The 65120-nt window shown below is 39.8% G+C and overlaps 2 protein-coding genes across 4 annotated transcripts; one reads left to right on the top strand and one right to left on the bottom strand.

The window, feature by feature from the left end:
• The first annotated feature begins 5849 nt into the window (after window positions 1-5849).
• On the top strand, window positions 5850-40708 carry TUBAL3 (tubulin alpha like 3). 3 transcript variants are annotated; one of them, XM_084868727.1, is made up of 4 exons: window positions 5850-6064; window positions 8787-8935; window positions 11406-12332; window positions 40119-40708. In XM_084868727.1, exons 1-4 carry the CDS (start codon window positions 5971-5973, stop codon window positions 40122-40124), a joined length of 1176 nt encoding a protein of 391 aa, XP_084724853.1. In that variant the 5' UTR covers window positions 5850-5970; the 3' UTR covers window positions 40125-40708. The 3 variants fall into 3 exon arrangements, with proteins under 3 accessions (XP_084724853.1, XP_084724852.1, XP_084724851.1); XM_084868726.1 differs by lacking the exon at window positions 40119-40708 and having other exon boundaries at window positions 5855-6064; window positions 11406-13017; XM_084868725.1 differs by lacking the exon at window positions 40119-40708 and having other exon boundaries at window positions 5855-6064; window positions 8787-8939; window positions 11410-13017.
• On the bottom strand, window positions 16659-17159 carry UCN3 (urocortin 3; the record flags this gene model as incomplete). Its single annotated transcript, XM_084903151.1, has 1 exon — window positions 16659-17159. The coding sequence occupies one exon, from the start codon at window positions 17157-17159 to the stop codon at window positions 16659-16661; it is 501 nt and encodes a 166-aa protein (XP_084759277.1).
• Window positions 40709-65120: the final 24412 nt, after the last annotated feature.

The following is a 65120-nucleotide window of genomic DNA, read 5'->3' as shown; positions in this document are numbered from 1 at the left end:
GAGGCCCACCCACAATATCAAGGGCAATCTTTACTTAAATTTAAGTGACTGTCAGTGTAAAACCACATCTACAAAAAGCTTTCACAGCAATACCTAGATGAGTGTTTGATTGAATAACTGAGCACTAAAGGCTAGCCACCTTGACACATAAAACTACCACATCGGAAAACTTCTCCGGACTTCAAGTTCCAGTTATGATTACTTGAGGAAACTTTTCCCTTTAAGACTTAGTTTTTCAAGGAAAAAAGGAATTACTAAGGAAATGGTGCATTTTAAAAATTACATTACAAAAGAGGTTTTCTCATTTTCTTCCAATTCCTTTGCAAATCTCAAGTAATCACAGCATTATCTCAGGGTGTTCAAGCCACCACAGACACATTGAGACAGAAGATCTGAAAAGTGGCGGGGCTGCTTTAAGTGAAGGCAGCAGCTTAGCTCTCAGGCGGAGTCACTTCCTGCCTTGTGATAAAGCTCACCTGGGCATACTCTGTCACTCATTACCAGGGGGCACCTTCAACTCAGCATGGTAAGTGACTACAGTGCTTATACATTGGTGACAGTGTTGCTTTGGTGTTGTAGAAAATTTTACTCGTCGAATTTGGCTCTCTTCACCTCCAAGACATTTTTAATAAATTCTTGAAATGAGAGAAGAAATTTTTAAATAATGATTGTTTCTTTTAACAGCCATGTTTGAGGATGATTTGAATAAGCTTTCCTCTATTCGAGCTCTAGTTTTGCTGCTTTTAGCAAAAACATAGTTGATTTTCAGGTATGTATTGCCTTTAACTGAAGTGCTGTAGCAAGAACCTCTCCTTCCTTTAGTTTTTGCATTGGTTTTATACCTGGTGTGCTGATTCTTTTTTTCTATATAAATCAAGTGCTTCACTTCCAATTATGGTTTTAGAATTTCTGGTGACCTCAGTCAGACCCAGGTAACCATTGTTAAGCTCATAAATTGACAAGTAAAGTGCACGGAAATCTTTGTTTTCTCTTGAGTTTAGTCCTTTGAAGACCACTCTTTTAAGATTCCCTTTCCCTTTCATCTCTATGTGCCAGTCTCAGTAATTTTTAGTATCTCAGCATTTTTAATTCTTAAATGGAAGCAACCTTTCAAATTGCTTTTTCATCTTTGATCTTCTCACCCCATGGAACTCTAACATTTCTAGGGTGTTTAGGTTGTTTTTCTCTTAAAAATTATGCCTTCCTATATGAAGGATTCTCATGGTAATGGAAATGTTGTGTCTTGAGTATATCAATTTATATTCTGGGTATGATATTTACCATAATCTTACAAAAATATTTCCATTGGGGAAATGGATAAAGCACAGGAGATCTCTGTATTATTTCTTACAACCACATAATAATATCCTATGACTTACCAATATTGATATTTAGTGGGCATTTTGCAATCTTTTATTATTTTATAGTTTGGTTAATATTTTAACAGATGGCTTAGAAAGGCGGGGAAGGCCAAGAGAAGAATAAAGTGAAAGTAGCATTCTGTACTCTGGGACACAGTTATGTTATAGACTCAGCTGCTTCTCAACCAGTAAAGACAAGATTGGACCTTGTTGGGTCAAGTATTCCTGCTAAGTTAAAAAAAAAAGACTGTATCACTCCTATGTCTGAACCACTAGCATACCAGCCACAGAGCAGCAATTGTGTTTTTCTTTTTTTATTTTTATTGGTGATTTTTGGGGATCTAAATATTGTGAGCAAATATCACATGTGCATCCCATGGGGACTGGGCAATCAATAGCTGAGGAAGGATGCCGTGAGAGAAATCTACATGTAAGTGGTTTTCATGATGTAGAAGTGTGAGCCCCCCCCACTCTTAAATTTTTACCTAAATATAGGAATTTAGATGAATATTGATCTGATTACAGTAGCTATTGTACTGAGATCATTTTTAGTTGAACAGGAGGAGACATATGGGTGTGAAGAGGCTGTTTATGGTTGAATGTGTTGTTTTGATTTTTATGTGCCCAAGAGTTTGGAATATTGGTTGATAGTAAGTGAAGTGTTTTCTAAATTGAGTTCAAAGCCTTTGTTGAGAGAAGAAACAAGAGGAAAGTACTCAAGTAGTGAGTTTGAATTCCTCATAAAGCAAAAAAGGGCTGTGTTATGTCTTGTGAGTCAAGGAGACAAAGTGCAAAGTTTGATGTGCTGAGTGAGAACAGAGTCTAAGTCAGATTGAGGGGATGTGACCTCCCGCCCTCTGACTAGAGGTCTTTTTGTAGTTGAACCTCAGACCTTGGGAAAGTACAACCCTGGACAGGGGAGGGGCAGGGCTGCCTATCAGCTTACCAGGCAAACAACTTGAAGGGCCCCTCTGGTACAAAAGACAGGCTTCTCCCCTATAAGACCACTGCTTAGACTTGTCCCATGACCCCTGGCAATCAAAACTCAACTATATTAAAATCAGCAATTGCTATCACTTCAGATTTTTAGGATTAAGTTTTTCTTTCCCTCTCTTAGATGAATAGATATTTATCTATTTAATTACAGATAAAAAGGTTGTTTGGCTTTTTAAATAATGCGAATGGTAATTTAACAGTGGGATAGAAGATTAGAGGCTAATGAAGAAAACAGTAAAATTTAAACAGGAAAATAAAATCACTACCCAGATATAATGACAGTTATATTTTGATACATTTTAAAAACACCTTTTCTAACTTATTTTTAAATGTACTTGCCATTATATATCATGTCTTTACTTTATTCTATATAATAAAAGCTTAATGTGCTAAGTGTCAGACTGTTCAACTGTTCAACCAGTCGCTATGATATGCACTGACCAGCGGAGGGCAGATGCTCTGAGTAGTAGGTTAGCTTGCTGCTGGGGTTCTGCTGATCAGGACTGGGCGAGAAGGGCCTAATATGCTCTGGAGTCCTCCTGCTGTCTCTTCCCAGACCCAATCGTGCATCGGTTGGGTTCCTCAGCCTGGCCTGTACCCTCTCTCAATCCAGGACTCTTTGGGGGATGTTGGAGAGCCAGTTTTGGCCCAATCCCCACAGGCCAGACCAATGGACCCCACTGGTGCATGAATCCATGCACCAGGCCTCTAGTATAAAATATAAAGTAAAAATTATATCATTTCCTATGCCATACTTTTTTGTGTATAAATATTTAAGGGTTGGATAACATGCCATTGTGATGATGTATCTTCCTTGAAATGCCCAACAATAGGTAAATGCTTAAGTAGATTGGTTCTTAGTTTTCACTTTTTTATATTTTAACTAGAGGCCTGGTGTACAAAATTCATGCATGGAGGGTGTCCCTCAACCCAGCCTGCACCCTCTCCAGTCTTGGATCCCTTTCACATTCCAGGACTGCTGGCTCCTAACTACTGGCTTGCCTGCCTGCCTGCCTGCCTGATTGTCCCTAACCACTCTGCCTGCCAGCCTGATAGGCCCCAACCGATCCCCTGCTGGCCTGATTGATGCCTAACTGCTCCCCTGCCAGCATAATCATCCCCAATTGCCCTCCCCTGCTGGCCCAATCACTTCCAACTGCCTTCCCTTCATGGCTGAAGAGACTGGGGGACTGAGGCTGGATGAGGCAGGGCTGAGGGGGCTGGGGAACTCTGGCTGGATGAGGTGAACAGTCCCTGCCACCCTCCAGCAGGGCTGAGGGGACTGGGGGACTCCAGCTGGATGAGGTGGGGCTGAGGGGACTGAGTACTGCCATCTTGTGGCTGTGGGCACTGCCATCTTGTGAGGGCATGACATTCAATTAGCATATTCCCTCTTTATTGGCTATGGGCGCTGCCATCTTATGAGAGTGTGACAGTCAATTAGCATATTTCCTCTTTATTAGATAGGATACTGTGAATGCCATTGTGCGTAAATCTTTGCATTTTCTATTACTTCTTTCTTTTGTAATTATTTGTTGATGCCATTTGCCTATTTATATTGTAGATATCTCAAGGGTGTTATAGAAAAACTAGAGGCATGGTGCACAAAACTTGTGCACTGGGGTTGGGGGCAGTGTCCCTCAGTCCAGCCTGCACCCTCTCCATTCTGGGACATCCCTCTCACAATCCGGGACTGTTGGTTCCCAACCGCTCACCTGCCTGCCTGCCTGATTGCCCCTAACCACTTCTGCCTGCCAGCCTGATCACCCTTAACCCAGTGGTTGGCAAACTATGGCTCTTGAGCCACATGCGGCTCTTTGGTGTTCTAACATCACTTCTTCAAAATAGACTTGCTCAGGCCGAAAACTGGCTTCTGCACATGGGCCACGAAGTTTCAGTCGCATTGTATGTGCATGCCCACACGTGATATTTTGTGGAAGAGCCACACTCAAGGGGCCAAAGAGCTGCATGTGGCTCGTGAGCCACGGCTTGCCAATCACTGCCCTAAGCACTCTCCTGCCAGCCTGATGGATGCTTAACTGCCCTCCCCTGCTGGCCCAGTCACCCCCAACTGCCCTTGCCTGCCAGCCTGGTCACCCTGCCCTGCCCTCCCCTGCAGTCCTGATCACCCCCAACTGTCCTACCCTGCCAGCCCGGTCACCCCAAACTGCACTCCCCTGCCAACCTGGTCACTCCTAACTGCCCTCCCCTGCAGGCCTGGTTGCCCCCAACTGCCCTCCCCTGCTGGCCTGATTGCCCACAACTGCCCTCTCCACCATCTTGTGGTGGCCATCTGTGACCACATGGGGTGGGCATCTTGTGATCACATGGAGGAAGCCATCTTGTGTGAGGGCATGATGGTCAATTTGCATACTACCTCTTTATTATATAGGATTGATGTATAAAAAATTGCTATGTATACTTTATAGCTGGGTTGATAAATCTATTGCATGTTCCCTTGGTAAATTTTTAACTACTTTTAATCTTAGAACACCCTTTTCTTATTTAGAACCCATAAGAATAATAAGTGTAAAATCTCAAGCTTTATTTAGGCACCCTGGTTGGTGTTGTTAAGTGGTTAGAGCATTACAGGTTTGATTCCTGGCCCAGATCCAGACACATCTGGGAGACAACTAATCAATGTATCTCTCTCACATTAATGCTTCTCTCTCTGTCTCTCTGTTTCTTTCTTCTCTTTCCTCCCTCCCTTTCTCCCTTCCACTCTCTCTAAAAATCAATGGGAAACCCTAGCTGGTTTGGCTCAGTGCATAGAATGTTGGCCTGGAGACTGAAGGGTCCTGTGTTTGATTCTTATCAAGGGCACATGCCCTGGTTTCAATCCCCAGTAGGATGTGTGCAAGAGGCAGCCAATCAATTATTCTCTCTCATCATTGATGTTTCTATCTTTCTCTCCCTCTCCCTTCCTCTCTGAAATCAATAAAAAATATTTAAAAAATAAAAATCAATGGGAAAAATATCCTTGGGTGAGGATTAAGAAAACAAACAAACAAACAAAAGATATAAAAAAATAACAATATTAATTTATCTGACATGGCTTTCAATATGTGTCAAAGCTATACATTGACTTTGGTTTTATTCCTTTCCAATAACCAGCTAATTTTTTTTCTTGGTAAGATAACTTTGATTTTGTACATATATTATATATGAAATTACATGGATGGTCTTAATTCATTCTTAACCAATTACACAATAGGTGCTTAATTTATGTTGTCAAAAGAAATCTCTTAATGGAATTAGAGTCCTTGGTTCAGTTGTTCCTAATACTTAACTGTATCCTGCCATTTGGTTTCCATGGGATATTTTCATTTTGCCTTATCATAAATTTCTCTTATTGACACAAGCTAGCTTGGTTTCTGTCAGTTGTAAGCAGAAGTGCTGAGTGACATGGATCATGAGATCTAAGGAGGACTGCTCGGTTCTAACTCACTGTGGTTTATTTCAGAGGGAATGCCTTTCCATTCACGTGGGCCAAGCTGGCATCCAGATTGGGGATGCTTGCTGGGAACTGTATTGCCTGGAACACGGAATTCATCCAGATGGTTTTATTCTTGACAATAGAAAGGATCAGTTGGAAATTGCTAAAACAGAGCATATGGATGCCTCTTTCAATACCTTCTTTTGCGAGACAAGAGCTGGGAATCATGTGCCCAGAGCACTCTTCATTGACCTAGAGCCAACTGTTATAGGTAAGGTTTTACATTCTAGTGTACTTAACCAGGGTCACAATCAAAACAAACAAATCAAGTATCAGTGGGTAGGACTGGTAGATTATACAGTCTATTTGAACAGGAAGGCTCAAACAAACTTTCAACAACTCCATTAGGAAACACGGTTGTCATCCTTGATTTATACAATGTACTTGCCATTATATATCATGTCTTTACTTTATTCTATATAATAAAAGCTTATTATAGAGGAAACTGTGTCTTGAGAAGGTTATAGAACTTGCCTTAGATCACTGAGAATAACTGTCTTTGTTTCCAGGTCTGCCTTCTTATAAAAGCCATTATGCTTTAAAAGAAAACCAGCATAATTGAGTGCAGAAGAAAATATAAATAATAAACACAACACTAATAAATAAATGTATTAAGCCATACAAAATTGCCAATGGATGATTTTTTTTTTTTACCTAAAAAATGTCAGTTTCATATGATATAACCTCATAATAGAAATTTCTGCAAGGTACAGCGATATTACTGAAGCAGAATGAGTAACTGAGGAATCATCAAAGCTCTCCTCCTGGGGAATAGCATTTGCAAATTCACCAAGGCATGGAGGAACATGCAAGTTTAACAGGACTTCAGTGTGGCTGGAACTCCCAGCATGAGTAGGAAAATGGTAGAAGAGAAGACTTGGAAGATAGCTGGGGCTAGGTCTTTGGTGCAGGTAGGGGGAAGTAAGGAGATATGATCATGGAAAATATTTTTCAAGTTGAAGATTTAGGAGGAGGCAGTTGTGAGTGATGGTGATTTAAGTGGAGTGGAGCTGAATGGCATTGGGGGTAAGGAAGCCAAGGGATCATCAAATAATTGTGTTTTAAAACCATGGAAATCACTGAGGATTCTGGGCCAGGTACTTAAAACTCTGATCAATGTGGAAAAGTTCCAGGAAGTTGAGTGGACAGTATTAATATTACTATAATCACTGATTTATAAGAAAGTTGACTTCACTGAAAGAATTTATGGAACTAATACTCTCAATATCTCAACTGGACATTATCATGAAGAAGCAGGCTTTCCTAAGTTCCATAAACTCCCTCCTTAGACTGAATTCAGCCTTAGAGCTTCATATAAGAAGCAATGAGTCTATCCAGAACTAGTTTCCTGCTTATATCTTATTTATAAATATAACTTAAAAAAAAAACCAACTTGGATAGGTTTATTTTTTTTGTGTGTGTGTGTGTATGTTAATTAAAAGTCATTTAAACTCAATATTAGTAAATTTGAACATTTGTGGGTGTACAAAATTCATGGTCATATCATATACAGGAGAGCAAGATGATTTGAGAGAATAATTTTGCTTTTAGAAAATTAGTGCCTTTCTTTGTAGGCAGTGAGCTTCTGTGATATTTGGTGCCAAGGCCAATGATGTATAATAAGATAAATCTGAATAAATGCATGTCATAAAGCCAATTTTATCATTATTATTTATAATTCTTATTTTATGGTCCATGCATCATGCTCTATGATCTCATTTAATACTCATAATAACTCAGTAGGTAGTCTTGTTATTATCCTTATTTGTGAGGTGAAATAATAACTGAGGCCTAGAGACAAAAGTACCTGCTCTATAGCTAAGAGAGGAAGGCAAGATAGGAACATAGGAAATTGATTCTTGACGCATGTTCTTTACTACTATGGAATGCAGCACCCAACTGTAACCAGGGAAACATCCTAAAATCCTAAGTAACCCTCAAACATTACTGTATAATTCTTTAGGAGTAACACTATTTGGGTAATTGTAAGGTAGGGGTGTGGGATATGGCTCTCCAACATGTTGTGTTTCTCATGCTGCCTAGGGTTTTTAAAGGCAATGAAACCAGGCAAGGGTTGCAGCTGGTTGTATTGGATACTGCCAACATCTTAACATTGATTTCCCTGACTCAGGCATTTATATTAACTGCATTTGAGTCATGTGGGTATTTAAGCATGCCACACCTCTTTGTTCAAGCCTCTTTAAAGTATACTAATAAAAACTTAGATTGGTATCCTCTTCCATGCTTTTCCAGGACATTGTTGGCTCTCTGTGGATAGAAATACTTGTTTTAAAATGCCAAAGTGCCACAGGGTATGGGATGGGTTGAATAGTATCTCCTAAAAGTCTATGTCCACTCAGAATCACAGAATATGACTGTTTAGAAATAGGGACCATGCAGATGTACTTTGTTCAGATGAGTTCATACTGGATTAGGAGAGACCCTAAGTCCAATGACCCATGTCCCTATAAGAAGAGTGGACCCCCAGGGAAAAGGGCATGCACATGGAGGCAGATAGTGGAGTGATGCAGTGATCAGCCAAGGAACTCCAGAAATTGTTAGCAGTCATCAGAACCAGGAGACAAATGCAGAACAGATTCTCCCTCAGAACCTCCCAAATGAATCAACTTCGCTAACATTGATTTTAGTCTCCTGGCTGCCTGAATAAATTTCTATTGTTTAAGCCACACAGTAAGTTGTCATGGTAGCTTTAAGAAATGAATAGAGAATATATGACGGAAAAGCAAATTTTCAACTGGTATGTACATAGTTATACCTTTTCCAAGACTAAGGAAGGCCAGTCAGCAGTTTAAAGTCATTGCTTTACCACAACATTGGGGAAGAAGGGAGGTTCATGGTCCAGGGTTGTATGAGAATTAGCAGAGGGCTAGCAGTTGATAAGTGGAATGACTGACCTGCTTTTCCCCCTGCAGATGGGATTCGAACAGGCAAGCACCGCTCTCTCTTTCACCCAGAGCAGTTTGTTAGTGGGAAGGAGGATGCTGCAAACAACTACGCCCGAGGACACTACTCTCTGGGGTCAGAGATCATCAACCTTGTGCTAGAGAGAACCCGAAAGCTGGCAAGTGGCTCTCTTCTCAGTGAGGTTGGGGGAAGTGTGCCCGAGTGCCTGGGATTCTGTGAAACACCTCCCAAGCATCAACAGCAGTTCTACCCTCAACACCATCACCACCCAACCTCTCTCCTCTGAGTCTCTTGCCATGCTCAGAGCTGGGAAGTTCCTGATGTGGGCTTTGATTATACTTTATTAAGTAGGAAAGGCCACAGAAGCCTTCACACTTTCTGTACAGCCCCATTTTCTTCTTTTTTGTTTAAATTTATTGAGGAAATGTTTTATTTTATTTTCCTGCTGCTTTATTGAAATATAACCTATCTATACTAATAAAAAGGTAATATGCTAATTAGACTGGGAGACCTTCTGGACGTCCTTCTGGACAAAACCATAGTGTCAGGGCTGAGGCAGAGGTACTTAGGGAAGATCAGACCAGGAGGAGAGTGTAGTTGTGGGTGATCAGGCTGGCGGGGGGAGGGGGCCAGTTGGGAGCAAGTAGGCCAGCAGGCAAAGTGGTTAGGGGCGATCAGGCAGGCAGGCAGGCAGACAGGTGAGCAGTTAGGAGCCAGCAGTCCTGGATTGTGAGAGAGATGTCGACTGCCAGTTTAGGCCCAATCCCACAGAGGGGCAGTCAGACATCCCCCCGAGGGGTCCCAGATTGCAGAGAGTGCAGGCTGAGCTGAGGAACACCTTCCCCCCTACCCCCGTGCATGAATTTTGTGCACCAGGCCACTACTATATATATAAAAGCCTAAGTGACCCGTTAACTGGTTGACCAGTAGCTATGATGTGCACTGACCACCAGGGGGGCAGCCACTCAATGCAGGAGCTGCCCCCTGGCGGTCAGTGTGCTCCCTTCGTGGGGCCAGATACTGGGCTTATGGCTGGTGAGTGCAGCTGCCATGGTGTGAGTCTCTTCTGTGGACACTCCCTCTGTACCCCCTTCCCGCAACCAGACCAGGGCCGGGATTGGGACTGGCATTGGGCCTGACTGAACGCAAGCCCATGGCTGCTTCTTGGTCATAGGATGCCGGTATTGCCCTAGGACAGTGCATGGAGACCACAGTGGAGTGGCAGTGGGCCTACCGAGTGGTGGCAGCAGCGCCAGATGCAGCAGGGCCTGGATGAGTGGGCCTGGCATGGCACCGGGCCAGGGCTTGGGCTCTTCCCCCAGCAGCCTGCCACTTTGGCACTATTACATCCTTCAGGCCAGCCCAAGGGACCTCAACGGTGCATGAGTCTGTGCCCCAGGTTGACATATAACATTGTGTAAATTTAAGGTGCACATATGACAGAGATGATACACATATACGTTGCAAAATGATTACCACAATAGGTTAATACCTCCATCCCCTCACATAATTAACTTTGCTAAAATCTTGTCATGACAACATTTAAGATCTACTCTCTTAGCAACTTTCAAGTAAACAATAACTATTGTCACCATGCTGGACATTAGAGTCCCAGATCTTGAATTTATCTTATAACTGAAAATTTCTACCCTTTAATCAAAATCTCCCCACTTCCCCCACCTCCTAGTGCTTGGCAACCACTATTCTACTCTCTGTTTCTAAAAGTTTGACTTTTTTAGATTCCATATATGAGTGAGATGATACAGTATTTGTGTTTCTCTGATTGACTTATCTTACTTAGCATAATGCCCTCAAAGTCCATCCATGTGGCAAATACCAGGATTTCCTTCTTTTTAATGAATAGTCACCATCGACTCTTGCTTTTGCTAACTTGTGGTTTATCTTGTTACTAGAGACTCCCAAAGCATCCTAAAACTTAGTAATCACTATTTGTAAAGTTAACAGAGGCACATTCTACCTGAAGATTAGTTATTCTATAATATTTACTGACAGTTAATTATTTAAGGACCTGTGTCTGGAGAATCTTTGTTGAGGAAATATTTTGGCATTTGCCATACTCCTTAGGTAATATGGTGCCTTTACACCAGCCCAGTAGTCTGGACATATCCTGTTTCCCCGAAAATAAGACAGTGTCTTATATTAATTTTTTCTCCCAAAGTTGTGCTAGGTCTTATTTTCAGGGGATGTCTTATCTTTCCATGCGCTAGGTCTTATTTTTGGAGGATGTCTTATTTTTGGGGAAACACGGTAGAAATTATAGGCATTTCATCTAATATGGGGGGAAATATATTGCTTCAATGTTTTGCTAATCATTTTTATAGTTATTGATAAAGACCTTGCTTTAGATCACATACAGATATATTCATGGAGGGCAATGCAGAACAGTGGAATATTTATGCTTTACTGTAAATCTCCAAAGTGCTTTGCCACCCCAGAAGTAACCACTCAAATATGTTCCAAAGTAAAGTTTGTTGTGGAGTTGATAATGGCAAATCAGTTCTTTCTGAAAGTTTTGGTTTGTTTTGGGAACTTGTGTCCCACCATCACCACTGCTTCTGGCTTTACCAGTATTTGGCTGAGTTCCTACATCTTGCTTTCTTTTCCAGACAGAACAGTGCAGTGGACTACAGGGATTTTTGATTTTCCGAAGCCTTGGAGGAGGCACTGGATCGGGATTTACATCTCTCTTAATGGAGCATCTCTCAATGCAATATGGCAAGAAGACTAAATTGGAGTTTTCTGTCTATCCAGCTCCCAGGATCTCCACTGCTGTAGTAGAACCCTACAACTCCATCCTCACCACCCATTACACATTAGAGCACTCGGACTGTACCTTCATGGTGGACAATGAGGCACTCTATGACATATGCCATCACAAACTTGGTGTTGATCGCCCCTCTTACACCATCATTAATAGACTGATAGGTCAGGCAGTATCTTCCATTACTGCTTCCCTCAGGTTTGAAGGGCCCTTGAATGTGGACCTAAATGAATTCCAGACCAACCTGGTACCTTATCCAAGAATACATTTCCCTATGACAGCCTTAGCCCCCATCATTTCTGCTGACAATGCCTACCACAAGGACTTCTCTGTGTCAGATATCACCACTGCTTGCTTTGAGGTCTCTAACCAGCTAGTCAAGTGTGATCCTCGACTGGGGAAGTACATGGCCTGCTGCCTACTCTATAGAGGGGATGTGGTCCCTAAGGATGTCAATGCAGCAATTGCAGCCATGAAGTCAAGGAACTCTGTTCAGTTTGTGGATTGGTGTCCAACTGGTTTCAAGGTGGGCATCAACAGCCAACCACCCATGATGATGCCTGGGGGGGAAATGGCCAAGGTCCAGCAGGCTGTCTGCATGCTGAGCAACACCACAGCAGTTGTAGAGGCCTGGGCCCGCCTGAACCACAAGTTTGATCTCATGTATGCAAAGAAGGCATTTCTACATTGGTACATCAGAGAAGGCATGGAAGAAGAAGAATTTTCAGAGGCCAGGAGAGATCTGGCATCTCTGGAGAAGGATTATGAGGAGGTGGGGCAAAGTTTCTGAAGTATATATATTGGTGAAAATAATGTTAAATACCATGCTTACTTTTAAAAGACATTTTACAGTTAGTGGGTAGAGTTCCTTTGATTAGAAAAAGAAATTAAATGAAGCAAGAACGTAAGTTCCACACTAAATTAAATCAGCCAATATTAACAATGAGAACATCTTTTCTTGTCTGTTAGTATAATTCAGCACTGCTACCTGTGGAACTTCTAAGCTTTGGAGTTCTTTCTGGGTCATGTCATTTGTGTGTGTGTGTGTGTGTTTTGTCAGAATGGAAACCTGGCTATACTAGTATATTCTCTGCTTTTCAACCTTTTCAACCATGACACTATGAAGCACTAAAGTTAATGCTTTCCCTATCCTCTACTTGAGTTGAAAAACAGCACAATTTTGATTATTAATGTTATTTCCTCTTTATCTATATTTTATACTTTGATTAAATTATGAGTGTTTTCAGTATAATTCTTTTTCTTCCAAATGTGGCCTTAAAGTCTCAATTTACTTTTTATACAAATAAACAAACAAGAATATTCTTGGGTCTTTCACAAATTTGAATCTGTGTGTCCTATAGGCCAGAGGGTGAAAGTGATCTCCTTCCCATTTTCCTTCCCTGAGGAGGTGTTCTCAAAGTGTAGCCATAGAACCCTGCATCAGAACCATTTAACAGGTTTAGAAAAAAAGAAAAAGAAAAAAAGAAAAAGGAAAAAAAAAAAAAAAGAAAAAGGAAAAAAAAAAAAAAAGACAGATTCTTGACCATTACTACAGAATTGCTAAATGAAAAGCCCTGGGGATTGGAGAGAATGTGATTTTAGGATCTGAAGTTAAAAAAAACACTTAATAGAATTAACTTTTTTTTTTGTATTTAAACAGTGTTACTGTATAGTAGTAACCCATTTTCAAATGAGTTATAATTTAAAATGGACAAAATAGCTATAAATGCATTAAATTCACTAGCTAGATTTTTAGAAGCCATATTGTTTAGCTTAATAGTTAAAATTAAGGTGAACTAGATAGATACTGCATAGGTTCTAGTTGGTTGGTGTTGCTCTTGAACTGATGGTAGATGGCTTTCAGGTGCCTCCTCACCTGTAGTATTTACCTTTCATCCTTAGTCCTCTGGTTGTACTCTCTTTTAGCCTCATGGTGATTTTGGTCTAGTAGGCCCTATAGCCTTGGCTGAAGGTGTAAAGTTGTGGGTCTTATTGTGAGACTTACCAAACTGCAATGCTGCCACCTTTTTACATGTGTCACTTAGATCCCAGGACTTCTGCTCTATCCTTAACATATTCCTGATACATGCTTTTACTGAAATCACTGCCCTAAGATGTGGCCTTTAAGAGCTCCATTTGAACAATGCACTATTTTGCCTGTTTTCAACTCAAACCATTGTCACCATGGAGGCCAATGACCACAGTTTGGTGGAAATGATAGATATTTGTCAATACTTGTGAAGATATGGTTTACCAGCCCACACAACTATTAGTGAGTTTTTGCTCAGTCCTTAGGTCTCCGAGTATTTGGCTAAATCTCTGGCCTTGACTTCCAAGGCCCTGTGCCAAGGCCTCAGTTTATGCTGATAGCAAAACAATGTCATCCCACTTGGTCTTCTTGATCCATCTTACGACTCTGTGACTATTCTGCTGCACAGCATAGATTATTCTGCTCCCTATACAAAGCTCTGATAATTCCCCATTGTTTTAGGCATAAAGTGTAAACTCCTGCATATTATATGCAGAGCCTGTCACCAATAGTTTCAGCTAAAATTTAAAATCTCTACTTTGCTGTCATACATTCAAACCAGACTCTAACCCCTTCTCAGCACAGATTCTCTTTTCTCTCTCCTATACCTTTGCTCCTTCTCCTTGCTGTCTCTCTTCCTTCCTCTGTGACCATGGAATGTAATTCCTATTACAAATCCTGTTCAGATGTCATCTGTTCTATGTAGCTGCTCGGCACTCTTCTTCCTTGTGCCCCTTCCAGCTACAGGATTGATCCGTAATATCCACTTACTTCCACCTCAAGATTCAGGGAGGGTTAGGATACATTACAAAATCTCACTATATAGGGCGAGGCAAAATTAGGTGTACGGTTATGGATACACAGTTTATTTTATTATTATTTATTAATTATTGTATTATTTTCCATATGGATAGCAGTAAACCTATGAAAGTATGCCACACAGTGAATTGTAGTAAGTACTCAGTGATGAAACTTTTTTCCATGTGCATATCCTGCTTTGAACTTTTATTAGGCTCTTACTAAGTACCTAAAAATTGTTTTTTAATGCATATGTATTATTTCTCCCTTCAGACACTGGAGGACACTGATGAAATGCTTAAAATAACTGCTCAGAAGCTCAAATGAGTGTTGATGTTCTAGACGGCATTTGTATGTGTGTGCATGCGTTTGTGTGCATTCTCATATACAGAAAAGACCATTACAGGTTTTTCTATTGTCTTAAAAATTTAAAAATCTACTAAAATTAACATAAAGTAACAAGTTATTTTGTAGACTTTTAAGTTCAGCTTGTGAATCTCATTATTTCTAAGTCTAGTAAACCTAAATAATCACTTTTAGAGGGAATAGACATGACTTTTTGGTCCCTTTTGCATTTTTAGATAAACATTCTTATATATTTTATATTTCCTTTATAAATTTGATATATTTTCTTTTATTTTAAAGACTAATTGTCTGACAAATTTTCTCAAGTGACCTATTTAGATCCTTGCTTATTTCTCTTTTGGTTTTTTTTCTCTTTTTAAAAATATATATTTTATTGTTTTTTTACAGAGAGGAAGGGAGAGGGATAGAGAGTTAGGAACACTGATGAAAGAGAAACATTGATCAGCTGCCTCTTGCACACCCCCTACTGGGAATGTGCCCGCAACCAAGGTACATGCCCTTGACCAGAATTGAACCTGGGACCTTTCAGTCCACAAGCCGACGCTCTATCCACTGAGCCAAACATGTTTTGGCTGGGTTTTTTTTACTTTTCTTCACAATTTTTAATAGCTCTTTATAAATTTGATCAATAAGCCATTTGTCTTTTATATGGGTGGCAAACATTTTCCGAAATTTGTCATTCATTTGTGGTTTGATTTTGCTGCTGCTGGTGGCGGAAATATTAACTCCTGGTGTGTGGTAATGTTACTTTACTATGTAGAAATTCATTTTATATATTTATGATTCATCACCATGAAGAAGTGAGTGGAACCACAGTCCCTCTTTGGGGAACTGGCCCTTAGGCTCTGCTGCCAGAGACTATCAGAGTTCTTCCTGATGTCTGTTGTTAGTGAACTTTTACTCATATTAAACCCCTCATCTCTGAATTCCTCATATATTCTTTATACTAATTGCTATCACTTTGCAATTCATCACTTACCTATTCTCTAGTGATATTTGCTTTTATTTCCATTTTCATTTTGTCTATTTGCTTAGATGTTCACTCATGGAGAGCAGTGGCCTTGTCTCACACACATCGGCATCTCCCAGGTGCTCAGCACCATGCTGGGCAGTTACTGTGGGCTCAGTGAGCAGCTATTAAAGGCTTCCAGGGCCTATGCACCAGAAGGCCATGAGGATGTGGGATGTCCCATAGGGGATACTGAAAGCTCCCTCTCCTGTCTAGCCTAGGCTATGCCTTTTGGGTAGGATCAAGCCATGGAGATGGCTCTAGTTTGAATGACAGCTGACACAATCCTGTCAGTTTGATCTTTCCTAAGTTCTTCTTTACTCTACCTATGACACCCAAGAACCATTCCCATCCTGGGAGAGATGGGGAATTGACTTATCTATACCCTCCCTCATTTGCCTTTTCTCTCTGAGTTCAGAAGTTTGGAGGCAGCTGGCTGATGAAAGAGGAACTGACACAAACCAGGGGTTCAAGAAGTCACTTGTTTTAATGGAAGCAAGAGGGTAGGGTAGGGATCTGATGGCAGGATGGTAATAAGTGCGTCTCTTTATCTCCCAGTCTTGCCTGGGGTTGCTGTGTGAAGAGAGGAGCCCTAGGTGCTCTCTTCCCAGGCATGGGATCTTCAGGGAGAAGTGTGGGGTAAGAGAAAAAGAGACACAGAACATAGGAAGAGGCCTTAATAGATTCATATCTGTGAAGTTGCGACAATTCTGCATGCCTGTGTATTGTACAGAGTAAGCTGGGCTGGAGATAGGAAAGGGTCAGAGGGGTTGAGCAATGAGGCAGCCTGTAAAACTGGATCGTCCGCAAAATAAAAACCAGTTGGGTGGGCAGACTCTTACCCTCCACCTGACCTTTATCCTTGTCCTTCATGGGCTGCCCTGCTGTCCTCGAGCCTACTTCCGTCCAATCTGTGCCATCAGATGGGCATTGGCAGCTGCCTTGGCTCTCAAGTTCTTGGCCTTGGCAATGTTTAAGAGGACATTCATGATGGTAGTGGGAACATCAAGGGACAGAGTGAACTTGGTGCTCCGGTCAGTCTTGGCCTTGTTCTGGTGTGGTTTCCGTTTGAGCTGTGCTTTGGATAAGTACTTGTATCGAGAGCTTCCAGCTCCACCACTACTCCTGGGGCCAGAGAAGGTCCTTTTCTTCTTGTCTTCTCCCTTCTCCTCATTCTCTTTGTCCTCATCTGAGGATGGGTCCTGCCTGGGTAGGTAGGGGAAACCTCTCTTGCTCAGCAGGGGTATCTCCTCCAGCTGGCTTTTCTTGGCTTCAGACAGGGCCGTGTTGATGCAGCAGAAGATGGACTCGGCTTTGGAGAACTTATGGGACAGACTCATCCTGGGGGCCCCTTGGAGCAGCAGTAGCAGCAGCAGGAAGTGGGCTGGCACAAGCATCTCTCCCTGTGGTAGAAATGAGGGAAATAGGAAGGGGCATGAGAGGGGCTTAAGGCTCAGAGGACCTGGGGTTTTGTCTATGCCTGCTTACTACAATGGTTCTCACCACCCACAGCAGCATCTGGACATTTGTTTCAGGGGACTGAGTTGCAGATTTCTCTCTCTCTCTCTCTCTCTCTCTCTCTCTCTCTCTCTCTCTCTCTCTCTCTCTCTCTCTCTCTCTCTCTCTCTCCCCATTTACCTCTGTCTAGGGTTTGCAGGGTAAAGGAAAACAAACTCTCCATAGGGAAAAGTCATCCATCATCCTTTGCTTCCCTACTGAAGACTAATTCCTAAGCAAGTGTCCCCTCTTCCATTCTTCAGGTGCTTTTGCCATCATCTCTAGTGAAACACTGCTACCTACTATGAAAATAAGCAAACCCCATCTACTTAGATTTAAAGTAGAGGGGTCAAACTCTACATCTATATTTTTCTTGTTTGTTTATCTGAAACTCAAGCATTCTTTAAGGTTGTTACAACAGTACATTCTCTGGGTCATTTAAAGATACACACATAATTCTGAAATCTGAGTTCAGTCCTAGGAACCTGGGCCAGCTTGAAATTCAGAGCATCTCTGAGGGAGAGGGTACTGGAAGGGAAAGAGTTCAGTTATATAGCTGTGCCCCCTGCTAGCTCCATTTTCCATCAGGGAGGGGGTGAGAAGGATGACAGTGTTGTTCCCAATTTTATACAGTTTATATGCAGATACCGTTAAGAAGTTGAATTAAAAAAATGAAGAATTTAGCTCAGCTATTGTGGCTTGGTCATTGAGTGTCGACCTATGAACCAGGAGGTCACAGTTCGATTTCTGGTTGGGCACATATCTGGATTGTGGGCTCGATCCCCAGTTGGGGTGTACTGGAGGCAGCCAATCAATGATTATCATTGATGTTTCTATCTCTGTCTCCCTCTCCCTTCCTCTCTAAAATCAATAAAAATATTTTTTTAAATGAAAAATTTAAAAACATTTTAGAAAACAGTGGTTGCAGAACCTAGGGAAAGCTTTAATCATTTTAAATGGGATAGCAGTGAGTATAGCAGTAAGCTGTTTTCTTCTTGTAGACTCGTGTTAGTGTTGTGTGACCACACACAGACACACACACACACACTCACACACACACACACACACACACACACACACACTCACAGAGAGAGAGAGAGAGAGAGAGAGAGAGAGAGAGAGAGAGAGAGAGAGAGAGACCTCTAAGCAGTTCGCTTTCAAAGTGAGCACTGAAGGTTTCTATGTGAAAGGTCTTCCTCCAAAGAGGGGGAAACAGCCAGAGGAAAGTTGACATGTTACATATAACTGGCCATTGGCAGAATTTATAACATTGTCTTATTATTTAATCCATTATTGGAAGCTGTGTGTGTGTGGTGTGTGTGTGTGTGTGTGTTTGCTAGATTGCTATGCTTGAGAAAATTGCAAACAGGATTTCTCAGAAAATTTGGGCATCAAGTAGAGGCACCAACCATCCATTTTTATGGTTTTTCCCTTTCACAGGTAGCACCAAGTCCTTGGATATATCTGTCCCTTTCCTCCAAAACACCTTGTGTAGCAAGGGGGAAAGGACTCTAGGTTTTGAAGGCAAAGGACCTGGGTTTAAAACTTCCCTCACTTTCTTAATTATCTTGGGTGAATCTCTTAGTCCACATCCTAAAGAGGAGACATTACCTGCCTCACAGGTGTATTGAGAGAATGAAAGGTGACAAAGGTTAAATATGCTGGCACATGATAAACCATAATTGCAAGCATCCTCCTGCTCCTGCCGACAATAGGGAATACTCTGTGGTTCTGACATCCTATCCCCATTGGTAAACTATTACTGAGGGACATTTTTCATGTTCATGACTGAGTTCCATTCTGAAAAAATAGATTTGTATGAACCCATTGTGCCTTCAATCTATAACCTTTTGCAAAGCATGCATGTCTGTATCAACAAAAGGATAATTTTTCCCGTCCCTCTCCACCCTCCTTAGAAACTTCCCCATGGTCTCATATTTAAAACACCGTGGCATGCAGCACTGTCTTTCAACTTTCATGTCTTACCCTTGTCCAGTCCCCAGCACCTCCTGCCTAATTTAGGGCAAATACATTTATCCTTCATAGAAAAACCTCTGTCCAAAATCTTACCCGAGAGTGGACTTTCCTCCGGAGTGGAGATGCTCAGTGAGGCAGGTGCAGCTTCAGGACCAGGTCTGCCCTGGGAACATCCCCCTGAACTTCTGTCTCTGCTGGGGTTGCCGGCTCCTTTTCTTGAATTGTTTCCTCTCTCTGGAGACCGCTCCACTCCCTCTGTGTGTATTTAAAAGTGACAGATCACAGGGTGAGTCCTAATTCCAGACGTGGTGTCTACACTGGGATGCGATTTCATTTAAAATACAACCAGAAGTGGCTATCCACGTCATGGATACAGCAAGCAGTCTCTATCCTTGACCCCTCCTACCTGCCTTTCCTCCCACCCTCCCCACCTCTCACTTCCCATCCTGCCCTAGCAGCTTGCTTCATTGATTAAAAAGGAAAAAAAAACAAAACAAAACACTGTTAAACTGAGAGGCAGTTTCTTTGAAGAGTTTTATTACTAATCTTAGTTCTTAATAATTTCAGGCTTTCTACATCTCCATCATCCTAACCTGCCTTTTGGAAATCTAGAATAGAACCTGCTTTGAAAATAAAGAAGGTGGGTTGGGGATATATTCCTACGGTAGAAGTGGGATCACAGGGTCAAATGGGAGTTCATTTTTAGTTCTTTGATGAAACTCTATACTGTTCTCCACAGTGGCTGCACCGGTCTGCATTCCCACCAGCAGGGCACGAGGGTTCCTTTTTCTCTGCATCCTGGCCAGCACTTGTCATTTGTTGATTTGTTGATGATAGCTATTCTGAAGGGCGTGAGATGGTACCTCATTGTTGTTTTTATTTGTATCTCTTGGATGGTTAGTGACTTTGAGCATGTTTCCATATATCTCTTGGCCTTCCTTTTGTCTTCTTTTGAAAAGTATCTATCTAGGTCCATTGCCATTTTTGATTGGGTTGTTTATCTTCCTTTTGTTAAATTCTATGAATTTTTTGTAAATGTTGGAGATTAAACCCTTATCGGTGATAACATTGGCAAATATGTTCTCCCATGCAGTCGGCTTTCTTGTTGTTTTATTGATGGTTTCTTTTGCTCTGCAGAAGCTTTTATTTTGATATAGTCCCATTTGTTTAGTTTCTCTTTAGTTTCCATTGCCCTAGGAATGGTATCGGTGAAGATATTGCTTCGGTATATGTCTGAGATTTTGCTGCCTGTGGATTCCTATAATATTTTTATGGTTTCCCATCTTATGAGAAACTATAAACACCAATCAGAAATGATATATGCCCCTCCCCAACATGTTCATAGCAGCAAAATTTACCATAGCTAAGACTTGGAAACAGCCTAAGTACCCATCAGCAGATGAGTGGATTTAAAAACTGTGGTACATCTATACAATGGAATACTATGCTATGGTAAAAATGAAGGAACTCTTGCTATTTGCAACAGCATAGATGGACCTAGAGAGCATTATGCTAAGCAAAATAAGCCATTCAGAGAAAGATAAATATAACATGATCTCACTCATTTGTGGAATATAATGAATAACATAAACTGATGAATAAAAACAGATCCAGAGACAGAGAAAGATGATCAGACCATTAAACCTCAGAGGGAAGGTAGGGGAGGGCGAGGGTAAGGAGGAGAGATCAACCAAAGGACTTGTATGCATTCATATAAGTGTAACCAATGGATACAGACACTAGTGGGAAGTAATGGTGAGGGAATGAGTGTGTGTGAGAGAGCAATGCGGGGATAAGAACACATATGTAATACCTTAATCAATCAATAAAAAAATAATAAAAGAAGAAGGCAGTTTGAAGTTTTGTCCTAATTTCATTGTTGAAAGTATTACATTTGTGCTCTTTTCCCCCACTGACCTCTTCTAGCCCACAATACCCCTACCTCAGGCCTTCACCACCCTATTGTCTGAGTTCATGGGTTTTGCATATAAGTATACAAGGTCTTTGGTTGATCACTTCCCATCCACACCTTCCCTTTGAAGTTCAACAGTCTGTTCCATGCTTCTATGTCTCTGGATCTATTTTGTTCATCAGACTAAACAATATCTTGGTGTCGGTGGCTGGTGGCTGTCCTCTGAGTCTACTGTCTCCTTTTCCAGACAGGCAGACCCATGGGTTCCCACTATACCCTCTTGGGGTGGCCTTGGGATTGGATGATACTCCCAGGAACTCATGCATGTAAGTAGGCAGGATACACTTGCAGGCCTGGGCAGTGGTTAAGGATGCCATTCTAAATGTACATGGGATTAAAACCATAAAAAGCAATCTATTTGCTTTGTATCTTGAAACTGGCTCCATCTAATGGAGGATTAGACAGAGTCTTGCAAAGAGAGTGATTAGTGAACAAAAACCACCAGAGTGTCATCTCCAGTAAATGATGATTTCTCTTAACACTCTCACTAAAGTGTGTGTATGACCCTCCAGGGGTCCCAGATTATAGAGGGTGCAGGCTGGGTTGAGGGACACCCTCCCTCCCCTTGCACGAATTTCATGCACTGGGCCTCTAGACTATTTTAATAAAAGAGTAATATGCTAATTAGACCAGGAGACCTTCCAGAGACCTTCCAAAGACCTTCCGGACAAAGCCAGTGGCTTGGCTGGCCTGCAAACCACTCCAAAATGGTTCTCAGCCCCTCGTCCTGCAGGAATCCTTACCCCAATGGGGTTATGGGGTTCTGGCCAGCCTGCAATGGCCATCAGCCCCTTACCCAGGCTGGCCACACCCCCCAAAAGGACCCCCACCCTGATCCGGGACTCCCTTCAGGGCAGACCAGCTGGCCCCCACCTGTGCACCAGGCCTCTATCTATATTAATAAAAGAGTAATACGCTAATTAGACCAGGAGATCTTCCAGGAGACCTTCTGGTCATACCTCCTGACAAAGCCATAGTGACGAGGCCAAGATAGAAGTGGTTAGGGGCAGAAGGGAGGGAAGTTGAAGGTGATCAGGCCATCGGAGGGGGGGGGGGAGGGACAGTTTGGTGCAAGCAGGCAAGCATGGGGGCAGTTGGGGTGATAAGGCTAGTGGGGGGGTAGTTGGGGGTGAGCAGGTTGGCAGGCAGAATGGTTAGGGACGATCAGGCATGCAGGCAGGTGTCCCGGATTGTGAGGGAGATGTCTGACTGCTGGTTTAGGCCCGATCCCTGTGACATCCCTTGAGGGGTCCCAGATTGGAGGTGGTGTAGGCTGGGCTGAGGGACTCCTCCCCCCACCGTGCACGAATTTCATGCTCCAGGCCACTAGTATATTTATAAAACCCATTTGTCCACACTGTTTAAAGTACTTATACATAATAACATAGTTCATTTTCTCAATGTTTGAACCAGGCAGTAAAAGCAAAAATAGGAAAAAACAGTTAGGGAGCTATAGAATGCTTGATTTATAGGAAAAAGGTTTTGCCTTGGTGTCAGAAAGGAGTGTTTGCACTTCCTCCTTTGTTGCTAACTTGTTTGTTTGATTGGGATTGTCACATTCTTTGCTCCTGTTTCTGGTTTTAGGAAAGGTAGACTAGTGTACCTTCTCTATTTTTCTAACAAGGGTGGTGTCAAGATGGTATTTGTAAGAACTTGATAAAATTTTACATGGGCATAGAATATTATTGTTTTTCAATTCTTCCCTTATTTTCCCTTACTTATTTTTAGTTTGACTCCTCAGTTGTTGAAAAGTGTGTGCTAATCTCCCACTGTGTTGTGGGTTTGTAAATTTCTTTTTTAAAACCTGTCCATTATAAGCTAGGTACATATAAATCGCCCTTTTCATCATTTTACTGCAAAACCTTTCTGCAAAACAACATCTTTTGTGGTCTTAAAGTTTGCTTTGCTCGATATTAAAACAGCTATCTCAGTTTTTGTTGGTTAACATTTTTCTGGGTGCATTTTTACCAGTCATTTTTGTGTAAAAATTCTCTGGAGTGGTATTTATTTACATTTAAAAAAATCTACTCCAACAATCTCCATTTTAACAAGACCTTTAATAAATTTATACTAATAGTGATTACTAATGTATTTGCATTATTTTCTGCTGAATTACATTGTGCTTTCTATTTGCCCCAGTTTTTTCCTATTTCTTCTTGTTCCCCCCCCCCGTATTCTGTTGGATTGATTAATTTTTTTAAATTTAATTTATTGGGATGAAATTGGTTCACAAAACCATACAGATTCCAAGTGTACAATTCAACAAACCATCATCTGCACACTGCCTTGTATGCCCATTATCCAAAGCAAAGTCTCATTCTGTGCCCATTTCCCCCCCTTTGCCCACCACCACATATCCCCCCACCTTTTCCCTCTGACTATCACCATCCTGTTGTCTATGTCTATGTGTTACACATATGATTTTGCTTAATCTTTTCACCTTCTTTCATCCAGTCAGCCAAGCTCCTCCTTTCTGACAGCTGTCAGTCTGTTCCATGTATCAATGCCTCTGTTTCCATTTTATTTGTCTGTTTATTTTGTTCATTAGATTCTACATATAAGTGAGATCATATGGTATTTGTCTTACTCTTACTGGATTATTTCACTTAGATTAATAATCTCCAGGTCCAGGTCCATCCATAAAATGTCCCTTTTTTTTTTTTTTTTTGACTGTGCAGTATTCCACTGTGTAAATGTACCACAGCTTTTTCCCCTTACTCATCACAGATGGGTACTCGAGCTGTCTTCAGATCTTGGCAATTGTGAATAATGCTGCAATGATCCTAGGGGTGTATATATTCTTTCCAAATTAGTGTTTAAGTTTTCTTCAGATACATTTCCAGAAATGGGATTGTTAGGTCAAAAGGTGTTCCGTTTTTGATTTTTTGAGGAAACTCCATACTGTTTTCCACAGTGGCTGTACCAGTCTGCATTCCCACAAACAGAGCATAAGGATTTTCTTTTTTTAAAAAAAATATATTTTATTGATTTTATACAGAGAGGAAGAGAGAGGGATAGAGAGCTAGAAACATCGAAGGGAGAGAATCATCGATCAGCTGCCTCTTGTACACTCCCTACTGGGAATGTGCCCGCAACCAAGGTACATGCCCTTGACCGGAATCGAACCCGGGACCTTTCAGTCCCCAAGCTCCACTGAGCCAAACTGGTTTCGGCAGGATTTTCTTTTCTCCACATCCTAACTAACACTTGTTTGTTGATTTATTGATGTAGCTATTCTAACAGGCATGATGTGGTATTTCATTGTGGTTTTAATTTGCATCTCTCTGAAGATTAGGGATGTTGAACATTTTCTGATATGCCTATTGGTTATCTGTGTGTCCTCTTTGCAAAAGTGTCTATTTGGGTCCTTTGCCCATTATTTTTATTGGGTTGTCTTCTTTGTGTTGAGTTGTATAAGTTGTTTATATATTTTGGATATTAACCCCTTCTCAGATGTCTTATTGGCAAATATATTTTCCCATTCAATAAGTTCCTTTTTCATTTTGTTGGTGATTTCTTTTGTTGTGCAAAAGTTTTTTTAGTTTGGTGTAGTCCCATTTGTTTATTGTTTCCTTTGCTTTCTTGCCCAAGGAAATATATCAGCAAAAATATATCAATGCAGAACCTTGTTTTATGTGTATTCTGTCTAGACACCTTACATAATATTTATTATTGATTAATTAACACTGAACTCACAGCTGACAGTTCTGTAATGCATACTTGAACAAAGCTTATCTAACACACATATTTTATCTATAATGCACATTACAGAATTCTCAAACTTAGGAACAGTAGGCACTACTTCAGTACTATGCCGGGGTCCACTTTACACAGTGAAATTACCAACAAAAACCACAAAAATGCAGAAAAAGTGGCAATAAATAACTGCAAAAACGACTCCTTTTAAGTTTGAGCTAAAACCAGAAGACAGAGCATTGCTTTGTTCAATCGTAGATAAGAGTATGTTTTTGAGTGATTTAAATTTTTACAACTCTGCAAAGGTGCCTGACCCTGAATGACTGTGGAAGTGTTTTTCCCTATGAGGATAATAACTTTACCATTTCCATTTCACACTCTGTATATTGTGGGATGGCTCGCTGAGCCTCACTGCGTTCCTCAAGTTCCCCTGTGGGAAAGGGAGGTTGGAGCAATCATCTTGATTATCAGGCAGGCACTCAGATCCCAGCGATTGCAGAACATATTGTTAACACCATACATATATAATGAAGAACACTCTGGGCTGATCCTGAGCTGCTAATGAGAATAGCACTGCTCTCTAGAGTCATTCTGCTGCAGCTCAAAAGTGAAAATGAGATTTCCCCCAAACAATAATTCATTGCTCATTCCCACTGGCTGATCCTTCTTCACCAGGCTTATTTTCAAACACCCAAATGTTGTTATTGAAAAGATGGTTGGTTGTCAGGGCTCTGTCTTGAAGGTAACTCACTTTCCCCTTTGTAAAGTAAGCAAGTTTCCCAAAAAACTCCCTATGCACACTTTTTTTCCATCTCAACTTTTTTATTTGGAAACTTTTCTAATCTCCACAAAAGTAGAAATAAGAATATAATGAACACTGGTGTACTTTTACTGGTACCTAAGTTAACTAACTGTTGACATGTGTGTGTGTGTGTGTGTGTGTGTGTGTGTGTGTGTGTGTAGAATCCAGACCAGGTATCTTATAAAAAACCTCAGATTCTGGATTTTTTTGTTTCTTCATGTTTAGATTCAGGTTAAACATTTTTGGCAGGATTACCACATATGTAATGTTATGTCCTTCTTACATCACATCAAGAAGTATTTAACAGTTTATTCCATTACTAGTCATTTTAATTTTGATGACTTAGTTAAGATAGTTTTGCTAGAGTTCTCCACTTTAAAGTACCCAAAGCAAGCAAAAGGAATTAGGTAGCAAAGATAGGAGCATATGTAAATAAAATTGAGAATAGAGAGAATCAATAAAAACAAAAGCTGGTACTTTTAAAAGATCGACACAATTGATAAACCTCTAGCTAGCTAAACTGGCAGTAGGACACAGTTCTCGCCATCCAGGATGCTGGCTCCTAATCTTTCACCTACCTGCCTGATTGCCCCTAACCACTTGCCTGCCTGCCTAATTGCCCCTATCTGCTCACCTGCCTGCCTGATCTCCTCTAACCACTGAGACTTTGCCCAGAAGGAAGTCCAAAAGTTTGTTCAGCTGGCTGGTCTAATTTGCATATTATGCTTTTATTATTATAGATGATGCTAAGTGAAAGGAAGATGTATTTTCCCAGATGAGTTGGGAATGCTCTGGTTCTGACCATATTTGATGAGTGTCATCCTGTTGTGCTCATCTGTTCAGGTTTAGCTTAAGACTCTTTTCTGGCTGGGTGCGTGCCCACAGATCTGGAATCCAGATAAGAAGACATTTTTCTGTATTCTTTGCAACTATCAGTCATAATGGATAGTTCTTTGCCATGTGTTAGAACAATCTGGTTCCTTTGTCTCTTTATCCATTCTAATAGTCAATTAATACTTTGCATATGCTTGGTTCTTTGGTTGTCACATTTCTCCAGTGCTCTAACCTTTTCTGACACTCCTCTACTGAGTATAATTTGAGAATTAGATGCAAATAAGGATAAATTCCTTCAGAAATAGATTTTCTTCAGAGATATTTGCAAGGGTGAGTAGGTGGAAGAAAACCTTAAATGTCAGCAATAAATATGTTTCAGTTTTCAACAAAGGAAGTGCTTCAGAGACACCCTGTTTTGTCATTTCAAAATTATAGGACTGGTTGATTGTCCCATTTGGAGGAGGAACAGGCTGGGTTTTTAAAAAATAGACATTGCATCCTGAGGAAAAACTGAATTTTTGGTAAAGTCACTTACTCATTTAAGTATTTATTGAATGCCTATGAGTCAGAAGGACAGTCTTGACTGCTGGAGATTGAAATTGGAGTGGGACAGTCATGATTCTTGCTCTCAGAACATCTCTCAAAGAAGCGTTTTTCATAATAAATGGTGAACTCATTTCCTGCCGAGCGTGGATAATTCCTATTCATTTTTTAATTCTCAGATTAAGTGTTAGGCTAGATATCTAATAACTGTTGGATCAAAGGACCTTTGTAGTTCTATCATTTTTAAAGATATAATATTTGAAAATTATTGCCCATTGACCTTCTGTAGTGATTGTACCAGCTTATACTCTTAACAGCAATATATAAGAAAATGGGTTAGGGTCCACTGATTTTGAATCACCTGTTGGGTGAACTGGTGTGGGCTGAAGATGCATAAAAAGTCAGTGGCAGGACAGAAAGCAAACTGACTGCTACAAGGAGGGAAGCCCAGGGAGCTGTGAGGACATCATGAGGAGTCCCTTGTTGGGGGTCACAGAAAGATTCTTAGACATTGAAGCATACACTTAATATGGGCTCATGGAGACTATCATTCTCCACCACCCCCCCATCCAGATCCCAGACAAAAATAAGATTTTCCATCTTTCCATAAATAGTCATTGTTTTCTTTTTGTTTCTTTATCATTCACTTCAAAGAAAGCATTTTTAATAAATACATTAATTATGATTGGGTTTCCCTCAAACAAATACCTGTGATGGATGATTTAATATCCATCTAAGCATCAGTTTCTGATACATTGACCTGCAAAGCAGGATTCTGTGAACTCCAGACTTATATAACTGTCTCTAAATATGTTTTGTTGAACCTCAGTGACAAATCTTGATACAGCCCTGACACCATTAGGACGCCAACAATCTTTGCCCTAATTGGCCTGGGCAGAAATAAACCTGAGCAAACTGTCCTGAGAGCAATAAGGAAATGACAAGGTTGAGGTGGGAGGAACACTGTCATTGCTGGCTGACCCTCCCTTAGGAGCTTTACTGAGACACGTGAGTGAGAATTTGGGCCAGCAATGTTCAGAAAACTTTTTCTGGAACACACATTTGTACCAGGGTCTGTTTTAGGGTCTAGGAATCAAAGCAAATATGATAGGACCACTCCATTGTCCTTCTTGCTCCACAGACAAATGGAGAAAATAGAAATCATATCATTTAGCCCACAAGAAATATATTAAGGTTTTTTAATGCTATAAAAATTGAGCAATTATTATATCAGTTGGGTGTATGCTGGTGGTTTTATTAGGAAAAGACAATACCTCTGTCATCACCAACAAACTATGTAAGAAGGAAAAGGAGAAATACAGTTACAAAGGCTAGGTGTACCAAATAGGTAGGTGAATTATTCCTTTTCTCAAAACTTCCCCCCTCTGGACATTAAGAATTGGTGTCTTTGCATGGGATATTGGCTTTTCCAATCTTTTTTTGTAGATTTTCCACCTGTTTTATGAGAGGTTTTGCAAGGCATTTAAAGATTAACAGGACTTGGCACTATTCTTAAAAGTATATAGGTGTGTGTGTGTGTGTGTGTGTGTGTGTGTGTGTGTGTGTGTGTGTGTGTATTTATGATATTAGGAACGAAAAATAGTCACCAGAAAAGCTACCATGAATTGGACATTTTCTCAGGATAGCTACTCAGTTATTTTAATCTCATTTAATCCTCTCAACAACCATGTAAGGTAGTTATTATTCTCTCTGGTTAAATGCATTTCCCAAGTTCACAAAACTAATAAGAAAAGGATCATAGAAGAATTCCAAAGTGATATGAGGCTTGAAGGAGGAAACACCACATTTGAATAAGAAGATATCAAATGATTCCTAGTGGAGGGTGTTTTTGCATTTAGGCAAAATTTTGAAAGACAGAGATTATGAATGTGGGATGTGGGAAATAGTCTCAGCAGAGGGAAGAATATAATCACAAGCCCAGGGTGTTCATTCAGGGAACAGCATAGTATGTTTTTACTGGCATGTTGGGATGTGTAGTGGTGTGATGATAGAAACAAAAAACTTTAGAACATTTCTTTTGAGGCTGTTTTTTTTTTTTGAATGATGTCTGAGGAGTGTACAATGTAGGAGATATTAATAAGCAGAGGAGTGGGTTTTATGGTGTAGGCATGGCTGTGCTTTAAGAAGATGACTGGGACTAGAGAACAGGAATGTGAAAGCAGTGAGATCCATTATCAAAATACCACAAGAAACTCATGAGAGGTAATGAGAGTCTTAACTAGGGCAGTGGCTTTGGGAATGGACAGCAGTACCTCTTAAAGATGAGCACCATGGGGGTTATTTTGTTTCAGGATTGTTAAGGAAGAAATTGTGCTTATTTTTGCTAAGCAAGCCCATCATACTTTGATAGATAATAATGGTCCTACTAAACATCTAAAAATGATATATGCCAATACTTTCCAAGCATCATTGTTCCCAAAGAGCTCCTATAGCTAACTGTTATTCTTAAGGCAAAGCACACGTGGTAACATCAACCCTAGTAATCAGTCCCATGACTCACCCCTATCAGCTCAGCCCCTTACTCACAGGTTACAGCAGGTGAATGGTGGCATATGATGTACCTCCTGGTGATTCCATCACTCAGGGATTTGATCACAGGGAGACCATGCCAGGTCATATAGAGGCACTTCTTTTTTAAACAAAATTTTTTTAAAATACTTAAAAAAATATTGATTTTAGAGAGAGGAAGAGAGATAGAGCGAAACATAAATGTAAGAGAGAAACATCAATCAGTTACCTCTTGAATGTGCCAAGACTGAGGATCAAACCTGGTACTTGGGTATGTGCCCTGACTAGGAACCTAACTCACCACCTTTTTGGTATATAGGACAATGCTCCAATCAAATGAGCCACACTGGCTAGGGCTAGAGATCCTTCTTTTGAGACATCAATCAGACAGGTTTTAATTTCTTGGTTAGATGGGGAAAGAAGTGATGCATAACAGTAGGGGAAAAAAATCACCCTTGGGTCAAATTGTCACCACAAACTGAGAAGGAAGTTAGTGTAGAGAGGTGAAGTGCATAGGTCAGGGAGTCAGACAGACCTGAGTCCAAATGCTAGCTCTGGTCTGACTGGCTGTTTGACTTGGGAAAAGATGGATCATTCAGCCCTAGTGTTTCCTCTTTTGTAATGATATTAATAGTACCACTACCTCAGTATTTATTTAATACTAGTGGTTTGGTACATGAATTCATGCACATTGAAAAGATGATAGTAATTAAAAGAAATATTTTAATATAGCTATTTGCTCTTTCTCTATAATAGGAGTGACAACCAAATTCATGATCGACAATGACAGTTGGAAACACACACACACGTGTGGTTTGCACCAGTGAGAGCTTTATATGTATCACTCATGAGTGAGTCAAGGTAGCCTTTTATATATGGAGAATATGTAGCATAAACTTGCTTAATTAGATCTGCTTTCTGATTTAGCTAAACTTTTTCCAGCCTTATGAAGTACCCCAACTTCTCTTTCAGGTAATTGTCAGCAACACAGCAATAAATATCAACACAAAGCATATTATTATTGTAGATCATGCAGGGATAACAAGGGTAAAATATTTAACTGTAGCAGTGTTTGATTGTATCCTGCACAGTGAGAAAACCTAAAGTCATTTTCAAGGTCTACCATTTCTTATTTCTTTTCAGTCAGGTCAAGTTTCTAAACTTTCTAAATCTCTGTTTTTTGATTAATGAAAAGAAAATAGAATTCCACTGAGTTTCCTGTCTACCTATTCCAGGACTTCTGTGAGCATCAAATGAGATGAGGCATGGGAAAATATTTCACAGACATTTGGTTAAAGTGTGAAATGTTTGCACTTGTTTATAAAGCAAGTCATGTTCCTGGGCTGAAGAAACTGCAAGGAGATTAGTCATTGCTAGGGAGAAGAAGCTGGGTGTTGCTGTGTGATGTCATTACCCTGCACCCATAGCAACCTTTCCCAGGCTGGGCTATGGGCTGAATTTGGAGCAATGGCAGTATTGGGTGGAATTTGGTAGGCTGTTGTTCCAGGGTGGTAGTGGGACCTGTGTTCCACTTGGTGGAAGTTAAATGTTGCTTTGTTGGCACCAGGTCTGAAGTGCCATTTCTCTGTAAATGGCCAGTGCATGTCACGTGTTGAGTGTCTTCCCCCTGGAGGTCAGTGTGCATCATATGACTGGTTGGATGGGTGGAGAGGCACTTAGCATATTAGCCTTCTATATATATATATATATATATATATATATATATATATATATATATATATATATAGATAGATAGATAGATAACATTGTCTACTCAATTTCCATCTCTCCCACATATAAATGTCCAATAATTATTTATATATATATATATATATATATATATATATATATATATATATATATGTGTGTGTGTGTGTGTGTGTGTGTGTGTGTGTGTGCGCGTGTGTGTGTATGGCCCAGTGCACAAAATTTGTGCACTAGGGGAGTGTCCCTCAGCTCAGCCTGCGCTCTCTCCAATCTGGGACATCGCTTTCACAATTTGGGACTGCTGGTTCCTAACTGAAGGCCTGCCTGCCTGATTGCCCCCTAACCACTCCTTTGCTGGCCCAGTCACCCCCAACTGCCCTACCTTGCTGGCCTGGTTGCCCCTAACTGCCTTCTCCTGCTGGCCTGATCGCCCAATCTGCCTTCCCCTGCCGGCCATCTTGTGACCACATGGGGGTGGCCATTTTGTGCGAGGGTGTGATGGTCAATTTGCATATTACCTCTTTATTATATAGAATATAGTGACTAAAATGATAGAGTTAAAAGCTCTAATAGGGTAAGAACTGTTAAAATAATTAAAGCATGGAGCTTGGCCACTCAGTGCAAAGAACAAAATTCCTAGGAGCAAATATCCACCAGTGAAAGAAGCCATGATTATACAAGTTTAATACCTTTGATTGCAACTGTTTAGAAACTGCTTGGATATATGGATTACCATGTTGGAGGAAAAAGGTTGTTTTATGTAAAGATGTAAGATACTATCATTCATTTCAGTAAGGATGGACATACTCCTGGTACATAGCATAGTGCCATAAATACCTAAGGGTTCAATGCATGTGCCATCAATCAGTGGTGACCTCCTGTGGAGGGATGGAGAGAAGTGGTCTGGAGAGTGTATCTACCACCTAGCTGGCAAGATACATTTGTGTCATAGTGGGCACAAAATATATTAAAAAGGAAGAAAGGAAAAGGAAGAAGCTAGGATTCCTAGTTTTCTTACACAGAAAGGAAGTTTATTGAATAAATCTAAAAGGGAATGTTACAAAAAAATTTAAATCTCTGGTTGATCATCAAAAGAATTAAAACTGTGGGAGTTGAGGATAAGGAAAGTGTCCTGTACCTGAAGGGACTTACTCACATATGTATCATGTAACTTCAGTGCTCCATGAGAGAGTGTTTCTGTCCATTTTATCACCCATGTTAAGACTGCTTTCCTCGGGTAGAGATAGGGAAAAGGTACCTGGCATCTGGGATGAGACTGATGAAAGATGGGAGCTGGGAAGAAAGACTGACAAACAGCATGTTGGGTATCCATTGCCTTCTGTGCTGTTTTTCCTAGGATTGACCTTTAGTCACTCTCTATATCCTTAGGTAGGGTTTACTCCTTTGGGTGGATTCCTTGTCATGGCTTTAAAAGGTCCAACCTCTGTTTTCATCATATTTTTTCATTAGGTCCAAAAACTTTTCAGGGAGATAAAATTTCCACTTGCTGTTGGTCTTTGCAGCCTAAAATTAAAAATATTGCACTTGGGTTCATGTATGCTGAATTGTTTTCCTACCTTGTGATTAACCTAAAACTTCGAATTCCTTCTTAGGGCTTCAGCATTTCCAGATGCCTTTATGAGATGCCCTGCCTGAGCATCCACCCACAGGGTTCAGCATAGAAGAGAGAAGGAAGATCAGATAGTTGAGCTGACTAGTACTAGTAATCTGGTTCCCTTTTAGAACTCCTGATCCTTGGCTCTATTCCATAATCACCCTTTCTGTCTGTGCTGAGCCCCTTATCCTCAGGAACCCTTGATAATCAGTTCTGTTAGAAGCTCATATATTTTTTCCCTATACAGAATGACTCAGGCAAAGAAAGAAGATGAGTCTTTAAGGTGGAAGTGGATCAGACAAAGGGCCATTGGAAAGCTATGAAAAGCTTTTTTTTTGTCACTCAGGGAACTGGTTTGGCACTTGAGATCATGAACAACCATGAGAGAATATCTCTCTCTCTCTCTCTCTCTCTCTCTCTCTCTCTCTCTCTCTCTCTCTCTCTCTCTCTCACACGCACACACACACACACACACACAAACACACTCACACACACACACAAACATACCAGATATCATATTGTCAAAGACCTGCTCTGACTCAATGAATAGCAAATATATGTCTAACAAACCTACAGGAAATTGTAAATAACTATCTGTGAGGAACTAAGAATAACACAAGAGCTTTTTTATTTTTAGCCAAGCCTATTTTTTTTTACTTGCTGATGCAAAGACCATCTTCTCAAACCATTGAGAGTGGGAGCATTGTCATTTTCAAATCTTTAAACCCTTTCAGATGCCACCTTGTGAAGAACTTGATAGAGATTATTTTGTCAACATGATTCTTCAAGTAAGGTGGATTTTTCAAGATTTTCAGAGAATTAGGGCTGCCTCTGAGAACCCATATTTTAGAGGACACATCTAATCAGGAAACTTGGTAAGTACCAGGCACTCCTTCTCCCCATTGCTGCCTGAGCAATGCTAGTGCTTTTACTTCATGGAGAAACAAGAATAAATTTCTTCAATTCCAACCTGTTTTTATGATATTAGACCACAGTAGTCTCAAATTTCTTCCAATTTGTCACCCATTTCTTAATCCCTTTACTCTTGCTGCCCCTGTTCAAAAAAGGTCACTCTGTGCTCTGATCTCTTCATCTACCCAAAGATCCTCTTCCCTCACTCTTTCCCTCTGTACCAGCTCCTGTAGCTTAATTTATGCTCATAAGCAAGGTTTCCAACTTACTTAAACAATAAAAAACTCCATAGACTCTGGGTCTTGCTTTATTTGCTTTTCTATCATTCTCTTCTTACATTAATACACATGATTTTTTTAAAAAGAGTATTTTTGCTAATTTGTTCTTTACTCATTCATCAGCCTTTGGTTGGGGTCCTCCCATGTGCCAGGAAATGTGCAGGCTGCAGGGAACATGAAGATGAACATGACAATTCTTGCCCTTAGGGAATTCACAGTCTGGCATAGGATACCAGTTAATTAATGACCACACAAAGGGTGGTCAGTGCTACCCGAGGGAGATTTACAGGTTTCTGGGCGTACATAGCACCTTCCAGCTTATCCTTCAAGACATTGTAGCAAAGCTACTTCCTCTATGAAAGCCTTTCATGTATTACTATTATGATAGCATTTGTCACATCTCTGTGCCCAGCTAAATCCTCTGACATCTTGTGAATTTGCTAAAGTCAGGGGCTATGCCCTATTTACCTCAGGACCTTTATCTAAAAGCCCAGAACTTATAATGTAGAAGCTCTCAGTAATGCTTATTGAAAGAGACTGGGTTAGAAGGAGCACAATATCTTTGGAGGCCAACTTTTATAGTGGTGACAATGATAAAGTGAGAGAAGCCTTAAGACAGAGGGCAGAGCCATGGGAAGAAAGCACCAAGAACTATTTGCATATTCAATCTATTCTCTCTTTCTTATCTCCTGAAACTTCTATCCACCATCTTTGTTCAAACATGGGAGGGTTTTGAGTTTGATTTTTATCACAAAGGGCATTTCCCTTTCAAAACTGGAGGTTTGGGTGGTTGTGCATGGAGAGCATGCTTTTCACTCTGGTGCAGCCAAACTCCTCCAGCCATTGTGGCAGGAAGCTTTAGACCTGAAAAATGAGGAGGGATGTGAACAGTGGAATTAGGAGAGCAACCAAGTGAAATCTATGGGCTCCCACCTTTTTACTACTATGCAGCACTAAAAAGAAGGCTCTCTCATCCTTTGAGTCATCCTGGAGGTACCTGAAGAATATTTTGCTAAATGAAATAAGCCAGTCAGAGAAAGACAAATATCACAAGTGCTCATTCCTATGTGGACTCTAATGAACAAAATAAACTGATGAACAAAATATATCTAGAGAACATGGAACAGACTGTTGAATCTCAGAGGAAGGTGGGGGTGGATGGATGGGTGGGTGGGAAGAGAGCAACCAAAGAACATATGAATATATGCATAACCCGTGGACATAGACAATAGTGTGGTGAAGGCCTGTGGTGAGGGGTTGGGGTATGGCAGAAGAGGTGAATGGCAAAAAAAGGGGGACATATGATATATTTTCAACAATAAAACTTTAAAAAACAATGGAAAAAGGAATAAAAAAAGATGGAAGAGATGTTGGACAGAATTTATCTGACCAAATGTTGTTCTTGGGAGCAGAAAGGGGTTTATTATCATTATGTATTTTACTGAAGGCATAATTTAATGGAAGGTAAGAGAAAAGATGGTTTGCCCAGCTGTTAGTAAGAACCTAGAAACGTTTTCTGACTTCTAGGGCAAGTCTCTTTTCTCAAACTCTCTGAAGTTACTTGAGCAGTAAAGCGAAGAGATTAGTTTGATGTTTCTCTGAGTTAGTCAACTTTGCAACAATTTCACTTTGACATAAATGCCTTTCTTATTTTGGGCTGTGAATTTATCAGAAGTCATCCTGGATGCAGATAAAACAGGTAGTTAAAGTTAAGGGAAGGGGGATATGAGACCACCCTCCCTGCATCCATGTGTAAAGTAACTTTCTTCCCTGACCCTTTCCTATATGAAGGCATTGTACAGACAGTGCTCTGGACTCCCTGTGCATTTATCATCCCAAATCTTGTCAGGACTCTAGAGGAATGACATTCTTTTCTAAAAGTTTAATACTTTTTAATTTTGCTAAATACTCACTAGTTCTGTGTGTGTGTTTTGTTTCAAATGTCATAGCAAACTCATTAGTAGCTTGTTACCCAGGACTGTTGGAGTTGGGCTGATGTTAGTGAAAGAAAATTAGTCAGTGGAACTTAAATCAATGCCGGAAATGATTCTTGTACAGACTATCAAGAGTTTGATAAATGCCACAGCACATTAGCCAAATGCTGGCAATCAGAAGCAATAAAACCATTAATGGATTTCAATAATTCAGTCCAAAAAGGTCACACATGAATCAGGGATGGGATGAGCAGAGGGAGGATGTAGGAGGTAGGGTAATCTCATCAGGAATCCAATAAATTTGTTGGGTTTGGGGAAAGGAGACAAAATAATGTTGAAGACAGTACTACAGGGTAACTATGAATATATTGAAGTAATCCTGCTAAATGTTAAAGTATATTAATTGACAATTTTTTGACCTTTGCGTTTCTTACCTGTATGATAGAAATGATTGATACGTTTGGATTAACAGAGAAAGGTATAAAGAAGAATGCGTTTAATAGTTAAGGTGGTTTACTCCAGAGTGGTTTAGATGTGCTACTTAGAGGCAGGACAATGAATGGACTAGAGGCAACTGCAAACTTTGAAGGCCATTTCCAACCTTCAGTTTATACTAAATTTATAGTAAAAATTTAAATCCAGGAACCTGTAGAATGGGAGGACATTGTCTTTTGCTCAATCAGATTCCACATCCTATGAAAGAGTAATATGCAAATTGACTGTCACTCCAACATACGAGATGGCTGCCCCATATGGACACAAGATGGCCAGCACAAGATGGCTGGCAGGGGAGGGCAGTTGAGGGCAATCAGGCCAACAGGGGAGGGCAGTTAGGAGGGACCAGGCAAGCAAGGGAGGGCAGTTGGGGTTGATCAGGCCTACAGGGGAGGACAGTTGTGTGTGTTGGGGGGGACCTAGGGGTGTAAGGGAGGGAAGTTAGGAGGGACAAGGTCTGCAAGGGAGGGTACTTAGGGGGGACCAAGCCTGCAGGGGAGGGCATTTGGGGGGAACCAGGCTGGCAGTGGAGGGCAGTTAGGGGTGACCAGGCCAGCAGGGGAAAGCAGTTGTGGGGGACCAGGCCTACAGGGGAGGGCAGTTGGGAGCAACTAGGCTGGCAGGGAGCAGTTAAGCATAGATCAGGCTGGCAGGAGAGTGGTTAGGTGGTGATCAGGCTGGCAGGCAGAAGTGGTTAGGGGCAGTCTGGCAGGTAGGCAGGTGAATGTTTGGGAGCCATCTGTCCTGAATTGTGAGAGGGATGTCCAACTACCTGTTTAGGCTTGATCCCACTGGGATTGCCTAAACGGGCAGTTGGACATCCCTCAAGGGGTCCCAGATTGGAGAGGGTGCAGGCTGCACTGAGGGTCACCTCCCTCCTGTGCCCGAATTTCATGCACCAGGCCTCTAGTAATTTAATATAAATAACAAGAAGTCCATAGTCACTCCCCACCTCACATTTTAAATACCATCACCTTCCATTTTACCTGCAGAGTCCATTCCTTCTCTTTAGATTGATTGGTACCTTTGGCAGAACTTCTGAAGCTAAAGCATTAAAAAATATTTTAACTTAAATTTATATATAAAAATTGATGTGTGTGTGTGTGTGTGTGAGAGAGAGAGATAGAGATAGATAGATAAATAGATTGATTGATTGATTTGTATATATTGTGAAGTGATCACCATAGTACTGGTAAGTCTAGTTAACATCCATTACCATAGTTACAATTTATTTTTCCTGTGATGACCAGATCAATAAATTCCTGAAGTCAAACTATCAGGCAAAGTTACAACTCACAAAAAATTTACATGTGTGATGGGTGATATCACTGAAGTTGAAACAAAAAGATCTGCTGGATTATAACATATGATAGATATTCTGCCTATCTATCTATATGTGCACTTTCTTCTGAAGAAGAAAAGGGGCAAGCATAATGCAAATAATTTTGAAATTTATTTATTCCTATACATGTGGGTTTTTAAAAATATATTTTTATTGATTTCAGAGAGGAAAGGAGAGGGAGAGAGAAATAGAAACATCAATGATGAGAGAGAACCATTGATTGGCTGCCTCCTGCATGCCCCCCACTGGGGATCAAGCCTGCAACCCAGGCATGTGCCCTTGACTGGAATCAAACCTGGGACCCTTCAGTCTGAAGGCCAAAGCTCTCTCCAGTGAGCCAAACCAGCTAGGGATAAATGTGAGTTTTTAAAAAGATTTTTTTCAGCTCAATTTCCACAAATGCTGATGATTCCCAAACTTGTATGTTCCTATCTTTGGTCTGTGCCTTTCTCTTTAGTGTACCATTTACATCCAGCTGCTTCATCTATATCTCTATTTGATGGCTTTCAGGAATGTGAGTTGGAATCTCACATTTCACATGTGCAAAACTAACCTTTTGATTCAGAATACCTATTCTTTTACCCCCTTCAGACCACCTACTTCACAAATCACTCTCCCTATAGCCTTCCCTGTTTTGATAAATGGAAATTTTATTTACTCACATGCTTAGGCCAAAACCTCTAGCATCATATTTGACTTTCTTTTACTCTCATGTCTCAAATCGTGTAGATTTGATCTTCAAAATATATTCAGAATCTTTAAAAAAAATCTATAAATGTAATTCATCAAATGCACTGATTAAAGAAGAAAATGATATGATTATTTAAATAGCTATAGAAAAAGCATTTAATAATACTTAACATAAATTTTGATTAAAAACTTATTAAATTAGAATTTATTTAACTAACTGAATAAAGGGTATAAAATCTATAAAAGTCATCAGTCTAAATTGAGAAATATTAGCAACATTCTCTTTAAAATTGGGAACAAGACAAGCATGATTATTATTACAACTTCTAATCAATGTTATATTGGAGGTCCGAGTCAGAGTCTGAGACAAAAAAAAAAAAAAAAAGATGATTATCCTACTGTCTTTCTTGCCCTTTCTTTAACATACAGACATCTTCCCACCTTAGTTGTTTGCTTATGCAACTCTCTTTTATGAAATGTTCCTCATTCTTAAATTAATTAACAGATAAAAAATGTGAGCTCCATGTGAACAGGGGTTTTGTCTGCTTGTGCATTGTTGTATCCCAGCTCTTAGAAGAGTGTACATTGGAGCAACTATATAATTGCAAATGAAAACATAGGGCTCCTTATTTAAAAAGTACTTAAGATTTTCAAGATAGTGACAATAGATCATAAAACAAGTGTAGGGCCCTTTTGAACACAGAAATGTATGACTGTCTCTAGAGACACAGATAATATACTCAAGAAGCCAGACCTATGTAGAAATTACACAGGAGGCGTTTAAAACACATTGCTGAATGAGTGAATAAAATGAATGATCTCACCTGATCATCTCTATATCCCATAAGGCAGTAGGTACAAATGAGGCTCAGAGTGCTAAATGACCTGTCCAGTTTTATAGACTCTGTGGCCTACTTTGGTCAAATCCAACTGGAAGTCAGGACAAAGGAGCAAGTCAGGACAATGATAGCTCAGGGGTATAGTTCTGTGTAATCAGCATATTTAGGAGTGTTTAGGGGAGCAATTAAAAGTGATAGAATTAATTAAAAGAAAAGGCACACAGGTGGGAGGGTATAATGGCAATCTAGTAGAATTATGTAGCACTCAAAAGTATGACTATAGAACTATCCAGACCAGTTTGGCTAAAATTTTCTGTCTTTATTGTGTAACTCAGTATCTAAATTTTTTAAAAGGCTATTATTACATCGCCTTTAAACTGCATAACATTTTACAAGATTAAAAATCCACATACAGCTCTTCTCAGTTATTTAAGTATATTTTTAATATGAATACTTATGCCAAAATTTATAAATTATGTAGACTTTAATTTGCATACATTTGTATAAATTACATATAATTTAGTTTGTTTCTATTTAATACTAGAGGCCTGGTGCACAAAATTCGTGCACTTGAGGCAGAGTCCCTCAGCTGGTGGGCATTTTGTATTTAAAGTTTTTTCTTATCTGTGACTACCTTACCACAATATACCTTTATGTGCATAATTTTTTTTTCTGCTTTTGAATGTTAACTTAGGAATAAATTCCCAAGAATGGGTTTAGCGGTGCAATGGCGTACCATCCTGATGGCTTGCAGTCAACCTGCTCTTCTCTCTGGATACTTCCTTTACCACAAATTCCCCAGATAAACCTGACACTCACAGCAAAATGTCTCTCCTCACTATTCACTGATGTGCACTTTGTACTTTAGGGGGACATGCTCTTCATGGATCCCAGCTCACACCATGTTTACTGACCTGAAACGCATTCCTCCTTCTATGTTTTTATCTTGATGTACCTACTTCCCAAACAATATCCCCTTTCCTGTTGCTGCTCAAAGAACAGCCTCTCTCCTTATTGTAACATACACCTATGTCACTTCTCTTTAAACTCCTATTGTGTGTCTAGCCTTTGGGATGCAAATTAACATGTCATTGTTTTCTAATAATTTCATGTGAATTAATTTTATTGTCAATTTTTTGATTTTAAGGTACTCAAATTTAAGTTTTTCTGATTTTTTAAGATACTTTGAGGGCAAAGACTGAGGGATATATATTTCTGTAACCTGATTGTTTTTATCAGAAGTGCTGGCTAACTTAAAACTCAATAAGTATATACTTGATAATCAATAAATAATTTGGCTTATAATTTCTTCTAATAGTCCTTTGAACTATTTCAAAACATTGTATTAACCTCCTTTTTTATTTTAGCAGATAGTAGGCAAAGAAATGATACTTTGGGGGTGTGACTTACTTGCTTGAAGGCAATGAAATGCACAGAATTTGGCCATCAAAACAGAAAACATTGCAAGAAACATCGGAACAGAAGGAAATTTAATTGAAACATTGAACATAATGTTGGTGAATATTATAATATTGGTAATATTAGCAGTTACCAATTGCAGAAATAATATAATGTAATACTCAAAACTCAATTGGCTAAAAAACATAACTATATTGTTAGTTCTCAATTTTGTGGGTCAGTGATTTAGGCCTGTGGTCCTTCTGGTCTGGACTGGGCTCAATAACAAGTGTGGGGCTCAACTGACTGTTGTCCAGCAATTTAGCTCTTATCTATAGGTTTCTCTTGCCTCTTCAGTGTATTCTCATGTGACATGCTATTTGAGCTGTGGAGATGGGTCAAAATATAAACAGAAGTGGGCAAAAAGAAATAGAGTCAGCACCTGAGATGCAAAGAAAAAACTTCTGAGGGTTCCATGGCTATCAGAGTAGGCAGTAATTCAGAATATCATAGGCCAGCTATAGTTGGAATAGAAAGAATTGATAGGCAGGAAATCTAGGGTTCAATAGTCAAATGGGAAAGGCATCAAACAGCAGGAAGGGGAGTGAGACAAGAGGATAAAACCTCAGCCAAAGGAGTGAGGAGATGTGCTGGATCTGAGGTGGGAGAAGGGCAGGCGGGGGAAGGGTGGGCACTGCATGCAGGGAGCTATGAGAGGGCTTCTGAAAATACATCAGTTTCAATGTCCTCTTGTCTATGGGGAAGGCAGGCATCAATCTCCATGGGGAATGTGTTTTCTAATGAAGGCAGGAAGAAAGGCACATCTTATTCTCCATTCTGGGATGACTAACCAGACTTATATTTAAAGTTTTTTCTACCTCACTGGTTTCTGGTTCAGCCCCCTGTCAGAAAGAGAACGGAAGACAAAGACTTTAATTGCATCAAGTCCATCATAAAGATTGATCTGTGTTCTCTGCACTTTGAAATAAAATCAGAGTCAAATCTTATCATTGAGGAACAGAGAAGCTATTAAGTCATTGGTTTTACTGGTCATTTCCATCACTTTCCATAAGGGAAGGAAGTGATTTTAGTTCAATGAGCATGAAGAGGGGACAGGGCTTTCTTAATATAGAGCTTAAAATAAAGTGAGGGTAGAGTCCTTGGACAGATGCTTCCCATCTCACATGAAGTTCAAGAGCATCTAATATGTCCCTGTGAGGACCTGTGCCTCTATTCTATGTCCCCATCACAGGAGACTTGAGAGAAGGCTATGCACATTGCTGATAACTTTAGGATTGTAGTTCAAAATTAATCCTCTCAATGGACAATCATGGTATCTGGAACCAAACCATTGAAGATTTTATGCTCTGAGGCTTAGAGCTTCAGAAATCCAGACTTGGATCCAAATGCCATGGAAAGAGTAAGTCAACCATCACCAGCAGGGGCCATTTAGTAGCCATACTGGGAGACAGTTGATAAGACATATTTTGGAAGAGAGAGAAGAGTTGAATCAACCCAGATTAGACTCACAAACACTGATGATGATTATTTTCTAAGTTGGTGTTCTGGGCAATAAGAAAAGTAAGCTAACTGTTAGGGCCTCTGGTCCATAGAATCTCACATTCTAAGACTGGGAAGATATTATCTTCTTTGCTAAATGTGGGTTTCTATTCATGATTTTCTTTTAACTCTGTTTGGAAATATAAGCTCCACACAGTAGGAATCATGCATGTCTTATTGACACTGTAACCCTGGCAGAGTACTCACTCAACAAACATATGAGCAAGATATGTGAGCTGTTGTGTTTCTCATCCCATAGTATCTCCGAGGGAAACAAGTTCCAGAGATTGGCTGCCTACTGTGAAAAATAACACTTCCTTTACTTTGTTCTTAAAAAAGAAGTCAATATTTCAAGTTAAAAAACAAAAAACACAGATGATTGAATTACAAGTGATTTTCAATTCTCCTTTCCTTGTTTTTTTTGCTTATTCATGAAAGCAATGAAATTATTTTATCACACTATTAGAACTTTAATATATAAAACATATATAAACCAGGCTGCTTAGCTCATAGTGGGAAGAGCTCCCCTCATTTACTGCATAGGCAACTCCAAAGGTACCAGAATCCCAGTGCTGTACTCCTGGGAATGCAAAAGCACCAGACTGCCCAGCTCTAGCACCTACTGCTGTGCATATCTACTTTACAAACTTCCCTAAGTGTCTAGAGAAGCAGAGCTCACATTCTATCTCTATTGCACTCATCTCTGTTAATAAATGCTTCGTTTTATCTAAGCTCATTTTTTTAATGCTTCATTTCAATTTAGAGGAGAGTTATGACTCCAAAGTGACTTACTTGAAGGTCAGTTAATCTCATTTTAAAATATGCCACAGTTTTTTGTTTGATTAGAGTCAAACTCCAAATAAAAAATAGTGAAGAGATATAAAGTTCAGAGTTGTTTTATCTGATCATTTATTTGATTTGACAAGAGTAGGATTATGGAATGGGTAAAAATAGCTTTTTTTAAATCACTCTTTTTCCTCCTAAAAATGTTTTTCTCTCTTGTTTTTTATAAATATACTTATTTTTTAGAGCAATTTAAAATTTACAGCACAACTGGGCATAGAGTACAGAGATTTAAAAAAAATATTTTATGTTATTAGAATTTGCCTTATAATATATCTCTCCTGGTTCAAAGGTTCTCATTTATACAGTATCAGACAATCTATTCTTACCATTAATATTTAATTACATATTCCAAGGTTCTTAGATCCCTCTGTTTTCTCTTCTCATCTTCCCTCATTTTGAAATATTTCCCTTTGGTTTATGTATTGTTTAACTATTTTTTTTCTCGTGTATTTTTCTTAGATGGGATCCAGAGATGGTACACTCTCTAAGTTCAGGGTTGTCATTAAATATCTCTTTCATCCTGATAGGCAAATGGTATCTCAACTGCTTAAGAAGGTGGCAGCCTCTTTCTCAAAAATCTGTATATGCTCTCTTACTCCCTTCTTCCTCAATGTTCCTAATCACTGGGATCTTGTTAAAATGCAGATTCTAATCCAGTAGGACTGGAGTGGGGTCTGAGATTTTGCATTTCTGAGAAGCTCCCAGTGATAAAACTGTTGCCGGTGGGTACCATTTCAGCAGCAATGTTCCAGCTTATTGGAGCAGGTGAGAAGACCAAGGGAAGTTAGATTTCCTGCAATAGGTAATTTCTTTTCCAGAAAGTTTTCAAATTTCCCTCTTGATCATTATAACTTAAGAACTTTATTAGGATAGGCTCAATATGTGTCTTTTCTCATAAATCTAAACTAAGATTCAATGAGCCCTTTAAATTGTACCCTCAGCTGTTTCTTCAACTCCTGGACATTTTTCTTCTATCAATGCAGTCTGTCTTCATTATCCACTGATTCTGTATTTGAAAATTTTCCAACTTGCTACCTTTAAAAAAAAATCCCAGAATCAATACTTGTAGTCATTTGCAGACATGCAGAGTGGCAAAAATGAATTTGAGTCACCCAATGCATACATTGTCAGCTGAGCATTTGTGTTTCAGTTCATACTGTAAACAGGACCCTTGTCACACTCTAGCTTTTTATTGATTACACTGTTTAAAATTGTCCCCAAGCATAAGGCTGAAGTGCGGTCTACCTAAGTAGTATCTAAGTGCAAGAAAAATGTGTTTTATGGAGAAAATACATGTGTTAGAGTTTCATTCAGGCATGATATATCATTTGACCATGAGTTCAATATTAATGAATCAACAATGTATATTAAATGAGGTCTCCTTAAGCATAAACACATAAAACAGAGTTATATATCGATCAGTTGATGAGAATGTTGTGACCACATGCAGGCAGGAACTAACCTGTGTTCCCCTGGGGATGGTTAAGTATTTGCTAATTCAGTGTTTACAGCAACTTTAAAGAAAATAAAAACAAAAAATGAGAATCAATGGTATTTATAAAATTTTGTCTTTTCTCTGTTTCTGGGATATAATATAATTTAATCATGATGTATTATCCTCTTTAATATTGTTGTATTTGATCAGCTAGTATTTTGTTAAAGATTTTTGTATATTGGTGGAGTTATTTTATAGTTTCCTTTATTTTTTATTATTTTTTGGCTTTTAAAGTAACATTTATTTTTGTAAAGTTAACGTGCATATATTAGGAAACTGAAAAATACAAGCAAACAAAGCCATCCATAATCAAAGCAATTTACAGTCTGATGTATCCTTCTAAGTCTTGTGTATTTATACAACTAAGCTTTAATTTTTATGTAATAAAGATGGTACAGTTATGTATCATGCTTTCTCACACATCATGTGAGAAAGTCCCAAAGCTATTAATAGTTTGATAACCAAGAATACCCTATACCAACTCAATCTGGAAGAAAATGTAATTTTGCCTTACTTGGTGACAAAAATTTCATAAAGGACAAAAATAGCAACAGGCCTCTAGATAAAAGATATTCACAAAGTTACACTTAAAATACTGCGTTCACTTAATATTCCACTAAAAATGAGACCCAAAGCAAGAGTGCACAAAGTGTAATGCTTCTTAGAGAATTATGATTTATATTTTAAAATATTAGCAAGGTGGCACATTTTGACTGAAGTACTTAACATATTCCTACAGCACAGTCTAAAGAGATGCACTCACATCAGTGGTTATCACCACAATGTGCATATGAACACATCCACACACACCCCTCGCATGAACAAGTTCTGATGTCCATTTCTCAGATGGTTCAACAACTCCAGGTCCAAAATGCCTCTTTTCTAACAATTATAACAAAAAAAAATTACAAATTGGTTAATTCACTAGGTCTACTTTTTATCAAACACTGTCACCTCAGGACATTTAAAAAGCTCCAATGTTGCAAAATAAAGAACCTTGTCCACAATAAACATAGGAACTTTACAAAAATGCGTATATACCTATTATTATAACCTAAAACTTTCTTCTAGGTATGGCGATATGAGCAAAGAGCCCTTCCCTTCACTCTTCCTCTTCTCCCTCATCCACCATGACAGTGACTATATACAGAACACCTGGCTCCAAGAGGTGAATTAACAAAGCCACTCCCAGATGACAGTCCTTCCTAAAAACTAACAAGAGGGCTTTTATAAAGGGATTACTTTACTACCGCTACTTTTAATATACTTCAGGCATTATCCTTGAATACACAGCAATATTAACTAATATGCACATATATAACAATGGTTAATTTTAATTTTTCTAAAGATTCATGGACGCAGAACCCTTTGTTCTGTATTTCCTTCCCTTTCCATTCCCTTGTGAACAGTCAGCATACTCTCCAAGACATCAAATTTAACAATTCCATTCCTCAAATACCACCATTCCAATAAATTAACAAAAAAATACTTAAAGGGTGTCATTTTGACATATGTTGTGCACTTTCAAACATCCAGAAAGACTAGCCATCTCAAATAAGGATTTGTTTGATTAAACTGCACATAGAGGCTATAATCCGAAAGTGTCTTCTGAGTAGAAAGGAACTTTCTGGCCTAAGACCCTTCCCCTTTTCATCTATCAACATAGTGGACAGTACAATAAGCATCTGTAATGCTTGGAGAGGATTTTAACAATTTTACTTCTCATGTTTTCAGAACAATTCTTAGGAATCTAATACAAACTGTACACCATGTATTTGTTTACTAACTACTTCTGTCATACACTGGTAACTCCAGTAACATTTAGAAAGGCTAGATGTTGTAAATTAAAACAGTTTGTCCTTCACATACAATATATACACAGCTAAGTGAAACACAATGCACAGGCATAAAGTAAGATGGTTTATCTTGCCTAACTATAAACATGCTGGTATAAAGCCCTTTACACTTTCTTCTCCTTCCTCCCCAAATCAGTACAAATATAATAATGTGTACTACTCAGAGACATGGTTTGAACATCCCATTTCCAAAACATAGTATTTGAAATTAATTTTAACAAAAGAATATATACAAAATGTGTTATTTTACTACCTCTACTTTTAACATACTTTGTGCACTTCTAATAATCTAGAAAGACTAGGTGTTTCAAATAAGGACTTAATTTTGTCCATTATATAGATGGTAGTGTCGAGTAAACTACACACATGTAACGATGGTTATATCTGAAAGTGTCTTCCATGTAGGAACATTCTAGTCAGGAACCCTTCATTTCCTCCTGACCACCATCAACTCAATGCGTTGAGTAGGCACATGTATCACTACAGGTAGATTTCACAATTTGATTTCCAAAGTCCTTTTCAGCAGACAGCCTTTTGATGAATTTTAACACAAAATTTGCAAAATGTGTTAGTTTACTAACTCTACTTTTGTTATACATTGGCAACCTCTTTAATATCTAGAGACTAGATATTATAAAATTAGGACCTATTTGTTCAGTATGAAATGCATGTAACATATAGGGCGGCAAAGGATAAGCTAAAACTTTCTATCAATCACTAGCAATACATCTTTTTGCAATTTCTTTCCTCCAACCTTTCTCAACTTAGTAGTGAATAAGTACATAGAGTGTACTGTTCAGAGAGGTGGTTTAACAATTCTATTTCTAAAGGCAATATTTTCTATCAGGTTTTAAAAGCTATTTACAAGAAGCATTATTCTACTACTTCTACCTTTAAGTATATCAGAAAATTCTAAATGTCTAGAAAGACTAGATATTTCATATAAGAACTTACTTGCCCACTATGTGCACAGACTGTTAAAATTGCACATACAAACAATGGTTATGGTCTGAGGTATCTACTAAATATGACCATGTTGGCCTGAACCACTCCCTCTCACTCCCTTCTCTTCGCCACCAATCGAGTGGACAAGTACAGGTGTGTGTAATATTTAAAGATGGTTGAATAAATTCATATCCAAAAGTCATTTACACAAGGCACACTTTCCTATGAATTTCAACACAAAGTGTACAAAATATGATAATTTCACTGACTACTTCGTCATATACTGGCAACCTCTTTAACATCTAAAGACTAGCTATTGCAATTGTAGGACTTATTTGTCCATATATACACAGAAAACTAAAATGCACATAACATATAAAAATAGTTTTATCTGAAAATATCCAAATATGAACATACTAGCATACCTTCTGCAATTATTTTCCTCCCACCTCCTCTAAACTACTGAATAAATATCAATTGTAGTATATTGCTCACAGAGGTGGTTTAACAATTCCATTCCCAAAATATAGTATTTCCTATGAATTTTAGTAAAAAGATATTTACAAAAGTGATATTTTACTATCTCTACATTTAACATATGTTGGGCACTTCTAAACATCTAGATGGACTAGATGTTTCAAAAAAGGACTTAGTTTGTCCACTATATATACAGCAGTTTTGAAAAAACTGTTTTGAATAAACTGTACACATTTAATAGTTATAATCTGAAGGTATCTTTGAAATATGAACATTGTACCCTAAGACCATCTTTCCCTTCTTCCCCTCCTCCACCAACCACGTAGGCTATAATGTTCAAATATTCAGAAGACAATCTTTTCTAGAAATTTTAGCACAAATGTAAAAAATGCATTAGTTTACTAACTACTTTTGTCATACACTGGCAACCACTTTAACATATAGAAAGACTAGATGTTGTAAATTAGGACTCATTTGTCCATTATATACACTACTAGAGGCCTTGTACACAAAATTTTTGCATTGGGAGAGGGGTGTCCCTCAGCCCAGCCTGCACCCTATCCAATTTGGGACATCCCTCTCACAATCCGGGACTGCTGGCTCCCAACCAACCACTTGTTTGCCTCTGCCTAATTGCCCCTAACAGTTTCTGCCTTCCAGCCTGATCACCCCCTAACTTCTCCCCTGCCAATGATCAATGCCTAACTGCTCCCCAGCTGGTCCAATTGCCCCTAACTGCTCTTCCCTGCAGGCCTGGTCCCCCCTAACTGTCCTCCCCTGGAGGCCTGGGTCCCCCCAAACTGTCCTCCCCTGCAGGCCTAGTTTCCCCCAACTGCCCTCATCTGCTGGCCTGGTCACCCCTAACTACCCTCCCTGCTGGCCTGATGGCCCACAACTGCCCTCCCCTGCAGGCCTGGTTCCCCCCAACTGCCCTCCCCTGCAGGCCTGGTCCCCCCAGTTGCCCTCCTCTGCTTGTCTGGTCAACCCTATCTGCCCACAACTGCCCCCCCCCTGCAGACCATCTTTTGGTGGCCATTTGTGTCCACATGGAGGCAGCCATCTTATGTCTGGAGTGATAGTCAATTTGTATATTACTCTTTTATTATATAGGATATACACAGGTAAGTAAAACCAAATACATGAACATAAAGGACAATGTTTAATCTGCCTCATTTTGAAAGATACTGGCATCCAGCTCTTTTCCCTTCCTTCTCCCTTGAACCAGTGCACAAATGTGTACTGTCAAAGAGATGGTTCAGCCTTTTCCCAAAATAAAAGTATTTGATATGAATTTTAACAAGATATTTACTAAAATGTCTTTTTTTTCCTACCTCTACTTTTATCAAGCACTTCAGAATATATAGAAAGATAGGTATTTCAAAAAATTACTTGTAATATGAAAATGTCTTCTAAATATGACCAGTCTGGCATAGAACCTTCTTTTCTTCCCCGTCAAGGTCTTCTCTCCAGGTCCTCTAATCCACAGGGCAAACATGGATGTGTGTCACTCCTGATGCCGTTTGGCGTTTCTAGAGTTAGTCTGACAATTCCATCTCAAAGTCATTTCCAGAAGACATTTATTTTGATATTTTTTTTAAATGGGCATTTGCAAGAGATGTGATTTTCTCACTCTACTTTATCATACATTGGCAACCTCTTTACATCTAGAAGGCCTAGATGTAGCAAAGTTCTCTTTTGAAAGATTAGGGGGAAAGTTGAGAGCAGTTTTTTCATATTATATACACAGGCACCTATAAAGGGCCAGTAAATATTCACAAAAGGTGGTGGGCACTTCCTACTAGCCAAATGTGGCATGTTCTTCTGCAATTTCTCTTCCAAAGTCAAGGTTTATAGAAGAACGAAGACCAACCGCCCAAAGGCTCCCTAACTGCTCCACCTGCCATGGATGGGGCTTCGCTTACCTTTGGTCCGTTAAGGCCTTTGTCCACCATGGTCAAAATGAGGTGAGGTCTCCTCCAACTGGGACGGAGGAGTCATCCCTGAGGGTGGGTGAGCTGTGTCCATGCAGACCCACCTCTCGGCCTCCCTATGAGCATTCCAGTGGCCGCCATTCTTCTCTCTCATCATTGATGTTTCTATCTCTCTCTCCCTGTCCCTTCCTCTCTGAAATCAATAAAAATATATTTAAAAAGAAAAGAAAACAGCACATTTATTTTAAAAAAAAAAAAGAGTTGTTATGTTCTAACAAGGGACCAGCACATATTCAACATCAGAAATTATGTCCTGAGAACCTGAGATTTGTGGTGATTACTGAAGAATTACAAGTCACAGTGCCTACTAAGATTTTGATAATTTATTAGAATCAAACCCAAAACACAAGAGGTAAAATAAGCATTTTTAAAAGTGTGAATCTGCTTTTCTTAGAAATAGTAAAGAGTGCTTCCAATGGAGATTTATGTAGATTCATTCAACATAGATTCATTCAAAAAATATATGCTGAACCCATTTGTAAGTCAAACTGTTCTGGGTGCTGGGAATAATAAGGTAAACGAGGCACATTAAGACTATGCTTATGAATCTTGTATGCTACTATAGTGGAGGTGGGGACTAACCAGCAATAACCAATATAAACCAAAAGAAAATATCACCAATGACCAGTTTCCCCCTCCCCCACCCCCCCAAAAAAAAGAAACCAGGTTATGAAACACTCAATGAGGAGCAGTAAAATTCTAGACTTAGTAGTCAGAGAAAACCTGGGAAGATGAGATTTACTTAGAAAAGCAGGAAGAGGAAATAACTGCTTCAAAGACCTACACCAAGAACAAATTTAGAGTCTGTCTGGGGCACAGAGGCAAGGAAGAAAATCATATTAATAGAAAATTATTAACTGGCCAACTCATTTAGATTTATAGACCTCTGTAAAGAATTTGGTTGTTATCTGTGTTGGGAAATTATCAGTTTTGTAAGCAGCAAGAGCAGAGATATGGTTGAAGACTATGAATCCAATTGTATTTTTTTTGTAGTGAAAATTTATTATTTTTTCCAAAAAAAAAAAATTTTAAATATAAAAATGTTACATGCAATAAGCATTAACATTTCAGAAAAAATGATCTTAAATATAATGTTACAGTTAATAAATACCAATTATTCAAGAAAAATTATCTTAAATATAATAATATTACATGCAATAAACATTAATAGTTCAAGAAAAAAAGGATTTTAGGTATAATAATATTATCAAAACTGTATTAATACAGTATGATATCATGAAAGTTGTAGGAAATATTAAAAATCTCTAAATAACAGGATTACTTTTATTTATTAGATTCTAAAATATTTTTCCCCACTGGCTCTATTTTTTTTCATAAGTTTATGTTGTTCATTATATTCCACAAATGAGTGAGATCATGTGATATTTATCTTTCTCTGACTGGGTTATTTCACTTAGAGTGATGCTCTCCAGTTCCATCCATGCTGTTGCAAATAATAAGAATTCCTTCTTCTTTTTTTTTTTTTTTTACAGCAGCATAGTATTCCATTATGTAAATGTACCTCTGGTTTTTAATCCACTCATCTGCTGAGTGGATCTTAGCTACTGTAAATTGTGTTGCTATGAACATAGGGGTGCATATATCCTTTGGATTAGTGTTTCTGAATTCTTGGTATATAGTCCTAGGAGTGGGATTACTAGGTAAAATGGGAGTTTCATTTTTAATTAAAAATATATATATTTTATTGATTTTTTACGGAGAGGAAGGGAGAGGGATAGAGAGCCAGAAATGTCGATGAGAGAGAAACATCGACCAGCCTCCTCCTGCACATCCCCCACTGGGGATGTGCCCGCAACCAATGTACATGCCCTTGACCGGAATCGAACCCGGGACCTCTCAGTCCGCAGACAGGCGCTCTATCCACTGAGCCAAACTGGTTTCAGCATCATTTTTAATTTTTTGAGTACTGTTTTCCAAGTAGCCCACCAGTCTGCATTCCCACCAGCAGCGCATGAAGGTTCCTTTTTCTCCACATCCTTGCCAGCACTTGTCATTTGTTGATGATAGCCATTATGACAGGTATGAGGTGGTACCTCATTGCCATTTTGATTCGCATCTCTCGGAGATTAGTGACTTTGAGCATGTTTTCATATATCTCTTGGCCTTCTTTATGTCCTCCTTTGAAAAGTATCTATTTAGGTTCTTTGCCCATTTTTTGATTGGATTGTTTATCTTCCATTTGTTAAGTTGTATGAGTTCTTATAAATTTTGAAGATTAGACCCTTATTAAAGATAACATTGGCAAATAGGTTCTCCTATGGGCTTTCTTTGTTTTGTTTATGGTTTGCCATCTTATGTTTAAGTCCTTTATCTATTTTGAGTTTATTTTTGTGTATGGTTTAAGTTTGTGATCTAGTTTCTTTTTTCTTTTCTTTCTTTTCTTTTTTTTTTTTTTTTTGCATGTATTTGTCCAATTTTTTCAACACCATTTATTGAAGAGACTGTCTTGACTCCATTGTATGTGAGCCTGCTACCCGGGCATGTGCCCTTGACTAGAATCAAACTTGGGACCCTTCAGTCTGCGGGCTGACACTCTATCCACTGAGCCAAACTGGTTAGGACCATATTCATCTTGTATAATGGAACTTTGTACCCCTTTACCAATATCTCTTCACCCCCCACCCCCAGCTCCTGCAACCACCTTTCTCGCTCTGATTCTGTGGGTTCAACTATTTTGGATTGCACATGGGATCATGCTGTATTTGACTTTCTGTGTCTGACTTATTTCACTCAACATAATGTCTTCCAGGTTTATCCATGTTGTGTCAACTAGCTGCCTTTTTTTAAAGGCAGAAAATTGGTAATATCTTTTAAAACTGAATATTGTCCTACACGTTTTAACCCTTTGGAAAAATAAAGACTTAAATAAAGATTAGGGTTAGAGGTGATTATTCCCTTATTGCATGGATGGAGAAAATGAGACTCTGAGTAATCAAGCCCCTGCTTCATTAGATCAGACGTAGAAGTCCAGAGGGAATACCTGTGTCATCATAGTCATTATCAACCATCTGTTGAACTCTTACGCAGTGCTAGGCACTGAGTTAAAGGTTTTACACATTATTTTAATTAAAGTTTCTTATGAAGCTAAGTTGTCTGGTTACTAACACAACATTTGCTCTGTGACATTGGTATGATGTTTCTTTTCACTTATAGTTGAAGGAGCTGTGTCTTTTCCGGAGATCTCACAGGTAAGAAGTGAAGGAAATGGGATTTGAATTAAAGCCTGTCTGGTTTGAAATCCTGATTACTCTTGACCATTCTGCTGCACTGGCCTGGCATTTGCCTCCATTTGTTTGCCTTGGGCAACATTGGAAGTTGCTTCTTTTCTCTGCTGCCCCTAAACACCTTGTTCAGTGGATGGCCGCTTCATTTAGAAAACTCTCCCTGTTCTCTTAGTAGATGAGTCCAAGAGCACCACCTCCTCATCCCACACATTTCCTTAGCAGCATAGCCCAGATATTATTATTTTTAATTACTTTCCTATTTAATGCTTAATTAAAAAGATTGGTGAATTGGATGGTATTATCAGCTGCTGTTGCTTCAATCTTCCCCAGCACTTGCCCTTTACATTAGTTGATTTACAGGCTGTCTCCTATTACCATGAATTCTGGGGGCAGAACAATCCTATTTCTGGTTTTCATTAGCATTTTTATTTTGGAGGCCTTTTGAGTTATGAATGTGGCATGTTGAAAAGTTCTCCCAAGGTCTCAGATAGTCTCTGCCAAAAGAGTTTCTGAGTACAGTATAAGAAAGAGAGATGAGAAATGGATAATCTGAAACAATGCTTAATCCCAATTTACTTTAAAAAAAACCCAAAAACAAAAAGCCCCCCACCACCACAACAACCCACTTTGGAATGAAATGTAGGGGAGAAACTAAATATAGCAGGTATCCAGATATATGCCACAGCAGGAGGTCTATGGCAGGCAAAGGAGTTTAGTGTCTTCTTGGTGTGGTGAGATCAGTCAAAGCCAGGATGCCCTTTAGAGCTCAGATCCACAGCTCTTAATCAGGATTCATCCTTCTAACCTTCTGGGGAACTCCTAGAAATACATTATATTTCAGCAGGTTCTGACAGGTCTGGTATGATCTACATATATAAAAGCCTAAGTGACTGTTAGGACTGGTCCACCAGTTGCTATGATGTGCACTGACCACCAGGGGACAATGCTCAATGCAGGAGCTGGTGGTCAGTGCACTCCTACAACCAACTTCTCATGGCCTGCCAACCTCTTGCAGCTGACCAACCACCTGTGGTCTTTCTCCCCAGCCCGCCTGCAGGCCCCAATCAGGACAGGGTGAGACAGCCCCAATGGGCCTCAATTGCCAGCCAGGCCAAGGGACCCCACCTGTGCATGATTTCATGCACTGGGCCTCTAATACACACATAAACACACACACACACACACACACACACACACACATCACGTGAGGATATTTTCTTCCATTGATTTTTAAAGAGAGTGGAAGTAAGGGGGGAGACAGAGAGAAATATTGGTTTGTTGCCTCCTCACCAGGGCTGGGGATTGAGCCTGGTACTATGGTACATGCCCTTGGCCGCAATTAAACCCTGGACCCTTCAGTCTTCAGGTCAATGCTCTATCCACTGACCCAAACTGGCTAGGGCTGATTTGTAATATTTTGATGAAGTTCCCCTAGTGATTTTAGGGCACACCCCTTGGATGATATGTTGCACCAGCCCCAACCGTGCAGAGGAAGCAGGCCTTGGGTGTATGGTTATGTACTGCTGAAGCAGAGTTTATTAAATGGGATAGTTCATGTAAAGTGTTTAGCATTGTGTCTAATATTGAGTAAATGATATAGTGTTACTGAGTCAGGAGCAGAGAGGGTAATCCTAGGCAAGAAAGAAGAGGAAGGTCAGGAATGCAGAGGATCAGATAATCCCAAGGGCACAAGAGTCAGAATAAGCATGACAGGGGAAACCTCAGGATCCAGGTTTTAAGGTTGGAAAAATTACAAAGGTAGAGACAGAGTTACGAGGAAAGCAAGTGAGTAAGGGCCTTGAACACTCATCTCTACAGAATACCTGACCTGCACTCCACCTCTTCTTCTTGCTCTACTAAGTAATTTCTGCTCATTCAGCCTTAGAGGTAGTTCCCCATCTACCTCTAACATTATTTCACCAGTAACTTTAGATCCAGACATTACAGGAAATCAATTCACTCTGTGCCAGAGCTCCATAAAATATTTTCAATTTCCCAGGTAACAAACACTTAGACGACTTTCCTTTCCCTCTGGAACCCTAGTGTACACTTTCTTGCAACTCCACAGAGATATGAGATCAAGAATGAGTCGGTTCAAGGGAGAGAGGTCAATGAGGAACATGACAGTGGGCATATGGGGACCCTGATAGCACTAAGTGACCCTGCCACCAAGAATTTAATTGCTTCAATTACCAACCTCAAATAGAATCATCACGAAAGTTTGGAAAATGAGATAATCTGATAGTGAAGCTGTCTTCCCTTTCTGGAACAGACAAAGAAGCCAGAGGCATTAAACACCACAGATGAGGGAGGAGAGGAGGACCCTCTGGCTGGCATCCTTCCCTCCCTTGCTCTTGGTACCCCGCTCTGACTATGCCCTTTTGGCTCCACCTGTGGACTGAGGTGCAAATGAAAGCAAACATCTTTCCCTGCCCAGGATCCGAGGCTAATATTTGGTCTCTAATTTTCGGTCCAAGTGTCCCTTTTTTACATAGGAGTAACAAGTAATGTATTCATTTGCTCAAACACGAAAGTGAAAAATTGAGAATTTAGCTGTAGTGCTTGTCGTGTGCACATGAATTGTAGAATCAGCGTCCGTTTTGATGATTGTTTTTGTTCTTTGCCTGTTTCTACCTCTTTCCCAGTCTAATCTTCCACCCTTTCCTTTTCTTCCTCTCTCTCTTTTTATTTATAGTTTCATCTCTTTACTTGCTTTGTCACCCACTTTTCTCTTTTTCCTTCATTTTCTTTGGGGAGGTGGATAGAATCCTGGAATGGAAGTCAGGAAATCTATGTTCTAATGTGAGTGCTATCAGGAGCTAGGTGTGACCTTGGGCAAATCAGCTTTCCTCTCTGGGTCTTAATATTTTTTTCTATAAAATGAGGGAGTAGACTAGATGAATTCCGACAATCTTTCTAACATTTCCTTCTTTCATATGTCAGCTCACTCTTCCATGGTACTTAGCTCTACAGTATCTCTCTGTACCCTCCTATATCCAACACCTCCTCCATCCCAGCCTGGACCCATACACTCCTGTCATGCATTCAGGTATTCGATAGTCAAGTGCTGAGACCAGTATGCTTGGATTCTATAATATTCTCAGATGCTCTTTAGGTGAAGAAAGAAAGGAAACATTTGGTGGCTGCCATTGGGAGGTTTAACTATTTAAATGCTTCATCTGGCTCTTCTTGTCTTGAGTGCTGCTTGAAGACACAGAGGGCCTCTGAGCAAGGCTCACTTGGGGCAGGATGAGCTGCTAACTTGCTGTTCAGGTAACTATCGCCTGGCCTCCATCTTCAATGTGCAAGTGGCTAGTAATATTTGCCTTGTCCAACTGCTCTGTTTGCTTTTCTAACTGTAATGGTCACAATTGGGTGGTTAATGAGGCAAATGGTACTTTTCTGGGTGATTAAACTCTCAATGACACCGAAGCATTAAGTCAGGCTGTCTCTGAGTTCTCATTTACCTGGAGGGATAGACCAGTAGGAAGCTCTATTCACTGGCATTTTCTAAGAGACTGAGGTAAGTCTGGCACATTCATCTGGGATGAAAGGTTTTCTGTTCATGAAGTGTAAGGAGGATAGTGTGGCTATTGTGTTTGATGATCCTATCTAATAAAAGAGTAATATGCAAATTGACCATACCTCCAAAAGCCATGCCTACCAGCCAATCAGGAGTGAGTATGCAAATTAACCCAACCAAGATGGCTGTGGCCATGGAGAGAGCAGGAGGCTTGGGTTTCCCTGGCAATGAAGGAAGCCACACTTTCCACCTGCCCTGGCCTGCCTTGGCCTCCACTTAAGGCTAAAAAGTTTCAATTATAGAAGATAAATAAATCCCAGATACCAGAGCCTCTCCTTTGGTGGCTGGCCTGCAAACCACCACAGGCCTCTTGCCCAGGTGCCCCATGCCCCAAGGGAACCCCCACCCTGATCCAAGACACTCTTCAGGGCAAACCAGTGGTCCCCCACCCATGCACCAGGCCTCTATCCTAACTAATCCTATCTAATAAAAGAATAATATGCAAATTGATCATCACTCCAACACACAAGATGGCTGCCCCCATGTGGTCAAAGATGACTGCCCCCATGTGGACACAAAATGGCCACCACAAGATGGCCAGCAGGGTAGGACAGTTAACAGGGACAAGGTATGCAAGGGAGGGCAGTTGTGGGCAATCAAGCCTGCAGGAAAGGGAAGTTGGGGGCAACCTGGCCTGTAGGGGAGCAGTTAGGGGGTGATCAAGCTGGCAGAGAGGAAGAGTTAGGGGTAATCAGGCAGGTGGGCAGGTGGGCAGGCGAGCAGTTAGGAGCCAGCAGCATCAGTCTCTGTAACCACAGTTATTAGTGGTTCCTGAGCTCTCTGGCTCAGCAGCTTCTCTGGTCTCTCCTGCTCAGCTGCTCTCTCTAGCAGACTTCTTCACACACTTCATCCTAGCTGCTCTCTCTCTATACTCCAGCAGATTTCTTCTCACTCCCGCCTCAGCCTACTTCACTAACTAGCTGGTCAGTAACATACTTTTATACTATTTAGAAGAAGGATTCATGCCAACAGTGACATCAGTCATATTTGCTATGGAAAGGCACAGTGTATCTTGTGTCCTTGCATCCACTCATGGTATCTTGGCCTGATTAGGATTCCCAGACTCAGAGTCCTTGGACATTCCACTTAGGTACATGCCCAGAGCGTCCTTTGGTCATTCTAGTGTATTGATAAAAAGGCCTTTGTGCTCACACCAGCCTTGATTATTCAAGAACCTGGCATGGCTCCCACAGTATTTCACAAATAACTTGTGTGGAGATACTTTGAGTGTCTGTAAATATTTTGTTACTCCTCAAAATTTCTCCTACTAGATTTGATGATCCTTGCATGAACCAATTATTATTATGTTGTCTGCCAAAAGATGATATTCTTATTTTGTCATTCTTTATACCTTGATAAATAAGGGTAATTAAAGCCAAACCAAAGAAACAAACAAACAAGTGAGGAAAAAGGGAAAGCTTTTATTCTGGTGCTTAATTTCCCAAGTTAGGCCAGTGGTACCATTTCAAGCTCAGTTTATGTGTTTTGACCTGTACTCACTATTCTTTGAGCACTTCCTTATTCTCTGGACAACAATATGTTCCAAACTCATCCTGAAGTTTTCTGCCCCAGCCTTAAAATCAGCCATCTATAATAATTAAAGGGTAATATGCTAATTAGATGAGACGTCTTCCAGACATCCTTCCTGACAAAGCTGGGGGGTTTGGCCAGCATGCAAACCCCTGGCAACCCCTTGCCCAGGCCAACCCTACTCCCAGCAGGAACTCCCACCCAGATAGGGGGTGTAGGGTCCTGCAAACCACCCCCCGACCCCTCATCTAGGTTAGCCCCACCCCAGTGGGGACCCCCATCTTGATTGGTGGCATGACTAGCCTGAAAACAGCCAGTGGCTCCTTGCCCAGGCCAGCCCCATTCCAGTAGAGATCTCCTCACCCCAATGTGGGGCCCCTTTCAGGGCATACCAGTCAGCCCCCACCCATGCACCAGGCCACTATATTATAAAATAAAAGGGTAATATGCAAATTGACCCTAAAAGCAGAATGACCAGAACAACCACTGGACCAGTCACAATGAGGCGCCCCGACCACCTTTTGGACCCTTTCCCTGGCTGGCAGGCTCTGATCGCCTGAGGGCCATAAGTGGCAGAGGCCAGGCTGGTGAGTGGGTGGGTCCCTTTCCCTGGCTGTCAGGCACTGATCACCTGATGGTGAATGGGGAACCAGGGGTGAGTGGTGGCTCGGAGTAAGGCTGGCTGCAGACAGCTGGGAAAGATGGCCCTGATTGCAGGCCAGGCCTAGGGACCATACCCACACATGAATTTTGTGCACCAGGTCTCTAGTCTATATTAATAAAAGAGTAATATGCTAATTAAACCGGACATCTTCTGGACATCCTTGACAAAGCCATGGTGGCAGGGGCTCAGGCAGAGGTGGTTAGGGGCAATCAGGCTGGCAAGGAAGAGCAGTTAGGGGCAATCAGGCCGGCAGAGGAGCAAGCAGTTAGGCGTGAATCAGGCTGGCAGGGGAAGACAGTTAGGACAACCCCTGAGGGGCCTCAGATTGGAGAGGGAGCAGGCCTGGCTGAGGGACACCCATTACACCCCCCCAACCCCCACCTTTCACAATCCAAAATCTATGGGACACAGTTAAAGCAGTCTTGAGAGGGAAGTTCATAGCTCTACAGGCCTACCTCAAAAAAAAAAAAAAAAAAAAAAAGAAAAGAAAAGAAAAGAAAAAATGGTAATAAATTACTTAACCCTACAACTAAAAGAGTTAGAAACAGCAACAAGAAAAGCCCAGAATAAGCAGAAGGAAGAGAATAATAAACATCAGAGTGGAAAAAACAACATAAAGACCAAAAAAGAACACAAAAGATCACCAAAACTAAGACCTGCTTTTTTTTTTAAAGGATAAACAAAATTGATGAATCTCTAGCCAGGTTAACCAATGCTGGAAACCAATTACTATTTCACTAATAGAGAGATGTGGACAGGAAGCCAGGAAGGCTGCCAACAACATTAATTGCTCTAACCACTCACTCTTTAGTTGAGACATTGTTAGCTGAAGCAGTCTCCACCTCTGTTTGTCCTTTGTAAATTTCTGTTACTTCCTGTCTATGCACTATGAGTGTTTTCCCCATAACCTCAATAAAACAGATAGCAGGGCCAGAGCAGAGGGTAGTTCTCCCACTAGAGTTGGACTACTGCCTGGCCTCCTATATTGCCAAATTAAATTTCTTCTAATCTCTTTTCATCTCTGTGTGGCCCTTCTCCAGAACTTGAACCATGAACCGAGACCCTGAACCAAGCGGTATGTGAAAGGGGATCCCACAAACCAAGAAGAAAAGAGAGAGGGCCCAAATAAACAAAATCAGAAATGAGAGAGGTGAAGTAACAACTAATCTCACAGAAATATAAATGATTATTAAAAAAAAAAAATACTATGAACAACTCGATTCCAACAAAATTGACAACCTACAAGAAATGGACATATTCTTAGAAAAATACAACCTCCCAAAACTGAATCAGGAAGAATAAAAAAAATCTGAATAGGCCAATAACTACCGAAGAAATTGAAGCAATGATAAAACATTTTCTAGCAAACAAAAGCCCTCGTCCGGATGGCTTTACAGGGGAGTTCTACCAAGCATTCAAAGAACTAAAACCTATTCTCCTCACACTATCAAAAAATTCAAGAGGAAGCAACACTTCCAAACTCTTTCTATGATGCTAGTATTATCCTAATCCCAAAACCAGATAAAGATACCACAAAAAGAGAACTACAGGCTAATATTCTTGATGAAAATAGATAATAAAATACTCAATAAAATTTTAGCAAATCAGATCCAGCATTATATTAGAAAGATTATACACCATGACCAAGTGGGATTTATTCCAGGGCTGCAAGGATGGTACAATATCCACAAATCAATAAATCTGATAGATCACATAAACAAATTGAGAAACAAAAATCACATAAACATATCAATTGATGCAAAAAAAGCATTTTATAAAATCCAACAGACTTTCTTGATAAAAACTCTCAGCAATGTGGGAATAGAGGGATCATACATCAACATATGACAAACCTACAGCCAAGATCATAATCAATGGGTGAAAACTAAACTAATTTCTTCTGAAAACAGGAACAAGACAGAGATGCCCACTTTCACCACTGTTATTCTACATAGTACTAGAAGTGCTAGCCATAGTGATCAGTCAAGAAGAAGAAATAAAAGGCATCCAAATTGGGAAAGAAGAAGTAAAACTGTTCTTATTTGCAGATGACATGATACTATATGTAGAAAACCCCAAAGATACCATCAAAAAGCTACTAGATCTAATAAATGAATTTGTAATGTAGCAGCATACAAAATTAACACCCATTATTGGATTTCTTATATGCCAATAATGAATCCTCAGAAAGAGAAAAGAAAAAAAAAAAGCCCATTTACCATTGCACACACAAAAAATTAAGATACCGACCCTGTTTCCCCCCAAATAAGACAGTGTCTTATATTAATTTTTTCTCCCAAAGTTGCGCTAGGTCTTATTTTCAGGGGATGTCTTATCTTTCCATGAGCTAGGTCTTATTTTCGGAGGATGTCTTATTTTCGGGGAAACACAGTAGGAATAAACTTAACTAAGGAGGTATAAATCTGTACTCGGAAAACTATAGGGCATTGAAAACAGAGATAGAAGAAGACATAAACAAATGGAATAACATACCATGTTCATGGATTGGTAGAGTCAACATCATTAAAATGTCCATACTACCCAAAGCAATCTACAGATTCAATGCGATCCTCATTAAAATATGAATGGAATGGTTCAAAGATCTCTCAAAAAATTTTCTTTCTTTCTTTCTTTTTTTAAAAATATATCTTTATTGTTCATATTATTACAAAAGTTTCTCATTTTTCCCCTCTCCACCAGGTTCCCACCCCACCCTCTGCCTTTTCCTCGCCCCCCCCCCATTGTCCTCATCCATAGGTGCACATTTTTTTCCAATGCAAAAACTAAACCACATACATGTTATTTTCAAAGCTTGAATGTCAAAACTCTGGCTATTAAATAATAACAACAATGCCAATGCAAAACAACAAAATGAGAAATCAGAATTATGGACATGTTATTATTTTTGCTACTAAATGAGTCTCTTTTGTTGCTGGTGTAGATTTACTCAGATTCCTTGGATTTGCTGCACCAGACTTTGCAGAAGACTGGAAGCTAACAGATGCTAGCATGAGCAGGAACATGATTAAAGAAGTAGCTTCCATTTCAGTCTTTAATTTCTTCAGATGACTCCATATTGGCACCTCAATCCCTTGCATAGCCTTCAGTTTTCTTCTCCCACTTTGCTGTCGTCTGGGCAACTCTCAATCCTTTTGGGTGAAGGGACACAGGAGCTTCTCTGAGTCCATTGTGATGACAGACATAACACTCTGGTACCCAAATTGACTACATTGCTCCTTCTTTCCTTTCATTTTGAACCCAGGGTTCGACCCCACAACACTCCAGGCCTGGCTGCTCCGGGCCTGGATGCTCCGAGCCTGGCTGCTCTGGGCCTGGCTGCTGCTGCTCTGGGCCTGGCTGCTGCTGCTCCGGGCCTGGATGCTTCAGGCCTGGATGCTCCAGGCCTGGCTGCTGCTGCTCTGGGCCTGGCCACTCCGGGCCTGCCCGCTCCGGGCCTCCCATTCTTCCATTTCTCCAGCTGGTCACATTCCAAGAGCCCCATCGGTCCCTCACTGCTCCCACCATCACGTTAATTGCTGACTATCAACCACCCAGTACCTCCTTCCTGTGGTCCTGGATTATAGATGTCCCTCATACTAATTTCAATCTTCACATTGTTGTGGGAGTGGCACACCAGCTGCTCACCCACACCACCATCTTGGTTTCTCCTCCAATCGGTACTCTCATTTGTGATCTATTTCCTTGTCTTGGCATTTTCCTCAAAAATTTTTCTTTAATATAAAAAAACCCTGAATAGCCACAGCAATCCTGAGAAAGAAGAACAAAGTTGGAGGGATCACAATATCAGATATCAAGCTATATTACCAAGCCACTGGTACTGCCTGGTACTGGCAGAAGAACAGACATTTAGACCAATGGAACAGAACAAACAACCCTGAAATCAACCCAAACCATTAAAATCCTACAAGACTCCTAAGGCAGTAAAATAGCAGACATATGTATAGCAATATCTTTATAGACACAGTTCTTAGGAGAAAATTTAAAAAATGGGACTACATCAAAATAAAGAGCTTCTGCAAAGCAAAAGAAACCATAAATCAAATGACAAGAAAGCTCACTGCATTAGAGAACATATTTGCCAATGATATTTCAGATAAGTGTTTAATCTCCAAAATTTACTGAGAACTCATACAACTTAACAAAAGGAAAATAAACAATCCAATCAAAAAATGGAAAAGGACCTAAATGGATACTTTTTGAAAGAGGACATACATGTTCAAAGTCATTAGTCATTCGAGAGATGCAAATCAAAACATGTCACACCTGTCAGAATGGCTATCATCAACAAATCAACGAACGACAAGTGTTGGCAAGGATGTGGAGAAAAAAGAACCCTCTTGCACTGCTGGTGGGAATGCAGACTGGTGCAGGCAATGTGCAAGATAGTATAGAGTTTCCTCAAAAAGTTAAAAATGGAGCTCCCATTTGACCCAGTAATCCCACTTCTAGGACTACATCCCAAGAAACCAGAAACACCAATCAGAAAGGATATATGCACCCTTATGTTCATAGCAGCATAATTTACTATAGCTAACATTTGGAAACAACCTAAGCGCCCACCAGCTGATGAGTGGATTAAAAAACTGTGGTATATCTACACAATGGAATACTAAAATGCTATAAAAAAGAAGGAACTTTTATCATTTGCAACAACATGGATGCAACTGGAGAGCATTATGCTAAGTGAAATAAGCCATTTGGAGAAAGATAAATATCACATGATCTAACTCATTTGTGGGATATAATTTGGTGAATATGAAGAGATCCAGAGACAAATGGTAGGAAAGTGGAGGGGGAAAAGAGGTCAAGTGGGGAAAAAGGATACAACTTTAGACAAAAAAAAAAAAAAAGTGTTGTCACCTGACTAAATCAGGCTCATCAGAATAATCCCCCTTTTAATGAACTGAAACTGATCTGAATTAATTACATTTGCAAAATTCCTTTATGGTCACCATATTCTAATGTCTAGAGGCAAATAACAGTTCCTGTCCACACTCAAGGGAAAGAAATTATAAAAGGTGAGAATACCAAAAGGCCAATATTATGAGGTCTGTCTGCTACAATTATGCTAAGAAAGTTCCCTTCTAATACTACCCGGTTTCCTCAAAAATAAGAGAGTGTCTTATATTAATTTTTTTCTCCCAAAGTTGCGCTAGGTCTTATTTTCAGGGGATGTCTTATCTTTCCATGTGCTAGGTCTTATTTTCGAAGGATGTCTTATTTTCGGGGAAACACGGTAGTTATTTGACTCTTACCATCAATGAATGTTGAATTTTACTCAATGCTTATTTTTCAGCTATTTATTTATTTTTTTAAATCGTTAATGTGGGCCCTGGCCAGGTATCTCAGTTGGTTAATGTCATTCTTACACCAAGGCTGTGGGTTTGATCCCTGGTCAGGGCACAGCAAGTATCAGCCAGTGAATGCATAAATAAGTGGAACAACAAATAGATACTTCTTTCTCTTTCTTTTTATTCCTCCTTCTTATCTCTCTAAAGTACATTTTAAAAATTTGTGGATTATATTAGCTGCTCTTTCTAAAGCAATCTTACATTTCTCAGTTAACTGAACTTGGTTATATTTTCGTTGTTGTATTGGTTTGTTATATACATTGCTACTTTTTCTTCTCTGCTCATGATAATAATACAAGAAATTTTAAATACTTTAACTCCCTTTACTCTTCTTCAAACTTAAGTGTATAATTGCATCATATTTGAATTCTGCCTTTTATATTTTATTTATTTATATATATTTGATATAGATGACAGAAATATGGATGTGTGAGGGAACATTGACTGGTTACCTCCCATTGCTGCCCTGACTTTAGAATTGAATCTGCAACCTTTTGGAATACAGGACAATGCTTCAACCAAATGAACCACACCAGCCAGGGCTAATTTTGTTTTTTATTTTTTAAAACATTAGACATGTTTAAAACTCTTCATGATGAGTCGGTGTTAATTTAAATTTACCAAAAAAGTTAACTCTTTCCTTCTTTTATTTTCTTCTTACATCTAAGAACTTCCATATGAGAAAAAAAATTTTTTTTCTATTGGTAGTGTACAACATTTAGAATTTTCATCAG

This window comes from Pipistrellus hanaki (genome assembly GCF_964339955.1).
Source record: "Pipistrellus hanaki genome assembly, chromosome: 1".
Classification (NCBI taxonomy): Eukaryota; Metazoa; Chordata; class Mammalia; order Chiroptera; family Vespertilionidae; genus Pipistrellus; species Pipistrellus hanaki.
This window is presented reverse-complemented; position numbering and strand designations above follow the sequence as displayed.

What these genes read in the sequence shown, in the direction of transcription:
- TUBAL3 (XM_084868726.1), top strand. Translation starts at nt 5,971, where the DNA reads ATGGATGCCTCTTTCAATACCTTCTTTTGCGAGACAAGAGCTGGGAAT. An exon ending in CCTAGAGCCAACTGTTATAG is followed by an intron (nt 6,065 to 8,786) that starts GTAAGGTTTTAC and finishes TTCCCCCTGCAG; the next exon opens with ATGGGATTCGAACAGGCAAG. An exon ending in TAGAGAGAACCCGAAAGCTG is followed by an intron (nt 8,936 to 11,405) that starts GCAAGTGGCTCT and finishes TTTCTTTTCCAG; the next exon opens with ACAGAACAGTGCAGTGGACT.